Consider the following 67,345-nt stretch of genomic DNA (forward strand, 5'->3'; position numbering starts at 1 on the left):
CCAGCTTATATACATGTATTTCAAGTGGCAATGGCAACAACAAATTATTTCCATTCTTGTTACACACTTGCTTCCCTAATTTCTTTTTTGCACAATCCCCTCCCCCCCCCCCCACCCCCCTTCCCCTTTCCTTGTTATTTTTACGCAAATGTATTATTAGAAAATTTATGAAATGATGGTGTTTAGATTAATTTTAATTAATGTAGAAATTGAAAAATTACAATAACCTGTTTAAACAAATATTGTACTTTTTTATATTTATCATATTCATACATTGTCATATAAAACAACAAAAATGTTTTGAAATTTTTTTCAGGAATTTGTAATGCATGCAGGCGGAAGCATTTGCCAAGATCTGAAGAAGGCAAAAAAATCATACAGAGGGATATAGGTAATATATTTTATTAATTTTTTTAACAAAATGTTAAATTTATATTCCAACCTATATTGAAGGTCGGAATATGTCTACAGCTAATGTTATATTTAAACATGGGAGGATGTGGAATGATTGCCAATCAGACCACTCCCCCCCAAATACCAAATGATGTTATGGTTACAATTAACAATTTTAGGTCAATGTATGGCCTTCAACAATGGGAAAAACCTTTACCACATAGTATCTATTTTAAAGAAGTAAAAGGTCCAGGAAAGAACGAATGTAATGTAATTCAACAGAGATTTAAGTCATGTAGATAAAATAAAACCATAAAAACTGCATGTCTTCTGTTTGTTTCATAAGGCATGTAAGGTTGCTGTCTTATTGCTTCTCGCTTGAGATGGAAAAATTATCGCTAGAAACTAAGGAGACCACGTGGACCACGTGTCGTTGCTAACGAAATTGACATTGAAATTGACAACGTCGTCATAGGTAAAATCGCGAGAAACAGATTACCATTGGACATCTCAACTCGATTGCTTTTCTCACTTTCGCTGTTCCAGCTCAAGCGAGAAAATTAATCTCGTTGAGATGATCAACGATAATCTATAAGTACATGCATCTTGAAGAATGAATCACCATCTATATCATCTTTTAAATTATTTTTTGTTCAGTATCAATAATCATTAAATTATTTTTTGTTCAGTACCAATAATCATTAAATTATTTCTTCTAATTATATAAAGTGGCACAAACAAGAGTTTTTCCCAAATATCTTGGAAGATAAGTTTGCTAATTTTTCTTTCATGATTTGAAAAAAAAATCTTTTACACACTGGTCCTTCAACACTTTAATGTTTAGAAAATTCTCATTTTTAAACTTTCTAATCAGGCTAATCCAGTCATCACTTTGTCCTATACAAATTTTGTTTCCTTATCAACCTTTTTATTATGTCTCAAAATGCCTATCCTGATTTTGTTAAACAGACAGATTTGATAGTAAATTTATGACAAAACTCTCAAAATTGCACTTTCTGAATGAAATCAAGATTAAAAAGAACCTTAATACAGAACAGTTTGAATTATAATATATGTATAACGTTCACCAATTATACTATAATTGTTAAAAAGCTTCTGAGATATACATGATATAGACCTAACTGAATAAATACAGTAAATGAAAATCCTTAATATTTTGTTCTTTATCTTTTTTAGATCAGTTCATGAGATTTTCAGCATGCAGCAAGACCTATTCATTGCCGGAAGATTCATTTTCGCAGACTTCAAATGGTAATTAACATATAACAATAAATAACACTTAGGGCAGTTTATTCATTCAAATTCAAACCAGATGCTCTGCAGGGTGCAGCTTTATACGACTGCAGAGGTCAAACCCTGCAATGTTTGGCAAGTAAGGACACAACATTCAAGCTTGATACAGCAATACATGTATATGTATTGAGATTAAATAGTTGACAAAGAATATGTTTCTGAACTTTAATGAATGTGGTCTAAGAACCTAAAAAAAATAATTGGATTTTTACATTATATGGTCCAATACCAAAAATCTAAATTACACGATAACCATGATAAATGGTATATTTCTTTAAAAATGAGTGATTGTCATTAAGGCTATGCCATAATTGTCTTTTGGCTTTTGCAATAACATTGATATTTTAATGCTCACAGATGTTAATTAATATCAATGAGAAATTATTATGAACAACAATTTATATAAAAATATATTTTCAAAAAGGTTTCTAGACAATTTGAAATATTTTTCTTTCTAATGGCAAAAATTGCCTGACAGTTGGGAAAATTTGTTGTCATTTGATCAAGTATTGTTGGTGATATGATATTCTTTTTTATTTCAGGCCAAGAAATAAATTCCCAAAACATATACAGTATGGATACAGAGGAAAGTCAAAGTGACAAGTTGTCTAGTATTGCAGGTACAGTACTCAACAATTACACATATATATATAAGATTAAAATTGGTATATAAAATAAGAAGATGTGGTATGAAATAGCTAATTACACATCTATCCACCATTAATTAAATCAACTATTTTACTAAGCACACAACATCTAGAAGTAAAAGTGAAGACTGGTCGGCTTGGAGTTAGAATATTATGTGTAGGTAATGTGACATGTCTTCTTGTGGACTGTTACCTTTTGCATTAGAACGTTAAAAATCATACTCAGATTGGTAGTCTAGTACATAACAGAGTAATATACATATCAATCGCCACTAAACATTTGAGTTATGAGTTATGCAACTTTATAAACAAAACAATTGCTGAAATTTTAGTTTCCATTCCTTAACTTTAGTTTACATCGACCAAATGTTATGAAACTTATACACAATGCTTGTTATAACATGATACAGATCAAGTTTGAAATTGGTTGGCATCACTTTTACTGTTCTTGAGTTATACTCCTTTATAAACATAAAAATTGCTGAATCAATAAATCAATCATATTTCAATGTAAAAACAAGCCTGGTAGTGACTTTACAAATATGAATATCATAATAATCCTATACATATATAAAGAAAAATTAGTGTAAAGTCACAGAAGTTGTGGCATGATTACCAATGAGACAACTCTCCACAAGAGACCAAAATGACACAGAAATTAATAACTATCGGTCACTGTACGACCTTCAACAATGAGCAATGCCCATTTGGCATAGTCAGCTATAAAATGAATTTAATGACAATGTAAAAAAAAATCATGCATATATTTTAAAATTTTAATTACAGGTAATACTCAAAACAGTAGCCAGGATTGGTACGAGTTGCAGAAAACACCAAGAGAAAAGTTAAATGCAGCAATGAAAATACTTTCTGAATCGTTTGAGCCAATCACTAGCCAATTAACAAAAAAGTGGGAAGAAACAAGTAAGAGTGCAAGATCTTATTATACAAAAAAAGCCCGGGAATGTATCGAACTTGTTCTGAGTATCATGGCACCCTGCCAGGAAGACATTTTATTGGAGAACATACAAATAAATTCTACACAAGAAATCAAATTAGATAACATCACAGCTAGCGTGATGGAAGCATTTCAAAACACTTCTGATAGTAGAACCCAAACCCAAATTCTTTCCATAATTGTAAACAATCACACAAAGACAGAGCTGCAAACCTTGAGTCCAGGACTTACCATCAACAAGATAGATAATGCTAGAAAACATGCACTTGTTAGTGGACCTGGAACTATTCTTAATCAACCTAAAATTTCCCGGATGAAATTATCAAAGCCAAAAGTGAGTCACTTTGTTGAATTTATTCGCAATCCCATTTACTCTAACATTGTTGGATTTGGAGAAACAATACTAAAAATGTCATCTAAAGAACTGATAAAGGTTCCTAAAGTCATAAGAAATGTTATAGATGCAAGACTCATTGATACTTACCTGAGTTATTGCAAAGACAGTGGATTTGATACTTTTAGCAGGGCTTCTTTGTATAAAATTTTAAATGTATGTCATGCTTCCAAACAGAAATCATTACAAGGCCTGGATAATATTACTGCCTTAGGAATGGGGGCAATTGATACCTTACTGAAACTGCTTACCAAATTAGAGACTTTTGGAGTCACATATCCTGAATCAAAGAAACTGACTAACATTTTACATATGGTAAACACATTTATGAAATTTGAATACAAAACTCACTTACACAAACTGGATGGCTGTGAAGATCATTGTACAGTGTTTGCTCTCAGTGACCCTGGTGATGCAAAATTTGCTACTGCTTGTGAACATTCACATGAAACTTCATGCCAGAAGTGCTCATTGGTTGAGAGCTGTGTGCCTCAGATAAGAATAAAACTTAATGATATAAGTACAAACATTTCAGACCAAATTGTCGAAGAATTGACATATGAATTAGACAATTCAGAGAAGAGCCTTGTTGATTGGAAAAAGCACATTCTTAGAACAATACATCAAGATCAAGCTAGAACAAGTGTCTTGAAAAATCTTCATGATGACCAAGGTCTTGTTATTTTAGACTGGGCTATGAAATTCCTGCCTTATCAATTCCGTGAAACACAATCTGATTTTGTTGGTAAGAAAGGTATCAGCTGGCATATATCTTGTCTAGTCACTAAGTCTGAAAATGAAGAATTTGATCTTCAGTGTTATGTTCATATCCTTGAGAATGGGTCACAGGGTTGGTTTTCTGTGGCAAATATCATACTGCACCTGTGAACAAACATAAAATCTACCAGACCAACACTTAAAGAGGTGTTCTTGAAAAGTGATAACGCAGCTTGTTACCATTGTACTAATCTTCTTGCCTTCATTCAACAGAACAATGGTCAGTTTCCCATCAAAGTGGCAGAATATAACTTCAGTGAGGCCCAATCAGGCAAGGATTTGTGTGACAGTAAAACTGGATCTTGTCGCATGCACATGTTTAAATATGCAAATGAAGGTCATGATGTTTTAAACCCAAGGAGTATGAAATTAGCACTTGACAGTTATGGTGGAGTAAAAGGGACACAATCGTGTATTGTTACAGTAAATGCAGATGATGAACCTAAAACAAAGATCAGAATGCCAGGGATAAGCACTTACAACAACTTTAATTTTGAAAATGATGGTATTATAGCAAGAAAAGCTTATAAAGTTGGTGAGGGACATGTTATAAAGACAAGTATCCAGTGTAGTGAAACTATTTCAATAGAAAGAGTATATAAACTGGAGGTAAGAAACATGTAGGATTTAAACACACAAATTAAAATTATTAAAAAATTATATATAGGACTAAAAATGATTAGATGTGTGGTATATATGCCAATGAGACAGTAATAGTAATTAAAAACTAGAGGCTCTAAAGAGCCTGTGTCGCTCACCTTGGTCTATGTGAATATTAAACAACGGACACAGGTGGATTCATGACAAAATTGTGTTTTGGTGATAGTGATGTGTTTGTAGATCTTACTTTACTAAACATTCTTGCTGCTTACAATTATCTGTATCTATAATAAACTTGGTCAGGTTAGTTTCAGTGGAAAATGATGGTGAAAATTTTACTATAAAGGGCAATAACTCCTTAGTAGGTCAATTGACCATTTTGGTCATATTGACTTATTTGTAAATCTTACTCAGCTGAACAATATTGCTGTTTAAAGTTTATCTCTATCTATAAAAATATTCAAGATATTAACCAAAAACAGCAAAATTTCCTTAAAATTACCAATTCAAGGGCAGCAACCTAACAACGGGTTGTCTGATTCATCTGAAAAATTTAGAGCAAATAGATCTTGACCTAAATAACAAATTTACCTCTTGTCAGATTTGCTCTAAATGCTTTGGTTTTTGAGTTATAAGCCAAAAACTGCATTTTACACCTATGTTCTATTTTTAGCCATGGCGGCCATCTTGGATGGTTGGCCGGGTCGTCGGACACATTTTTTAAACTAGATACCCCAATGATGATTGTGGCCAAGTTTGTTTAAATTTGGCCCAGTAGTTTCAGAGGAGAAGATTTTGTAAAAGTTAACGACGACGACGACGGACGACGACGGACGCCAAGTGATGAGAAAAGCTCACTTGGCCCTTCGAGCCAGGTGAGCTAAAAATGAAAATAAAACAGTTGATCTATCATCATTTTCTTTCAAGTGGCATTTTCAAACAGGACATGTTTTTATACCAAAACTTTAATTTGTCTACAAAGTTTTAATAGTGTTTTGAAAATCAGAGCTGATGAACTATTTTTGTTGAGCCTGCAACTTTTGTTGCAGAAAGCTTGACATAGGGATAGTGATCTGGCGGCGGCTGCGGCGGTGTTAGCTAACTTCTTAAAAGCTTTATATTTTAGAAGGTGGAAGACCTGGATGCTTCATACTTTGTATAGATATGCCTCATGGTACAAATTTTCCGTCAGTGACATGTCCAATGTCCTTGTCCTCATTTTCATGGTTCAGTGACTACTCGTAAAAAAGTTAAGATTTTTTGTAATGTAAAATTCTGTCTTATTATAAGTAATAGACATGTTACGAAAAGGTATATTCACGACGCTGAGGTTGACAAATTACAATTTAAATGTGGGGACTGTGTCAAAACACAAGAGAGATTATACCTGTGTATACATTGAATATTATTTAAAAACTGCATTGACCTTTTTGGAGGCAATTCCGTATGGAACGAACATACAATAACATTTTTACCATAAGAAATATAAGAAATAGATATTAATAAATTCTATGATATTTTCAGGAAACTCTAATGCAAAATAAAATAGGGGAGGGGAGAGGGAGCGGTCATGTAAATGCAACGGAGACACGGGATACATACGTGTGTAAATTTTTCGGCGAGCCCTTGAAAAAATGATAGACCTTGCACAATAATCTGCTTTATACCTGCTCGTGAATATACATGTAACGGTCATCTATACACAGTTATGAAAAGCCAAAAAAAAGTGATGTATTTTGATCCAGTTGTTTGCCACCTAAATTTTTATCTAACGAGATCTGTTTTAAAACACATGAACACGATTTTTATACAATTTCAACTTGAAACATGTTGCGTTTTAGTTTATAAAATTTATACTCTCGGTCACATACATTTGGCTTCGAGGACATGTATTTTCTTCCTTTATTTCCTTCCAACTTTGTCTTTATTTAAACAGTTTTAAACACTAACATGTTTAACCCCGCCACATTATTTATGTATGTGCCTGTCCCAAGTCAGGAACCTGTAATTCAGTGGTTGTCGTTTGTTGATGTGTTACATATTTGTTTTTCGTTCATTTTTTTTTTTACATAAATAAGGCTGTTAGTTTTCTCGTTTGAATTGTTTTACATTGTCTTATCGGGGCCTTTTATAGCTGACTATGCGGTACGGGCTTTGTTTATTGTTGAAGGCCGTACGGTGACCTATAGTTGTTAATGTTTGTGCCATTTTGGTCTTTTGTGGATAGTTGTGTCATTGGCAATCATACCACATCTTTTTTTTTTATATTAGTTCAATTTGTATTTTCCGATAAGGGGTTTGTGATTGATTGATTATTGATTACATAACGTCCAGTGGCAAATATTTAATGCCTGTTCAGAACGATAAGAGGTTTGTGTAAAATATGACTTACTACTCATTAGTTGAACATCACTGCGGAGTTTCCAAAAGCATTACATAATGACTTTGCATATACACCTTTAATAACACAACCTTATGCAGATATTTTGTGTTTTATAAATTCCTGAAACGTTTTGTGGAAATTCGACAACTGTTTCATAAGAAAATGACAATAGGAAAATAAACATCGATGACCGATGGATATTTCCTCTATTTAAGCTAACAAAGCTATGGGTTTTCTGAAAAAATATTATGGCGTTTTTATAGATGTGTACCTATTACTACTCTACGGATGTACCAGTTGTTTTTTTCAGGGAGAGGGAGGGGATTTGAATTGAATTGGAAAAAGGCATCAACAAAGAGCTAAACCACGAGCATAAAGAAGAACATGTAAAAAAATTAATTTGCGTATATCAGAGCGTCGGGTATATGTCGAACACGCTATAAGGCGCTTAAAAACATTTAGAGTAGCTGGAAGCGAATGGGAATGCCCCATAGAAAAAAATCAAGCACACTGTAGAGCTTTGTGCCGGATTAGTGGAGCGACAGATTGATTTGTTTATGGAACTGTAATACAACAATAAAACTCATTTCTAATTGGATTACTATGTATATGTTATCAATCTAGAATCGAATGAACTTGTATAATTCTCGGCCCCCTTTTGTCTAGCGCACCCACTCTTGCACCCGTGCACCTTTCATGTCGTATGAAAGCCTGCAATGATATCAAAAAAGCAATTGTCATAATATTAGGATGTTACATCATCATAATCCTGATGTTCCACATAAATGTGATTTGAATTCACCAAGACGCACAGGATTTAAATTTTATCTATTATCAATGTTTTGACACCGTCCCCAAATTTAAAGTGTAATTTGTCAACATCAGCGTCGAGAATATACCTTTTCGTAACATGTCTAATAGGATTACTATATTTAGTATGTGCGTACCTTGCAAGGTCCTCGTGCCCGTCAGACGTGGTCAGGTTAGTTTCAGTGGAAAATGATGGTGAAAATTTTACTATTAAGGGCAATAACTCCTTAGGAGGTCAATTGACCATTTTGGTCATATTGACTTATTTGTAAATCTTACTCAGCTGAACAATATTGCTGTTTAAAGTTTATCTCTATCTATAAAAATATTCAAGATATTAACCAAAAACAGCAAAATTTCCTTAAAATTACCAATTCAAGGGCAGCAACCTAACAACGGGTTGTCTGATTCATCTGAAAAATTTAGAGCAAATAGATCTTGACCTAAATAACAAATTTACCTCTTGTCAGATTTGCTCTAAATGCTTTGGTTTTTGAGTTATAAGCCAAAAACTGCATTTTACACCTTTGTTCTGTTTTTAGCCATGGCGGCCATCTTGGATGGTTGGCCGGGTCGTCGGACACATTTTTTAAACTAGATACCCCAATGATGATTGTGGCCAAGTTTGTTTAAATTTGGCCCAGTAGTTTCAGAGAAGATTTTGTAAAAGTTAACGACGACGACGACGGACGACGACGGACGCCAAGTGATGAGAAAAGCTCACTTGGCCCTTCGGGCCAGGTGAGCTAAAAATGAAAATAAAACAGTTGATCTATCATCATTTTCTTTCAAGTGGCATTTTCAAACAGGACATGTTTTTATACCAAAACTTTAATTTGTCTACAAAGTTTTAATAGTGTTTTGAAAATCAGAGCTAATGAACTATTTTTGTTGAGCCTGCAACTTTTGTTGCAGAAAGCTTGACATAGGGATAGTGATCTGGCGGCGGCTGCGGCGGTGTTAGCTAACTTCTTAAAAGCTTTATATGTTAGAAGGTGGAAGACCTGGATGCTTCATACTTTGTATAGATATGCCTCATGGTACAAATTTTCCGTCAGTGACATGTCCAATGTCCTTGTCCTCATTTTCATGGTTCAGTGACTACTCGAAAAAAAGTTAAGATTTTTTGTAATGTAAAATTCTGTCTTATTATAAGTAATAGGATTACTATATTTAGTATGTGCGTACCTTGCAAGGTCCTCGTGCCCGTCAGACAGTTTTCACTTGACCTCGACCTCATTTCATGGATCAGTGAACATGGTTAAGTTTTGGTGATCAAGTCCATATTTCAGATACTATAAGCAATAGGTCTAGTATATTTGGTGTATGAAAGGACTGTAAGTTGTACATGCATATATGTCCAACCGGCAGGTGTCATCTGACCTTGACCTCATTTTCATGGTCCAGTGGTTATAGTTAAGTTTTTGTGTTTTGGTCTGTTTTACTCATACTTTACATGCTATATGCAATAGGTCTACTTTATTTGGTGTATGAAATGATTGTAAGGTGTACATGTCTAGCTGGAAGGTGTCATCTGACCTTGAACTCATTTACATTGTTCAGTGGTCAAATGTAAGTTTTTGAGTTATGGTCTATTTTTCTAATACTATATGCAATAGGTCAACTATATTTGGTGTATGGAAATATTTTATGATCTTTATGTTAGTTGCCCAGGTTTTATTTGACCTTGACCTCAATTTCACAGTTCATTGCTTTGTGTTAAGTATTTGTGTTTTGGTCTTTTTTTCTTAATTTACAAGCAAAAGGTCAACTATATTTGTTGTATGGAAGAATTGTTAGCTGTACATGACTGCCTGGCATGGTTCATCTGACCTTGGCCTAATTTTTATGAGTTATTGATCAATGTTTAGTTTTCTTGGTTAATGTTGAGTTTATGTGACAGCTGAATAGAGCTTTATACATGTTATATTTAGGACTATCAACATAATATCAATGATTTATAAAGAAGGCGAGACATTTCAGTGTGTGCACTCTTGTTGAAATTATTTTCTGGTTTTTTGACAATAAATTGAATCTGTAACTGTAATCTGCAATGAAATTGTACCAAATGAGGAGGAGGCAGATTTATTTTATTATCCTTACTGTTAATGAAATTCCAAATAAGTGAACACAATTGGACAAAAACAATACTTTTCTGATAGATTTCAGAATTTTCTGTTTATTATTATTTTTTAATTCTGTACAATATTAAAATTTATCATACTAAAATTATTCACATGATAATATTTTTCTATCATTTCAGGTTTTGGAACCTTTCGCACAAGATAAACCTATCTGTGGCAAACTTAACAAATTTCCCGATAGCAGAATTGAAGATACCCATGATCAGCAGCCTTCCTTAGAGGAGGATCAACCTATGTCAGAAAACAGCATGAATAGTTCTGCATCCAGTGCATATTTCTCTTGCCCTGACTTTTCATGTGATAAAGTGTTTGCTTCATCAAATAACCTTGACCGTCATTTACTCTTAGGAAATCATAGTTACCGGAAAAATACCATATCTTCTATGGATACAGCAGTTCAGATATACTCTTCCTCATGTATTGATTTGCAAAAGTACCATGAAAATGTCATTCAGGAAGCAAGTCATGAAGTTGAAATTTCAGTAAATTTGAGAGAAAAGTCAAGAAGAGGTTGGGGCTTGAAATCAAAGAGAGCAAATGTACGGTTTTCAGATAAAGTGAAAACTTACTTGCAAGAAATTTGTGCATCATGTGAAAAAACTGGCTCACGTCCTGATTTTATTGCTTTGTCAAAAGAGCTAAGGAAGGCAACAGATGAAAATGGCAACAAGCTTTTTACAAAACAAGAATGGCTTAACCCACCACAAATTAAAGGATTTATTGCAAACATAATTTCAAAATTTAAGTCGTCTTTGGCTGTAAAGAAACCACGAACAGAACTTCAGGAGGTTAATGTAGATGATGATGAAAAACTCTCAGAAGTTATATCTATGTTAGAAATGAATGATTATAATGAAAATGCTGTTTGTATTGTAAACGAGGTTTTTTCTGCTATAAATATCTAGAAAGTTCTGCTTTTATTATTGTAGATGAAGTTTTGATGATCCCATAAAAATTGAAGTTTTAAAAAAAATGCTTATTTTGTGTTGTTGGAATGCTGTCTTGTGGAAATGTATCCCACATCTCCTTCTATCATTTTGTCTATAAGTTGTTTGAAATTGTGACAAGAAGAGATATTTTTTATGATCTATAAAAATTATTATCTCCTGAATATGACTGTTATACAATGTACATGATGTATGCCAAAAGTCTTGGATAGGAGACTTATTTATACTAAGATGTTGACGACAAAACAGGACTTTGTCTTTATATGCATTTTTACAAATCAATTGTCACTAAAAGTTAGAAAATATTTTTTTAGATCATTTGTTGATTATAATATGTTAATTACAGAATTATGAAGGATACATTTTTTTTTATTAAACACAATTATTCATGAAAAAGAAATACAACCAGATTTTTTTCTCCTTTGATCTCAAAAACCAAGTGTATATTGTCAATATGAATGTACATAAATGCAAGAATTAATCATGTTGATTTTTCAAGTTAATTATTTTATACTTTGCATTTGCATTTTATTTAAATAATTTTGATGAAAATATTATCATGATTAAGGTGGTTTTTAGTTTAACATTTCATTAGGAGTTCAGTTTGAACAAGTACATAGAAACTTTAACACACTATATAAATTGGATAAAAATATTTTTCTGACTGGGACAATAATGGTACAATGTATAACTGAAATTATAACTTTATTCAAAGTCAGTGCCAGATTTTTTTTAAGAGACTGTTTATTTTGATTATCTTTTGAAAAGTTTCAACAAAATCATAGTTTTCACTCAAGTGTCACTATGGTCTTTTCGTTATCAATATTTGGAACATATTTATAACTATTTATTACAATGGCAAAGGAATAGTTTATGATAAATCTGATATTAAACTGTACAAAATGATTAATATTCATTTCTAACAACAAGAAAAATTTAAATATTCTTAAAAAGAAAAAGATGTTGCATACAGAAAATTCATGCGTATTCGACACCCCCCCCCCTTTTTTTGGTGGGTGCTTATTTCCGAATAAATCATTTTAAAAGGAAAATGAACTAAATAACATACATATATGTTTCTTTATCATAGAACCATTTAAGATAAGTCATATTCAGTGGATCAGTTAAGGTATAGATATTGAGCCCACCATTTTTTTGAAAACATCATTTTTTTCCCAAATCAGCAAATTTTGAAGTGGCAAAATTTTTTTCATTCTCAAATCCCCAGCACAATATTTTATGAAAGCAGTATGGAGTAGTAGTTTTATCAATTCATAAAAGTGATTTGAAAAATAAAGTGTTATTTTAGGCGCTACATACCTTTAAAAATTGGAAATTTGGGTTGTTTTCATTTTTTTGGCAAATTGCCATTTTTAAAAATTTGCCTCCCTTTGATGACAATTTAATTAAGGTTTGAAATAAGGTAAAAACAAATTGTACTATGTTTGTGTATCAAATAATTTATAGTGTTTGTATGAGTTAATTCAGTGTAAAAAAAATAAATTGTTTTTAGTTGCCTACATTTTGCTGTTATTTTGAGGCCATTTTAAGAAAACCTGGATTTCCAAGATGGACGCCATGAGACAGCCATTTTAAATTTTTGAGAAAAAATAATTTGTCATTTGAAAGCTTATCCATGCAACAACTTACTGTCCAAATTATATAAAATTTGGACAACCTTGCTTCTGGACCATTTTGCATGGTTTTCTCTGAGATCAGCTCTTAACATCCAACCCTCTCTCTTTAAGAAGCTTTATAATGTATGTAGCATGGTCATCGTCATGTTTGTGGTCGAGGAAGTTGTATGGTATAAAATGCGTTGCCTTAGATGCAGCATACGACGAATCGTCAGGATCAACTAGAACAACCTATAATATAATGAATATATAGGAAATATTTATCTTTAAGTTTTCAAGGTAAATTCATGCCAGGTTCGGCAATGTGTTTGGGTTAGTTGTTCTAGATATCGAAAATGAGAATCTATAATGAATATAAAATGCGGGATTTTCTCGCTGCGTTGAAGACTAGTTGGTAGCCTTCGGTTGTGTACTGCTATTTGATCGAGTTGTTGTCTCTTTGACATATTCCCAATCTCCATTCTCAATGGTATACGTGAGCCAAGGCTTCGTGTTGAAAGCCATACGTTGACCTATAATTGTTTAAGTTTTACACACTGTGATTTGAATTGAGATTATGCTCATTTGCACATATTTAATATCTCATCTTCTTATTTCTATATAAAATACACACACCAAGACATTATTAATACGATAGACATCATAATAAATTATCATACATATTGCGTAAAGCCTTCAAACAGTGCGAGTGTTTTGAAAACTGTGATTTATCTTTTTCTATTTCGTTTTTCACCAGTGTGTTTAGATTTATAAGTTTAAATGTCCTCTCAGTTCTTACATCTCTCCCTTAAATATCAAATGACTTACATTGATACCAAACGATTTATAGCTGTCCCAAATAAACATTTTGCTAAAACCTCCAGCTCCGATTACAAGAACAGTTTTGTCTTGCATGGCAAACAGCTGTGAACGTCTTATCATGGTCTCCACTAGTGGTTTCACTGCTTCTCCCTGTCTGTGGGGATTTAAGAACTCAAACAACTGACAATTAATGGTACAGTCATGACTGTTCACTTCTATTCCGACTGGTTCCATTTGTCCGTTTACCATTCCCAGAACGTAGTCTATACCTATCAAAACAATTGCGAAACATAAAACGTGAAATAGTAATAACTAAATTATAAAGTCATAACTTCATAGATATTTTCTTGTTTCTTTGTTGATATTTATCACGGTATGAGGAGAAACATGGCGGGTGTCACATGTGACGCAGGAGAAACTGAGATTATTGGTTGTTCGTGAAGTTGTGATTCTTGGGCTTAAGTTTTCTATACATTGCTTCTGTTTTGGTCTTTTTATAACAATGTATCAACTACTTTATATATAATTAACTATACAGAGTATATTTTTTATATTTTCTCAGTTTTACGTGTTTTTTTTCACATTGCAAAGGACTAAAAAAGTTGATATGTTTTACTTTAAGAAAAAAAAAAGGAGATCTAAACCTTTCAAGGTGGTGAATTAAATGAGTACTCTGTAATATGACGAATCCTTTAGAAAACAACAAAGGAACATTAAAAATACAAAACAAAAGACGACATACCGATAAGATCCGTTTGAGCTCCGACACCTCCTCTTAAATCTGTTGAAAGCGTTCGTTCAAATGCAATAATACTATCCATGATCTTTTCCGAACCTTGGGATACAGTATGTAATAGTCGTTTTATTTCTGCTTTATCCATGTTCCACATTTGCATTGTTGTTTCGAATGAATGTGGAATAGGGTTGTCGCCATTGATTGGTTGATTTTTTCAGACCTATCCCACAAACCATCTGGGTTGCAGTTGGTGTATCGTCTATTCTTCTGCATACATTGGTCCTCAATCTGAACGAATAATCAGCTGAAAAGATTGAATGATACTTGCTTAACACTGAATGTAAAGTCAAGTTCAACTTATGTAATGATAGGCAGACATTTCAAGTCTAATATGAAATAAAAAGTTTCATGTGTGTTTCGTGTTTAGTATACAGTACACTCGTAATCAAAATAATCTGGTAAACTGGAATAAGGCTGGTGACAGATACAAACAGCCCGAAATTGTCAATGTTGATGCCCATTAACTGAGTTTCCTGTTATAATAACATCGCTCAAACGTGTCCGAATTATAACCTTGCCAAAACACGTAAAAAATGTAAGCAAACAATAGAAATTGTTGAATTTCATCTGATCAAGCTTGCTATTATATACTGCAACAAAACACTACTGTGCCTCTGCTATACAGAATTATTAAATTATGAAATCATACCTCGCACGCGTACGTGCATTCAGTAGAACGATTTCTTGAAACATATCTGCACGTGGACTCTTACATTTCTACTGAAGGTGATACACTTGTCTATTGCAAATATATCCTATTATCAGTCAGAATAAAGGCTATGTTCTGCTGTGACTCCTGTAGAAAGGAAGTTGTTATTTGGACATGTTTTTAAACCATTGACTTGGTTTCATAAATGTGGACACATTTCGACGTTTTCAAAAATGTACACGATCGGGCGCTAGTGTAAGGACATGTCACGTAAAGCGCAAAAAAACCATTGAAACATGTTTCGACACACAGTGGCGTTGACTTGGCACGTTTTGAGAACAGACCCTTTTCTGAGTGAATCATGTTTTTAGATATGACATTGTATTTATTACCTAGTTTTGGGTTTGTTGATTCTACAGGGTAATAAAAATCCCTCAATCATTACAGCATTTTCTACTTCCAATATGGATAATAAGTCCGTCACAGCTTTACAAATTTCTTCCACATTTGCCACTTCGTGGAACGACACGCATCTACTACCATGCCACATAATACCAGAGGGTTTAACCACGATCTAGTAAAATAAATAATGATAATCTTGTATAAATACTTTATTAACTGATTGTTGTTTGTTTTATGTCCAGTGGCAAATGTGTCATGCATGCTAAGTTCGGTGAATACTGTGAATTTTGGAAAGCATTGCTTAATTGATATGTTCATTTAAATCTGAATTAAGAATTTTCAGTCATTAGAAATTCTCTAAAAATATATAAATTACCAGCTACCAACACTCATATGATGATTTTTTTCTTTCAATTCGGGATTTTTCTTTTTATTATACGTTCTATCAAAAATGGGAGTGATTACTAGTAAAGAGAGCGCTACGCTCCCTTTGGTAAAAGAACTTTTGCAACAAATATTGGACTTTGAGGATCATTGGAAATCCAGAAAGATCAAGGTTATGGAAAATGCATTATGATATCTAAAGAAAAACCTATCATTCACGAATACATTTTTTTTTTCCATTTGCATTCACTAATTAAACAAAACAGTAAAACCTCACACAGCGTCGGATCTTGCTAGTTAATTTTCTTCTGTGGTCTTTATCGTAGAAAATGTTGCAATTTGTGGTAATTCAAGACAAGACTGATATCTTTAAATTTCTAAATATTCAGACAGTTTCTGTATTTAAACTTGAAAAAAAAGAAATATTTCAAAACATTTATCTGAAAATGAATGACAAGACTATGAGCATCACGTGACCCTTGAAGATCTGAATCATCACGAAGTTTTAAGTACATCGGTTGTCTGTGTTCAGTATATGAGTAATTGCTTAATAAATGAGATAAAACATTATTCTGATGAAGGAGAAAAAATACACCAGAAGATACAAGAAAAAAAACATTGCCTCAAATCAAAGTAGTTTACCTTTCCTATTGACTCAATATTTTCTAACTTCAGGAAATGCTTAACTTTGTCTTCAATGTAATTGTTTACGTCCTTTTTTCTTTCAACAACTATAACTTCAATATGTGCATCATTTTGGGACATTGTACTCATACGCCGGTTTGTACACAACTGCTAGTGTTTCTGGGTAATGCACACCCGCTTCCGCCATCCATATACGAGTCAATAGTTTATCGTCCACGTATTTACACAGCTCAACAGAACTGGACATCGGGCAGTCCAAATCCAACTCAACATCAACACCATCGTTTCTTTGTCCATCAGTACATGCACGTGAGAAGAAGTTCACAAAGTAGGTACACCGTCTAGGTTTCTCGAACACATCGATAAAGGAAGTTCCGGTACGATCAAAAACAATTGCCTTTTTAACAAAAAGCGAGTGTTGACCTTCACCTTTATTAGATTTATCCTTAATGAGCCAGGTAGGTGACATCACCAGTAACATTTCGCCCGGACATTGTCGTCCACCTTCTAGCAATATCGCTAGACATTCCACTGGTGATGCCAAAACAACGATTGCAACTTCCGTACCCGGGTGGCATGTTCTCGGTTTCTGCGTTCTGTCGATAGTCTCGGGAAGATTGTTCTCAAACAAACTATATTGTAAAGCATTGTAGTAATCCTGGATATGTACATCATCTTTGGTCAGTGAGACAGTTGAGTCGGGAGGTCCTAGATCTACGTTTGTGTTCCAGGCAGTATAACTACCTACTGTCGTCGTATATTCCTCTGCCTTCTTAGCTAGTTCCTCCTGCTTCCTAGTAATCTCGTCCTAAATGCAAAAGTAAGTGTCTTTAAATAACAATAAATGAAGATGCCAGACTGAATTTCCTTGTGTTAAAAATACATAGAGAATTAATAGAACTTATATAGATATATAATTATTTCGTAAAAAGCTTCCATTTAAAAAAAAAAGATGATATTTCATGATTGCCTACGAGCCGACCTTCAAACGGAAACGAAAAGATAAATGAAACGTCAAAAAAAGTAGAACAGATTCCCATTTCCGAACGCACATTATCTTAAAAATGTTTATCTAAGAAAAGTCAATGCACTTTTTTTGTTTACTTAACTTAACAAAAAATTTGAAGATTTTTGAGAGTATACTTAATGTTTATTCAAGTAGGTATACTTGGCTTACTGGCATTTTTTATATTTACAATGGATCAAATATCATTGACATGCACTTTCTATAAATATAAGTGTTTGCCATGAAAAATGTATAATATTACATTTTAGAAAGTACGTGACATTTAAATTTAATTTTTTCACACAATTTTCTGTTAAAATGGATATAACATTTCATTATCATATTTATATGTAATATCATCGTTATCAATATTATATCATTATCATTATTGATCACAATTATAATTCTGGAAGTAAATCATGTAAATAGGAATGTGTGCATTTGCATCAAATAATGATTCTCCTCATGGTTTTTTTATACCCCCGCTTTAAAAAAAGGGGGGTATACTGTTTTACCTCTGTCTGTCCTTCCGTCAGTCCGTCAGTCAGTCCTTGATTATGTGATTATTTGATTACAAGAGTAGACTTTTTATTTCATAATTACTTGATTATTTGATATTTCACGATCGTATTTTTGATTATTTTATTATATTGTTTAAAAATGTTACAAATGATTATCTGATTATTTTGTTTAAAAACTTGTAATTGTGTGATTACTTGGATATCCCCATGAGGGGCCTAAGAACTGTAGTATCTGGTATTTTGAACAATAAAAAGTGTGCTGTATTTGTACGATTAGCATCTCTCAAATAGTTAAAATATTTATCTTATAGAGGCGATAGATACCAATGTGAAATTTACACTCCTAACTTGTTTATCTTTTAAAAACAGTCGAACTTTAAAGTAGCATTTATTGTGTTGGGGAGAGGTATGCTTTGTTTAAAAAATATTGTGATTCTAAATTTCCTGAAAAGACATTTCTTGTTACGTAAAGGAGATAAATAGTGCAAATTAGGGGAGGGACGGGTATTAATTCAGCATTGAAGCCATTACTTGTTACGTAAAGGAGGTAAATAGTGCAAATTAAGGGAGGAGCGGGTATTAATTCAACATTGAGTTTCAAAAATAAGTTGTGTCCTTGTATGCTTTTGAAACAGAACTATATACGGTATTTCATTTTGCTTAGTTTCTTTTGTACAAAAAAGAAGATGTGGTATGATTGTCATTGCAATGAGACAACTCTCCACGAGAGACCAAAATGACACAGAAATTAACAATTATATGTCACCATACGGCCTTCAACAATGAGCAAAGCCCATACCGCATAGTCAGCTATAAAAAGTTCCGAAAAACAATTTAAACGAGTAACCTATTCTGACATCGGACTCAGACTTCATTTAAACGGAGTTTACTTTGCGTTTTGCTGTGTGTTTCCTTATTCTACATAAGCCTAGAGATATAGGGGAGGGTTGAGATTCCACAAATCATGTTTAACCCCGCTGCATTGTTTGCGCCTGTCCCTAAAGTCAGGAGCAACTACATGGCCTTTTTTAGTCTTGCATGTTTTTTTAATTTTAGTTCTTTTATAATGTTTTGAAGTTTCAATTAGTTTGACGTCTATTTTCAATGAATTTGTACATTTTTTTTATTTAGGGGTATGATGAGGCCCACCTCCGGGTGCGGGACTTTCTTTTTGCGTTGATGTGTAATACCACAGAATCATGGTACGTCACAGCCAGTTGCATACGAAAATAGGTCGAAAACCAAAATATTCCCTTGAATTTGACAGTTTTGGATAATTAATCATACATTTCAATGCAGTAAACATTTCTGGGTCATAAACATATATATCTTGGTATTTCAAAGCGCAATTACTTTTTTATTTGGGTTTCTACAGAATATTTTGGAAACTTGAGGTTACATGGTTTCTTAAACTTGCACACAGTTAAAAAAAAAAAGGGGGTGATAATTTGATTGGATAACTGCAGTTATGGTCATTGGCGGATCCAGGGGGGGGGGGGGGTTCCGGGGTTGGAACCCCACCCACCTTTTTCGGCCGATAAATGCATTTGAATGGGGACAAATAGTTGGAACCCCCCCTTTTAAAATGGCTGGATCCGTCCCTGATGGTTATTTTCTTATATGCAATGAAATGCTGTGTGGATTTTTTTTCTTTAGTATTGGACAGGCCATGATAAAACTGATGCCAAGTATTTCTTTATTTGAAACAAAGATCAATTCTGCAAAATTTTCTGAAAAGTGCAGACTAATATTAGGGATAATCAATGGTGGTATTGCACCTTGAAGACCCATTGGTGGCCTTCGGTTGTTATCTGCTCTTTGACACAATTCACCATTTCCATTCTCAATTTACATAGGTTTTTTTCTTAGATATAAATAGTTTGCTCGTTATAATTTTTCATTATTAAAATTTTACAAATCAGAGTAGTTCGTTTGATGGAAATAAGTACAAACTGACTCAACTGAATTGAAGTCGACAAACACCCCTACCCCCCCCCCCCCTTTTTTTCCCCTCCCACCACCACCACCATCCAAAAAATGTATGTTCCATGCCTTGAATAACAATCATATGCCTATAATTACAAATTGACAATTGTGTATGGAAAAAAGTTAGTATATCTGTATACTTTAGGGTTATATAGGTGTTTTATCTAAGTTTATTATCTATGATATTTTAAACATATTTAATAAATGATAATTCTTATTATGCATTATAATACTTCCGCATTCGCTTACCTGTAATTGTAAAGAATTATCCTCAGCAGAAATTAATTTCTCCGTTGAAACCGACATCATCAGCTGAGATTTTTGATAAGTTTGATAGAGATTTCTTCTTAAATACGCGTCATACGTAGATGTAAACATTGACGGACGAATGGTAGCGTGTTGTAGGTGGGGAAATCCTACACTTGGCAGCAGACGAAACATATTGAAGTCGTGATGTTCAATTATTTTCAAATATTTGTTTAATTTTGATTTATAATTAAGTTTTATCATTATCATTGTTTTAGTTTGATAAAATTATCCAATTGTTTCTTTTTTTTGCATCATGATTTTTTTAATTTTATTGTTATCTTTTTTTATTAGTCATGCACAAATTAAATTGAACTCTTATGTCATGCATATGTTTTTTTTGGCGATCTATTTTTTTATGCTGAACTTATAAATTAGACGTGGAATAATGTTTCTACATTTTACATTCATTGTGAATTTCACATAATATTTTACACTTTACTAGTTGAGATTAATACAAATATACTGTGTCTTTATTTATTGTGTAAAAAGTAGGGAGAACTTTTGTGAGTATAATATATATTCTATAATAAAATGCGGTTCCTTCAACCAACTAACATCGTGACAAATAAATCTCAAGACTTTACACCGTTTTTTTGTTAATTCATATATTTGAAAGTCTGTTGCTTATAATTAAGATTATTACTAATAATGTTTCGGGATTTTTTTGTTTATAATGTTAAAGCATGGGTCCCTTTTCAAAAGTCTCCCAACTATTGTCTTTAAGTCTTGAGATTTATTACGTATGTTGGTCGAAGGTACCACATTTAATTATAATTATATTCTTGTAACTGCATCGAATCTCATTACGTAATACAGTTTGTATTCCTCAAATATTTGCTAGAACCAACTCATAATATCAATGCTCTGATTTCATGTCCAGAGATTTGGCTATACTTTTTTTATCAGTTCTTCGAAGTTTGTAATAGGTTTTCGATTTTCAAGTAATTTGGCTTTGGTCATTGCTGAAGATACATTAATTGTAGAAAAGTACATCTGGTACAAAAAGAATCGTACTGTTTATATTATAATACATTATGATACCTTGACCATATAGTAACGTTTATTTTTCAATTACAAAAAAATGTTTGGATTTTTAAGAAATCGACATTTAAATATAGTCCTATAGATATATATTGTGAACCTTTATACTGATTCTGAAAAGAAGTGCTCCTTTGAAGAAGGAAATTTCTTATAAAGATACAGATACAAATACATGGCTTTAACGCGGACATCAATGAACTGTGACGTTAGGACTATTTTCAACAAGGAAGCGGGTTAACCGTTAGATTATATACAATACAAATATTTGTAATATATTATATATAGTCCTGTTGTTAGTACAGTAGTTAACTGATTAGATTAATTATAAACATGCATGTTTCATACTTAGGGAAGATAAACTGCATATTGCCATCTTTGATTGTAAAATCGTAGTACATATTCGGTCTAGTTTTTTTTACTTAAATCTGCAAATTTTATGGCAGGTTGGCAATAAAATTGTGAAACTGTTTATTTAAACAAAGAAAAAAGTAATTTATTGCTTTAAAATAACTGTACATGTTTTAAGTATTATCAAATATTTGTATTTATTCGGATAGATTTTCAAAATTACCTTTTCAGAAGGAGACAAGTCTAACAGTAAAAATTTAAGAAGTCTGCATTTAAAAAATACTTTAATACCAGTGCAAACGTTCAAAAACTAAAACAGCTAAACTATTGCTGACCCGCATTTATTCTACTAGTATCTATCATATATTAACCGTATACACTTCCCAATTGATATCGTATAGCTAATGAGCTATTTTCGTTTAATGTATTCCAGTCTAGCTAAGTGTAAGGGAGCAACATTTTAATTTCAAGGGGGAACCCCATACCGTGTTCACATTCTTAGCTTATCGTGTGTGCTTGTTAGAATTAGAAAAAGACTGAGCAACACGAATTGGTATTAAAATTTGGTATTAAAATATCCAATTTGATGTTCGTTATTTTACTCTAAATGCTTAATTAAATCTATACATCCACCTGTATTTGTCATTTTCATTTAACGTTAAAAAACACCATCAACGAGTCCAATTTCATAACAGCACTGATATGCAGAAGCTATAAGGTGCCGTTTTCTGTCCAATGGTCAGTATGTTGGCACTAAGGCGGTTGTATAATTCTGTGCATGACTCATTTCTAGTTGGTCCATTATCTGAATACCAGGGTTATCCGACTGCGATCGCAGATGATGTTTATTTTTTTTTATATGTATTGGTACCCTATATACGGTCGCGGACTGGTTTGACTCCCACAGCGCTAGACCCATACTTTAATTTTAATACTACGTGGTATTTGGCCTTATTTATGCCCAACTCACGTTAAACTTGGTGACACTTGCTGGTATATAGATGAATTTTAGGAAAATGAGGAATATCATCTGTTTTTTGTGCGTAATACGTTGTGTCAAGCTTTTTATTTTGGCAATTTGAGCTACCTGTTTTCCTGGACCGTTTAATTTCAGTGTTTCGCAAACTGTTGCTGCGAAAGGACCACAGTCATTCCAAAAGGTAACACAGCCATTAACCTTCATTCCTCTCTTGTTTAGAATGTTTATATATTTTTTTTATTTTTCTAACATATTTGCGTTCATCCTTCAAACTTCTTACATTCAAGGAACACAATTAAAAAACACAACAGGCAAATCTTATGGAAACCTATGTTTTTACATTTAAGGATGTACACCTCTGAGGAGCCAAAAATTTCTAGAATTAAACTTTTTTTCTTAACCTGATTTTTAGGTTTATAAGACTGTAACAAAACAATTGGTGAAGAAAAAATCATATGGTGGTGTGCTTCTTTTTTTGCTACGGCCCTTTGAAAATGTCCAATTTTGATGATTTTCTCACTTTTCATCGATTTTTACCTATTTTTGGGCTATTATCGCGAAAAAAATCACAGTTCCACAATTAAACTTTTTTTCATACTTTCCATAAAGATGAAGTGGACCAATCTGAATAAATTTAACTTACAAAAACTATAGGTAGGTGTTAATATAAGAAAGTTTTATCATATTTTGATGCTTTTTTGTGTAAAATCTACCAAACAACAACTAATCGACACAACTCGGTAAATTATACAATGATGTAGGTTACCGGAATCTGTCAAGGTTTGTCGGTTTAAACAACAACGCAATGCTATTGTCAAGTTGGATACCTGGTGTACTAATTTGCATTCATAGAGTTTTTGAGAACGGTCAATCAGAACCGAAACGTTTGAAAAGGAAATTGCATTGATTTTATAAATATTTTCATGCATGGGGTTGGAAGAAGTAAAAAGAGAACATGCTTTAGAACTGTAAAAAGTACATGTCGGCAAATGACTTACATTGATACCAAAAGATTTATAGCTGTCCGAAATAAACCTTTTGTTGAAACCTCCAGTTCCGATTATAAGAACAGTTCTATTTTCCATTGAAAACATCTGAGAACGTCTTATCATTGTATCTACTAGTGGCTTGACTGCTTCACCCTGTCTGTGAGGGTTTAAGAATTCGAACATCTGACTAATGATTGTACAATCATGACTGTTCACTTCTATTCCAACTGCTTTTAACTGTCCATTTACCATTCCCAAAACGTAGTATATACCTATCGGAAATAATTACGAACTACTAGTATCAAATATATCATGATGATGTGGATCGGGGTTTACAGAATAGAGAATAGCAGACCAATAAAATACAGAAGAGATAATATATATAATGAGGTGCTTGATATAAAGAATAGAGGATAATGGACAAACAGTATAAAGAAAGAGAAAAAAATGCAGAAATAAAGGACCCCTTCCCCCTCGAGCTCATCAATACCCCAACAACACAGTACAAGAATTAACTCATTGAACACTTGTTTTAGCTTTCCTTGTTGACATATTTGTACGTTTATTTTAACTCTGTTGATCTGTTTCATTACAATAAACTACATCTATAACCATTCATTAATTCTTTATTCGTAACCACACGTTAATATATGCAGGGGCAATTTCTGTATTTTAAAAGGAACTCAAATAAAAAAATACACACTCAGTCACTATAGTCTAAATTTGTTGATATATGTGGTTCAGTATAAAAACTGATGCATTCTAACATACTTGTAACTTTGAAAAATAGAATGCTGGTCAAAATTACAAATAATTATACTGTATTTAGATAAGAATGCTGTTTTTGTGTCTGCCTTGTTCGAAAGATCTATACGATTTGTCTCTCACTCCTTATAATTTCATTAATCCTATAGAATATACATCAACGGTACACTACGAATACTAAAAGTAGAACACATACCGATAATGTCCGTTTGAGCTCCGACGCCTCCTCTTGAATCTACTGAAAGCGTTCGTTCAAATGCAATAATATTATCCATGATCTTTTCCGAACCTTGTGATACAGTATTTTTTTTTTTGTAATGTGTTTATTGGCAAAGAACTTCATATATGCAATATAATTATAGTAAATAAGTTCATAGTACATCAGCAAAATCGAGACGAGTACATAAAGTTGATATTTTGAATCCTTCTATAAACGTATATTGATATTATTAATAATTTTAAAAAGGAATAGAAAATCTAAATCTAAGGTAGCATGGATTGGGTAGATATTTTTATTACATGAGAGTTAGCTTATAAAATCATTCTATTAGTAGGAGCCAGGGGTTCCAGCAGGTGTACGCTCTTTGCAATGGTTTATTTTTATAAAATATTATTTTTTCAATGAACAAATTTTCTTTAAGGTCATTTTTTAAGGCTACACTATTTACTTGTCCACATTGCATTTTTGTTTTGTATATATAATATTTGGTTAATAGTATTATGAGATTTCTTATGTAGTTTTTTTTCTGTTTTTTTCTAATATCCCAAATAAGACAATATCTAAATTAAGTGGTAGTTCAATTTGGACTTTTGCAAATATCCATTTATTAAGTTCTTCCCAAACATCAAAAACTTTTGGACATGTCCAGAATATGTGTTCAATAGTTTCTATTGAGTCTGAACAGAAAGTGCATTTATTGTTTTGTGAGATTTTAATTTTGTAGAGAAATTTATTTGTTCCCAAAATTCTGTGATTAATCCTGTATTGGAGCCACTGTAATTTTGAGTTTTTAGTAATGTAAAATGGAAGTCTGTATATTTTATTCCAAATAATATTATGTCTATTTAGGATTAAAGACCACTTTTCCTGTGATGTGATATTGGTTATTTTTTTATTTAAAACATTATACATGTCTTTTGATCCTTTTGTAGATTTCATAAATATAGAAATAGTAGTTGGTATAATTGGCCCATAAGGCTTCATAAGCTGATTATTTTTAATATTAAGACTTTTCATATAGAAATAAACAGCTGACATTACTCCTTGAAATATAAGAAAGTTAGTATCAACATCATATGTTTTTTTTAAATTCCTGCCAATTCATTAAATGTCCATCATTATCAATTAAATCATTTATTAGCCAGACACCCTTTTCAGTCCATTTTTTATACAGAGGGGTTTGATTACCAATTTTAATTTCTTTATTATTCCAAAGATTAGATGCGATAAAATCATATTCGTTCTTAATAGCTACTTTGGTTTGTAGTTCAGTCCAAGCATTAAAAACCTCCAGCCAAAAAGGATTTTTAACTTGTGTTCTTGGACCTACCAAGAATAATTCATTTAATTCAATTTTTTCAGTACAAGTTAGTAATTTACAATAGTTATTAGTTTGTTTGATTATTCTTCTTATCCAAGTTAGTTTTAATCCTTTGATGTATTGTTTTAGATTTAACATGTTAAGTCCACCCAGTTCATATATTTGAGCAATTGTTTCCCTTTTAATTTTGTCTGGTTTACCATCCCAAATAAAATCAAATATTTTTTTTATGAATTGATTTAGTAATCCATTATTAAGATTTGGTAAAGTTAAAAATAGGTGATTGAGCTTTGAAATTATAAGACTTTTAATTATTGTAATTTTTCCAATTGGGGATAAGTATTTGTTAGACCAGCTTTTCATTGTTCTTTCTATCTCTTTAAATTTGGGTTCAAAATTTAGTGTTTCCATTTCTTGTAAGTCTACTGAATATTTAATACCCAAGAGCGTAAATCTGTTGGAACCCCACTCCAATCCCCACTTTACACACATTGTATCTTGGCTATATTTCTTTTTCCCAATCCAGACTACCTTTGTTTTCTCTAAATTCATCTTGAGACCAGACCATTCAGCATATAGTTCTAAAACACAAAGAGATGCATCTAAGGATTCTGGTGAACCATCTAAAATAAGTGTGGTGTCATCAGCATATTGTGATATCAAAAATTCAGAGTCTTCAATAGTAATACCTTTTATGTTTTCGTTTTTCCTAAGTAATATTCCTAAAATTTCTGCACATAACAAGAAAATGTAAGGAGATAAAGGATCCCCTTGTCTGCAACCTCTTTCAATTGTAAAAAAAAATCTGATAGAAAATTATTCTGCGTTATTGCTGATTTAGTATTTGTAAAAAAAGTTTTAACCCAATGTTTTATGGAATTTCCAAAGTTGAAAAAGTCAAGAACTTGTTCCATAAAAATCCAGGATATTGTATCAAAAGCTTTTTCGAAGTCAATGAGGAGGAGAATGCCGGGGATATCATTTTCTTCAGTGTAGTGTAGTAAATCATATATTAATCTGGTGTTTTCACCAATAAATCTACCAGGTATAAATCCGGTCTGATCATTATTAATTAAAATTGTTAAAACTGACTTTATCCTTTCTGCAATGCAACTTGATGCTAATTTATATATATTATTTAAAAGACTGATTGGCCGCCAATTCTTCATGTTTTGTTTTGGTTTGTCACCTTTTGGAATGCAAGTGATAATTCCTTGTTTTTGGGTAATAGACATTTCCCCTTGATTATAGCCATATTTGATTGATCTATGTATGAATTTACCTATATCAATCCAAAAAAATTTAAGAAATTCATTTGTATATCCATCTGATCCAGGGCTTTTCTCATTTTTCATTCTTTTAATTGCATCAGTCAATTCTATAAATGATATTTCCCCTTCTAACGACTCTTTCATATTTTCAGATAGTTTTGGTATATCTTTATGGGGTAAAGCATTATTCAGATTAATAGATTTTATAGTCTCATTTTTGGAATATAGATTTTTGTAATAATTTTTGGCTTCGTTTAGAATTTGTTTTTGGTTTTCAATTATATTTCCTGATTGATCAATTAATTTAGGAATTGTTTTATTGACATAATTTTTTGTCTCTAAATTTATGAAAAACTTTGACGGTTTCTCTCCTTCTTCTACCCATTGTGTTTTTGACCTTATGTATTGACCCCTCATTTTATTTTGTCTGATAATTCTAAGATCCGTTTTCTTTTTTTCTATCTGTTCCAAAATTTCATCTGTTTGGGTTATTTCTTCCAACTTGTTTATATCTTCAGCTAGCAAATGTTCTAATTTATTTGTTTTTTTCTTTTTAAATGAAGCATATGATATTGTTTTCCCCCTTATTTCAGTTAACAATGTTTCTAAAAATAATTGATCACTAATTGTGAACTCAATTTCACTAGAGTCTACTAAGTTTAGGTTTTCTCGATTATATACAAGAGAAGCATATTGTTCTTTAGTTTTATTTATTACCTCTTTTACAATATGGATATAATCTGGATCATATAAAAGAGAATTGTTAAATTTCCATAAACCCCTCCCAATTCTGAAGTTATTAAGTTTTATTTGTAAAATAATAGGCGAGTGATCTGATCTATAACTATTTTGTATCTTTAAGTCATGTACATTTGGATAAAAGCTCTGTGAAACTAAAAAAAAAATCTAGTCTGGCCTGTTTTATAGGGTTTGGTTTCCTCCAAGTATATCTTTTACTTTCTGGATATAGTTCTCTAAATGGATCAGTTAAGTTGTAAATTTCCTTTATATCTAACACTTTTTCCTTAGCTTTTGGATTATTTATATTCAAGTAATTAAAAGTATCAAGGTCTTGATTTTGCACTAAGTTATAATCTCCTGTCACAATGACAGTATGATTATCAAATTCTTCAATTATTTCGCTAACTTTATCATAAAAATCAGGACTGTCACTATTTGGACCATATAATGTAATTAAAGTGATATTGTTATCTTCAATTTTAATATTCAATCCTAATAGATTTCCATTTTGATCTTTTTTGCTTTGTAAAATCTTATATTCAAAATTATTATTAAATAAAATGGCCACTCCTCTTTGATTTGAACAAAAGGAACTAAAGACGCATTCTCCACCCCATTGATTCTTAACAAATTGTTCATCTTTTTTAGAAAAGTGTGTATCTTGAAGACAATACATGCTACAATCTTTTGCTCTTAGATAGTCTAAAACATCTCTTCGCTTTTCAATTGAATTAAGTCCTTGGCAGTTGTATGAGACAATCTGAATAAGATTATTTTTCATTTAGAGTATAAATGACATAAACAGTTTGAAACATTATTTATATAAAATGACAGAAAAAGTCCCACACAACTGACAATAAGTAAAGAAAATTTAACACAATGTATGTTATGTAGTAATGGTCTGGTCTCTGATTCAAACATGATGTTAATTGTAATACTTCTGCTATAAATTTCTATATTTTCATATATATTTGCCAATAAAATAATAAAGAAAATAATAAAACATTGTACAGAAAAGAAATGAAAAAAAAAAGAGTAAAAAATAAATGAAAATAATAAATACGAGTAAGTTAATAAATACAGGATATATACCTACAAATGGTATAGTCACCCAGCTTACTGAAATTACAATTTATAGTCTGTTGTGAGAAAAAAAGGGGGGATTGTTATACTTTGATCAAAGGTTAACATTATGAAATGATCATTTATTGAGCAGAAAATATAACTTGATTTATTCATGATTTATGAATAAATCAGCTGTACTCATCATTCTTTTGAATCCTTGATTAAATAATATTTTTTTTAAGTATTTAAATATACTGAGCACAGCTCTTGTTTCAAACTTAAAAAAAAAATCCAAATGCAATGAATATCTTTTGAGTTATTTCCCTTTGATTGCAAAAAGTAGAGTTTTGTTTAATCTTGATAATTATCTTTGTCTTTACTTTTCCTAAAGTGTGATATAAGGATGTTTTGGTTAAAGTTACTTTTATTTTATAGAGTCACTGTAAAGGTTTCATTGCATGTTTATGAACATCTTTGGTATAAATATTATCCATTAAGAAGTCTATACTATAGTACCTGAAACTTTAGTCCTAAAAGTGGATTATGTAAATGAAAACAATATATGTAACAGCAAATTAACACCTACTACCTGTGTTTGAGGAGCAATGTAATAAATTATTGCAATGCATATCAAAGCTTCCTATCTTTAATATGAAGTCATAGCTTATTGGACTCAGATAATGCAAACTTTGTGCTAATTTTGATTTCATCTATCCATGTGTTCAGGAAAAGAAAGGCCTGCTTTAAAATTTTAATATAAGTTATCAATGAGTTAATTATCACTGTTAATTAAAAAGCTATTTAAATTATAAAGTCTAAATTATACGATTATGTTAACCAGCATTGTTTTGTAGTACTGTATCATTATAAATTGTGATTAATACTATGTATTATTCCTGTTTTTACACATGTATGTGTCTGACTATGTACAAGTATCATATTATATTATGTGTAGCCGTCATTTTGGACCAATTAATATTCTGTACCAGGATACATGTAAGTAAGTCATGGTTATACATGTTATATCGCGACATTACATGTGTACAAAAGTAACTCTATTATCTAGGAACCTATATATCATATAAATCAATATAAGATTAATTCGCCATCTCAGAATCTAAAGCAATGTTAGTAAAACGTACACCAAATTGTTTTGATTGGTTTGATAATAATATAATGTAACTTAATTGGCTAAAGTTTTGTTAGTACATGTATATCTTAATTTCAAGAGTAATTATTTTAATAATGGCCTTCAGCTTCTGAAACGGTGAATTATCAAGTTTGATAACAACATGCTAAACATGCTATAGGCATATATTTTGATTTAAATACACAGCAAAAGCAGGAAATTTGCAAATCAAAAAAAGCTAATACAATGCAACTATTTTCTAAAGCTAAACAAAAAATAAAAAAATCAGAACAAAAACACAACATAAATAGCAAAAACATAAGCACGCATAAAAAAAAAGAAAAAAAAAAGAAGCACAAAACAACAAAAAAAGAATAAGAAAATGCAGAAACATCAAACAAGCACACTTTTTACTTACTGTTCTTTTTTTTTTAAACCTGAAATATATATAATAGGCACATAGAAACATGGATATATATTAATTTATAGATCTAAATAGCTGGCAATAAAACATGAAACTTTTAAATAAATAACAAGCATGCTTGTCAAGAGAAGAAAATATATACATTGTATGTGCTTGTTATTTAAGAACATTTCAATGACCGTCAGTATATTGTCAAAAGTAAATTAAGTGTATCATCTGATCATGGAGGCAAAAAACAAAAGAGACAATCCTCATTTATAAGGTAAGCAACAGAGAGCCTCTCTCATTAGAAACCAATTATCTTTTGAGTTTGTACGTGTTTGTAGGAGAAGACGGGTTCCGACCACCTTGATTCTTGTTTGCAGATGTTCCTCATTCCTAATTGTGTAAGCCAACTTTGCGAGCTCATGCCTCGATTCTTTCATGACTGGGGGTAAATCATCAACAATGCGCATATGTTTGTTTGACAAATTATAACCTTTAGATAGGACGTACTGTTTGTCTCCATGATGGATAACGCGGACTATTATAGGAGAAGGCCTTTTTATCTGGTCTGATGTTTGCCTAGATGGAATACGATGAGCGTTGGCAAAAGGGAAGCTATCAGCCTTTTCTTTATCTATTTTTAGATCTTGGGTGAAAAATGTATTAAGAACTGCAAATATATCTTCGTGATCACTTTCTGGCACTCCATAAATAAGGGCGTTATATTTTCTCTCATGTTTTTCTAATAAAACCTGTTGTTCATGCAGAATAGAATTTTTTTTTTCTAGACTTGTTCTAAATATGTTTAACTTCTTATCTGCTACCCTGTTAATTTCTAGTTCAATGTGACCAACACCTTTTTCTAGCTCAAGATGGTCCTACCGTAATTTTTGAACCTCAAGTTTTGTGTTTTTAACTTCAGTTTTAACCTCATCTACCTCAGATTTTATTTCTGTTACTATGCGTGTGAAGCGGTCCTCTATATTGTCTAGCTTGTTGGATAATATTCCTACTTTTCCGTCTATACCAATAATAAGCTGCTTCAGTTCAGAAATGGACTCAACGGTAGCCATAGTCATAAAAAGAAAGTAGTTTTCAGTTAATTAGGGGATGACCGATAGGAGTCTCGTACCTTGTTACTTGTTACTTGTAAAAAAGTTCAAAAATCCCCTCTCAATAACATCTCATGCACAAATTTTGAATTAAATTAAATTATCTTCTGGACATTACGTGTGCATAAACTGTACATAAACTGTTGTTGTAATTTCCATGTAACTGGGTGAATCTATACTTTTTTTACTCGTCAATTTTTTCCATGGGCAGCGCCATTCGGGGGATACAGTATTTAATAGTCGCTGTATTTCTGCTTCATCCATGTTCCACATCTGCATGGTTGTTTCGAATGAATGGGGAATAGTGTTGTCGCCATTGATTGGTTGATTGGTTGATTTTTCAGACCTATCCCACAAACCATCTGGGTTGCAATTGGTGTGTCGTCTATTCTTCTACATACAATAGTCCTTATTTTGAACGAGTAATCAGCTGAAAGGATTAATTGTTAATTGATTAACACTGCATATTCATGTTTAACTTTATTGTTTGGAGACCTATATATATGTGAGCTCTCATATGAAACAAGAAGTCGTATGTAATTTGTTCAAAGCATATAACACTCCGGCGTAATCAAGAGCATCGGAAAACATGAATCAGGTGTGCGACAGCTAGATGAGAAAAAAGCCCTTACATGTTACAACAAATCAACCGTCAAGTATGAGGCCATTAAGTGTAGTTATACTGGAGAAATGTTTGATGAAAATTTTAAGCTCATTTATTCAACATATATATTGATTGTTGTACCTTAGAAAATATGTGTTGGAAGATTGAGTTTTTCGTTGACACAACATTTTGAAGGAAACTGACTCGTCTCAGTTGAACAAAAAAAAAATATATATATATATATATATGCCTAAATATGGTATACGTAGTCACAATAGTATTCACATACTTGTCCCAGAATTTGTTTTCCTATATATATATCTATAAATATCACACTAGGTACTTAAAATATTTAATACCTTTCATTTTTGAAAAATGTTTCCCGGTCGCGAAATTCCGTTATATTTCGATTTCTCGGTTGTCAAACCCACTAAAACTTGTTATGCCTTTATCATTACCTAATTTAGGGTTTGCTGATTCTACAGGGTGATAAAACGCCTCTATCAGAACTGCATTTTCTACTTCCAATATAGCTAATAAGTCCGTCACAGCTTTACAAATTTCTTCTACATTTGTTACTTCATGGATCGACACGCATCTACTGCCATGCCACGTGATACCGGAAGGTTTTACCACGATCTAAAAAAAATATTGTCTGTATACTTTGATTGATTAATTTTAAAATGTTGTTTGGTAAAACGTTCAGTGACAAATGTTTCATGCATTTTTCAGGACAATGAATATTAGAAACAAACAACTGTCAATACCCTAAGGAAAAACGTCCGTTCAGAATGTAGATGTACATGTTGGTGCTATACGCTCCCTTTCAAAAGAACCATTACAACAAATCTTAGACTTTTAAGATTATCATTAAAACAATAATTTGCAAAATCGTCAATGATCTTGTTTATGTTTTTTTAAATTGTGTGTTCTTCTGTGACCCTTACCAGTAGAAAATGTAGCAATTTACCGGTAATTCAAGAAGAAAACCATTATCTTAAGAATTCTAAATATTCAGAGAGTTTCAAAATTTAAACAGATATTGCAATTTAATAAATATATGGAAATAAACGATAAAATATATAAGCAGCACGTGACCCTTGATGAATAGAATCATCTTGTAATTTTCAGCGAATTAGTTAATCTACATCAGTACATGTTTATACCTGGACATTTACATACTAACACCTGGACATTTACATACTAACAACTGGACATTTACATACTAACACCTGGACATTTACATACTAACACCTGGACATTTACATACTAAAAGAGACAGAAAACGATTCCAATGAAGTTGAGTGTTTTTTTAACAAAAAATACAAGCAAAAAATTAGTGTTTTTAAATGCCTAAAGTCAAGATAGTTTACCTTTCCTTTTGAATGAATATTTTCTAAACTCAGAAAATGTTTAACTTTATCCTCAATGGTTTTTTTGCGTCTTGTTTATTTTCAATAGCTATAACTTCAATATTCGCATCATTAGGAACATTGTATTCATACGCCGGTTTATAAACAACCGCTAGTGTTTCTGGGTAATGTACAACCGCTTCCGCCATCCATATGCGAGTTAAAAGTTTATCATCCACGTATTTGCACAGTTCAAAAGAACTGGACATCGGGCAATCCAAAACCAACTCAATATCCACACCATCTTTTCGTTGGCCATCAGTACATGCACGTGTAAAGAAGTTCACAAAGTAGGTACAACGTCTAGGTTTCTCGAACACATCGATAAAGGAAGTCCCTCTACGATCAAAAGCAATTGCTTTTTTGACAAAAAGTGAATATTGACCTTCACCTTTATTCGATTTATCCTTTTTGAGCCATGTGGGTGACAGCACGAGTAACATTTCGCCCGGACATTGGCGCCCACCTTCTAGCAGTATCGCTAGTACCACTGGTGATGCCAAAACAACGATTGCGACTTCCGTCTCAGGGTTGGGTGTTCTTGGTATGTGTGTTATGTCGATCGTCTCGGGAATATTGTTTTCAAACAAGCTATACTGTAAAGCATTGCAGTAATCCTGGATATGTTCGTCATCTTTGGTTAGTGAGACAGTTGAGTCGGGAGGTCTAAGCTAGATCTACGTTTGTGTTCCAGGCAATATAACTACCAACTGTCGTCGTGTACTCTTCCGCTTTCTTAGAAAGTTCGTCTTCTTCCTAACTATTTCGTTCTGAAATAAAAGTATTGGAAATAAAATTTTACCATGTAATTTTAATTGACTAAAGGACAATCTCGTGTTAGTAAAACAATTTTAATTGAAAAAGAAAATAAATATTAAAAACGTTTTATCAGAAAATGTGGTACTAGTAAGTCTTAGAGGCTAATGAGACAACTTTCCATCGGAGACTAAATTACGTAAATTCAAGCTACTATAGGTCACGGTATGGCCTTCAACAATGAGAAAAATTCATACAGCATAGTGAAACTACAAAGGCACCCGACGTGATAAATTTCTGCCTGATAGTTAGTATATTAGCCGAGACTTCCCGATTTGTCATAGTCAACATTGGCAACATCTTTCAAGACAGTCGAACTTTAAAACAACGATTATTAATCGTGTGTGTTTGGTTGGTTGGTGTGTTTGAGTGGGTATGGATGTTGGCATTCATGCTAAACATTTTTAGTTTCCATTGAAAATATGGCGGACAATACATTAGACACTCGTGTTCCTGTATGGTATTGATACAAAATTTGTAATTAATTTTGTTCTTGAAAAAAGCTATGTGAGTTAAATATTATCGTTGATCATTTCAACCGAACGAGATTGATTTTCTCGCTTGAGCCGTTGCGGCAAAATGACCAATGATAATCTGTTTATCGCTATTTTACCTATGACGACTTTTTTTTATTTCATTGACAACAAGCACGTGTGCCCTTAGTTTCTGGCGATAATGTTTTATATCACTCCACTGTGCTGAGAAAAGACCTTATCAGTTAATAAATAAATTTGGTGTTTTTACTGTCTGATTGGTTAAAATTATTAGTTTTATTTTCAATGTTGTCAATTTTGATGGCGACACGCCCATTCTGACGTTGTGTATTCATACGCCATCATGTGTGTACGTTGTTATTGTTAATATAAGTAATATAAAAAGTTCTTTGAGCCTTATTTTTGATAGAAATTTATTTATAATGAATGGCAATAATTTATTTTGACTTTATTAAATTCAAAATAGATAATAGCCATTCATTGAGTAAGATTAAAAGAAAATTTCGTATAATAACGATAATAATAATTATGCATTATAATACTTCCGCGTTAGCTTACCTGTAATTGTACAGAATTATCCTCAGCAGTTGAAACCGACATCATCAGTGAAACTTGTACAAGTCTGATAGAGATTTCTGCTGTAATAAACATTTAAATACGCGCAATGCGTTGAAGTAAAAAAAAAATGACAGCCAAATGATAGCGTGTTGTAGGAGTGGAAATCCTACACTTGGCAGCAGGGCCGAGAAAACAGGTTTTTTTTCGTACTGTATTTCTTGTGGTGTACTACTTTTGAGACAAAATATATCAAAATTACAGAAACTTCATCAGCTCTAACTCAAAATATTAACAATTTTATGTTAAGTGGGTATTGAATTCTTTTGACAGTTTCCGAAACACTAGTTTTTGGCTGGATCAAATAATTACTAAACTTTAAAATTCATGATCCAATTTTTTTTTTCAGTGTAGTTTCATACCCCTTTTTGCTTTTTGAGGCATAAAACATGTAGAAATAAATTTGGAAAGGGTATAAAAAATAGCAAGTACAACATTGTCCACACTAGGGACTATGGTTAAATTTCAGCAGAGAAACATATTGAAGCAGTGATGTTCAGATATATGTTTAATTGGACATATACTTTATTTATGGTTATCTTATACCATGTGTATACTGTCAAAAATGATAATGTTGAGCGTGATCTGTTAGAATAGCTTCGTGGAAAAGTGTTTGTACATATATACAACTCGTCTAAACATCAACCCAACAATGTTAGATTTTTTGTTCTTCCCTCGCGGGATTCGAACCCATGCTACTGAGATATCGTGACACTAAATCGCCTCCACTGCAGCCGTCCCTATTTATATATACAACTCGTCTAAATATCAATCCAACAATGTTAGATCTGTAAATTTGCTTTCGCAATTTTTTTGTTCTTCCCTCGGCGGGATTCGAACCCATGCTACTGAGATATCGTGACACCAAATCGCCTGCACTGCAGCCGTCCCGCTAGACCGCACGACCACCTGAGCTTCACAATAATAAAGCTTTCGGTGGCCGTGTGTTACCTTTCCTCGTCAGTTTTAATCTAGCGGCGTACTACAGTACATGATATATAAGGCATGGAGATGTTATTTTTACAGATCAGCTCAATTATATATATATGCGAAAGCAAATTTACAGATCTAACATTGTTGGGTTGATGTTTAGACGAGTTGTATATATATTACGAGTCTAAATTGAAAACTACGTTCAAACCTATGACTGCGTTGGATAAAAACCGCAATTTTTATACGTGTGCATGTCAAACAAATTTCGTTGTAGAAGGGTCTAAAAACAGCACAAACAACATTTTCCAAAAGACCAAAAGAGTGAAAAGGTATATTTAAACAAAACGCATTTGACTAACAGGTCGAACAACTGATGTTCTTTAACCCTGCTGACTGCCATTGGCGATTGCCAAATATATATAAGTGTCTAAGAATGTAACTTTAACACACTAATGAGTGTTATAAAATTAGGTGTTACATTTTATATATTATTCACGCAATATTTCGCTAAACAAATTAGCTTCATCGGGCGTGTGCATCTATCAAGGTGAAATCGGATGCATGACAAAAAATATCTTTGTAACTTGAGCTACACAAAAGTTTAACATATTGATTGATGATCTGTATACACCAAATTTTTGCCGTTTATTGTACATAAATATTTTTTTCAAAAATTAAAACAAATAGTTGTTTTAGTTAAATAGAAGTAAAATTGATGATTTATTCCTTTGGTTTCTTGTATCCCCTATTTCATCCATGGAATAGTGTCAATAAGATATTTGCCTGCTATTACATTGTAGCAAGTAAATTAAACGCTTACTATTAGTTTCATATTTCTTATAGGTTTTGGAAACAAAAGTGCCAATTGCGAATGTTTGAAAATTTTAGATAGAATCATTTCCCGCCAAATGTCTTATGCTTTTATATCTTGAGTACAAGGACTAACCTTCAATTTTTACTGCTTTTTGAGTTCTGTATGTTCTATCTACTAAGAACGGTGTTTTAAAAAACTTGTTATTTGGAAACAGAGACGCAAATATCCTGGAATTAGAAATGAGGACGCCAAGTGCTTGAGACGTTTTGTATTTTTTTTTAACTCAAAAATATAAATAAGATATTTTTTTTTCAAATAAAAGAGGGTACGATATTAAAGCTTATCAATATCTATCGCAATTGTTCCCACCACCACGAAGGTGCCAATAGTACTGTTGTTTGCATGTAACATTAACATATCATTGCGTTCTAATCTTTTTGCTTATCTAAAAGACTATGCACCATTATTTAAACATCTTGATGCATTTAATAAACTAAAACACATTCTAAACCCTATCCCTGAACTTGTTTATCATATTGGAGTCTTCATTAAGCAGTCTTTGGAACTGAGGGAGTCGGACCCATGTCAGACTAGCTTATGATTGTGTTTTTTACATAAATTTATAATTGAACTCTTAAAATAATTATGCTCTATTATTCTATATATATATATATTGTGTTGTATTACATTGTATTGCATTGTATTGTGTATACATGTAATTGCATTGCTTGACCCTTATGGGTGTAATTTTGCAATAAAGATATTAATTTATTTCCAGAAGCACTCAGACTGATAGTTGTCTCATTAGCAATGATATACAACATGTGATTCTCCTTATTGTTTAATAAATAATTTGTAAAAAGGGGTTCCAAAATGTCATATTAAAAGGGGATTGGGGTCCAACCATATGTCCCAATACAAAAACATTAGTTTTCCACCTAAAATACGGGTTCGAACCTCCGGACTTCACTAACTTTCATTACACTCATGCCAAATCTTCTTAATATATATACGAAGTAAATGATTAATGATTGAAACCACTGCCTCGCAGTATTTCTAAAACCTATGCATATTCAATTTTAATATATAGAATTCAATTTCCAGCAACAAATCCATTTCGCAATTAAACGAGAAAATATAATATGTAGCGTTTCATATTAATAAAATTGAGAATGGAAATGGGGAATGTGTCAAAGAGACAACAACCCGACCAAATAAAAAAAAATAAAAAACACAACAGCAGAAGGTCACCAACAGGTCTTCAATGTAGCGAGAAATTCCCGCACCCGGAGGCGTCCTTCAGCTGGCCCCTAAACAAATATATACTAGTTCAGTGATAATGAACGCCATACTAATTTCCAAATTGTACACAAGAAACTAAAATTAAAATAATACAAGACTAACAAAGGCCAGAGGCTCCTGACTTGGGACAGGCGCAAAAATGCGGCGGGGTTAAACATGTTTGTGAGATCTCAACCCTCCCCCTATACCTCTAACCAATGTAGAAAAGTAAACGCATAACAATACGCACATTAAAATTCAATTCAAGAGAAGTCCGAGTCTGATGTCAGAAGATGTAACCAAAGAAAATAAACAAAATGACAATAATACATAAATAACAACAGACTACTAGCAGTTAACTGACATGCCAGATCCAGACTTCAATTAAACTGACTGAAAGATTATGATTTCATCATATGAACATCAGGCACAATCCTTCATCCTTCACAATCCTTTCATATTGTCATACAAAAGCAGTAAATTAAATAAACTCAATGTGGTATTTTATATGCATTAATGACAGAAAATAGACGCAATCAAGATATCATTCAAGAATACAAAACATCTATGAAATTTTTACTGCATGTGGAAAAAAATGGGAAATAATGACACTTTTCCTGCTTTATCAAATTAAACTAATTTTTCTTTTTAGGACAAGGGAAAAGATCAAATAACTAATTAGTTCTTCGATCTATGTAAATAAGATAAAGCCGTCTCATATCTTTTGGACAGACGCCTTTCAGATATATGAGAAGCATACATCTGAAAAAAAATAGATACTTTAATACAAGTGTCAAAATTCAAAACGGGTTAAACTCTTTCTGAACCCGTATTTTATTTATCAATTAATATATAACTCATACATTTCCCAATTCATATCATACTGCTAATGATGTACTGGCTATTATGTTTTGCTATCCTGCTATTTTCGCTTAATGTATTCCTGCTAAGCTGAGTTAGTATTTTAAAGTGTATGTGTGTGTAGCAGGCCCGTAGCCAGGAATTTCCAAGGGGGGTTATTTGGACTCACGAACTCGACTTTAACAGTCACAATTCGAACAGAACGTTGACTTTAACAGTGCTTATTTGTTTTCAAGGGGGGTTCGTCCGAACCCCGGACGAACCCCCCGATATTCACAGTGAAGTCTTACCCAAATACAGTTCGCATAGTTTCCTTTCTCTGAGTTAACAACTGTTCTGTCATAATCACAGATTGTAATTGTTCCATAAAATTGCAAAAAGCAATGCCAATAGTCAGATTAAACTACCGACATAATAGGCAAAACAGAAATTTTAAGAGTTTTGTCAATTTAAAATGGCGCAGAACCCCATCTGTAGCAGATGAAATGCACATGTTTCCATTAAAACCAAACTGTCATCTTGATTTCTTTACATGCATGGAAGAAGCTTTAATGGTGGTGATTTCTCGATTCGTAGTATCGTGCTTTACATGCCCGACATATTTGTCATTGGACGTTAATCAACCAACAATATGATTTAAAGTTGACTTTTCAAAAGCGTTTCGAGTGCGAGCCATGTTTTAGAGGTACAAAATGTATCGTGTTACTGTAATTTTTTGCGACCCTTTTTTTGTAATTATTTAAATTTATTTGTGTCCCATCTTTTTTTTTGCTTGCTTCATATTTTTTATCTTCTTTTTTCATGTCAGCACAAAAAATTCTCTATCGACATGTTGTTGACTACTGTCAAACTCGATCGTTTCGGACGTCAGGACAATCTTGGACCATCATTTTGATCTAAAAATGTTTAATTTCCATCCCCTTAATTCTTAATTTCGCCCATAGAAGCATTAAATCCCCTTCTATATAGTAAACAGACTCCGTTGTATATAAATTTTCGACATGTAACCTACTCTGTGGGAGGACATTCTGGTATTCGGCCAAGAAATAGCAACTACAAAAATTACAATCGGCTCAAATTAAGTTTTATGTTCTCGGACTGCAACCTTTTTTCAGTTGCTTTTCCTTGGCAAATTATATCAGAATGCCATATATCACAGTATTGGTAACCTGCCGACAAAAAAGTATATAAAATGAAAAGGTTGACCTTGACGACCAATCATTCGTACATGGATACAATTGAACCAACTTTTTCTGTATCTACATGCATGTCCACGACAGGAACAGTGTTATGGTTTCATTCGTTTCATTTTGTTTTTATAATAGTGCTGTAGATACTATTCTACGAGGAACGGTTTGTCAGCTTTCAAGTGGTTAATTTTTCTCTCTTATCCGTTTTCAAGCAGTTACTGAAATCTTTCAAGAGTTTGTAAGTCCTGGTGTCGTATCTATGTCTATGGTCTATGTATCAATACTGGCATCTATGGCGAGTTTATTAACTTTCAACAGTTGTTTAAAGTATATACAACTCTAGTTTTTTTCCTGGTCCATGTCAACATTTGTAAAAGACTGATCATGAATTTCAACCTCTGTTTAAATGTACATGTAAGTATTTCAAGTTAAGTGTAGTATATTTAAGTTGGTTGTGATATGTTCTCGAATATCCTCGACCTCTTTTCTTACAGTTGGAGAATGTTTATGTTTGTCCCAAGTCAGGATCCTCCTGTAATTCAGTGGTTGTCGTTTGCTTCTGTATATCATGTTTTTTGTTCATTGTTTTTTTTACCTAAAGCAGTTCGTTAGTTTTCTCGTTTGCATAGTTTTTCATTTGTTATTTTGGGGCTTTTTTTTATCCTACAATGCGGTTTAGTGATTTGCTCATTGTTGAAGGCCGGTTTAGTGTTTTGCTCATTGTTGAAGGCCGTACAGTGACCTATTGTTGTTAAATTCTATGTCATTTGTCTCCGATGTAGTAGTCTTATTGGCGATCATACCATATCGTTCTTTACACATACAAATATAGCTAGGAATGATCAAGGGAACGGCCATTTGATATTCTTGTTGGGGTTAGGAATCTTTTCGGATTGATCATTAATGATTTAATGTCAACTTGGTTGCTACAGTAACACAGGCTTCCTACCAGGACAACTTAATATCTATTTCAAGTCCTCCTGCGCCCATCACCCTCAAGAAATCAAATGGCTGTCCCCTTAAATCTTGATATGGGGAAAAATCAACAGACAAAAGATTATTGTTGAAGACTATATAAAATATTGCCTTCCAAGTCTCCTTTCATTATTTTATTATTTACTTTGCCCTATTACAATTTACTGATGTTTAACTAACAAAAGAAAATTTTAATACAACGTAAATACAATATTAAATTAAGTATGCTATTATGCAAACAGTACAAAATACAAAATACAAATTCAGATCCTCCAAACACAATTAACAAACTGTTAAAACATGCTACTAAGTACTAGTATATACAAGTCTTGCTATTCTTGATGTCTAAATGCCTAAAATGGTGTTCGTTCTTGTTGATCCATTGAATTTCCACATTGGATTGCACGAACGTAGACAGTGGTAATCGGTCAACCAATCAAACTGCATAAAATCATTCCTTTAAACTTCAGTGAAAAAAAAGCATTTTCAAATATTTTTTCAACTCTTTAAAAACATCAACAATACTATGAAAGTTTTATTTTTTGTTAGCTAAACAGAACTAAATGATTTTTTTTAATGTCTTTTTTTCAAACTAAACATCACAATTTTATTTATTTTTTTTTTTTGTTTTGGTTTAAAACTAAACAAATTAACAAAATACAAAATTGATTTGCAATGCAATGACTTAGATTGTTAATATATACAAAGTTCCTAGCTCTACAAGTCCGCTATTCTTGAAATGTACAATTGATGAATGATTTATATGAATGATACAAGCGGTAATCGCTAAGCAATGATAAATGGTTTTTATGAATGATTGTAGCGATAATCGCTGAGCACACCTACCACTAACCGTCATTATTTGAAATGACTCAACAGATAGTTGTAGTCATAGTTATTTGTATTCAAACCAAGAGCATTGCCGATATTGATCAGTTTAGCTTTGGCTGTTTCTAAGTTCTTGTCCATGACAGCAATGTTTGCAAATGGTTCCTCATCATTTTCACTACCACATTCGTCTAATGACGGCTCCATCTGGTTATATCTGACAATATTTCCAGAAACCAACGCATTTAAGAATTTCAAACTGTTTGGATTTGTTAATTGTTGTTTGTGTACGGACGACAGACACATCATTCCCATCAGAGTGCATTTAGGTTGCACACTTGAGATCACTGGTCTGATACCCAAAGAAACCATGAAAGCATAAAGTAACAGATCGTGCCCGTAGCAAGTCTTGATCCAGTCCCGGAGATAGAAACCTCCCATTCTAGCATTGATCTCAATTAACTTTGGTCCTGTTTTTGTCATTTTCATTTCCACGTTGAACACCCCAGTAACGAGTCCGATTTCCGTACAACACTGATATGCAGAAGTTATAAGCTGTCCTCTCCTGTCTAATGGTAGACATGTTGGCAGCAAGGCTGCTGTTTCTGTGTAAGACCCTTTCCTACATGGTCCATTATCCGAGACAAATGCACCAATAAGCTGCCTCTGGAATATAATGATATCTATGTCATGTTCTGTACCATCAATTCTCTCCATCAGCATAATGTCGTTACCGTGACCGAGCCCAACACCAGGGTGATCTTCGTCGTTCTGTAGAATTGATGATAATTGTTGCCATATATTAATACACTCAACACGGTCTGCGACAGGTTTGACCCCAACGCCACTTGATCCATATTCTAATTTTAATACGGCAGGTAGTCTAATCTTTTCCAAAGCCTTGTCGACGTCTTCTTCACTTTTGATAGAACAGCAGATACTGGAATACAGATGAGATCTTGGGAAATGAGGTATATCGCCGGTTCTTGACCGTAGCACGTTTTGTGTCCAACTTTTCCTTTTAGCAATTAGGGCTGGTCGTTTTCCGGGACCATTCAATTTTAGCATGTCGCATATCGTTGCGGCTAACGGACCACAATCCTCCCAGAAGGTAACGCATCCATCGACATCTATTCCTTCGTCTTTCAGAATTTTAATAATGGCTGTAGCATGTGTTTCGTCTTGTTTATGGTCGAGAAAATCGTACTGAATAAATTTTGTGCACCTCGATGCACCAAAGCATGATTTATTCGGTTCCACAAGAACTACCTAAAGGTACATAAAAAGTTTTAACAAATATTATCATATATTTTCTACACAAATGTTCATTTAATAGTAAATCATTAAAAAATATGATAGAACATACATGTACCAGTAGTATCTAACTAAATTGTATAGGTTAAAATTGAAGCACTTGAAATTTGAAACTTAATTAAAATGCAAGGGATGTCTTACATGACTCGTTCGTTACCAAATTATAGAAAGTTTATGGTCATGCGTGTTTTCTTTAGTAAATGTGCCAATATGAATTACGAATCCCAAAAAATATAATCTACTGTTTTCTGATCGTCTGATGAAAGTTGTCTCATTAGCAATCATGTGTATGTTTAATAGTACATATATAGCAACATTTATTTGCAGGCTCGAATGAATGTTTTTGAAAGAAATAAAATACCAAGAGAGAAAACGGATTTTTTCAAAGGGATAACTATTTTTTTCTAATTTTTATATATATTTAAGTGATTGTGATTGTATCTTTTGATACAAAGTATTACATCTCAAACAAATACAAATGGAGCATGACAACATAAATCGACTTACATTGATGCCAAATGATTTAAAGCTTTCCCATATAAACTTCTTGCTGAAACCTCCAGCTCCTACTACAACGACAGTTTTGTCTTGCATGGCGAACAGCTGTGAACGTCTTATCATGGTCTCTACTAGTGGTTTCACTGCTTCTCCCTGTCTGTGAGGGTTCAAGAACTCAAACAGCTGGCAATTGATAGTACAATCATGACTGTTCACTTCTATTCCAACTGCTTCTAACTGTCCATCTACCATTCCCAGAACGTAGTCAATACCTATAAGAAATAATTAAGAAAAATCAATTATTAATTTTTAATGCAAGTATGATAAGTTTATTGTCGTCTCTATTAATAGTGCGGTGACTGAAGGCAGATTTTTGGGAATTTAATCTCCCCACCGAACACACACCTACATAATATATCATTGGAAAGAGGAAATCGTGTACTATAATAATATGCCTGTCGTCAGGACTTGATATGGTCACATTTTTTTTAAATTGAGGTCAAAGGTCATATGTAAAAATTTGTGAAAATTTGGGTGGGTTTCAATTTTGACATTTTTTTCTATTTCTAAACTCTACCTAAATACAAATGATACTGTTTTGGCTTTAGTAATGTTTGGTATTATACATAAACCTTAATCATTGAGATTTTTTTTATCAAAAAAAAATCCTAAAACGACGTTATATAAAATCAAATTTTCAACCTATAAAATGTTAAGAGCACCTAAACCTTATGAAAAGTATCAATTTCAGGTAAAAATCAAGTGTCATGCAGGACAATACTTTAAAATTATTTTTTAAACTATCATATTGGGTGAGGTATCAAACCAAAGCCATAGAACACTACAGTCAAATATGACCTCAAATTGAATTTGCGGATACTTCAGGTTTTTTATAGACTACTCGTTGCTTTTTGTTTTTTTTTCACAATTATTACTGCTACCATAGTATTATCTTTTGTTGTGTATTTAACTCTGGTTAATAGCATTCTATTACATTATAGGTTTTTAACTATATCCCCCCTTTTTTTCCTTGCAACGTACGACAGACTTCAAAAGTATTCCATATAAAAAAAGAAGATGTGATATGATTGCAAATGATACAACTCTCAAAATGAGACAAAATGAGACATAAAACAATTATAGGTCTCGTACGGGTTTCAACAATGAGTAAAAGTCATACTGCAAAGTCTTCAATTCCCGAAACGAATAATGTAAAACAAACAAAAAATCTAACAGCCTGATTAATGTACAAAATAAATAATAAAGAAACCAGTATAGTATATAGAAACAAACGACAAACACTGCATTACCATCTCGTAACTTAAAACTGACACATACAGATAGTGGCGGGGTTTAACTTTTTTAAGGGAACGCCAACAATCCCCTAACCTCGGGACTGGATTCGTGTGTACCAGTGCAACAAGCTTTATACCAAATCAACCCTTATCTCCATCATGTTCATTTTCATCAACTGTCACAATAGTTTAAACATATTTATTTACTGTGGATTGGGAAACACGTTTTGCAACTTATATAAATCCCTTTCCACTTTGCGGGTGCGAGTGCTGCCTTGTAGCGGCATTAGCCTACTCTTTTTCGAAATCTACAAGGGTGTCTTTAACGTGCAAGAGATATGGCTATCTCTTAACACGGATCAGCCATTTATCGTCCCCTTCCGACGGACTATCATCGTTTCCTCAAGACCATACTCGCAGATGGTGTCACGGGAGAGCCGAAACCAACTGTCACAATAACAATAACGGTACCATTTTTTCTGCACCAGATGCGCATATCGACAATACATGTCTCCTCAGTGATGCTCGTGGCCAAAATATGTGTAATCCAAAGCTTATATTAAAGATGAAGAGCTACAATCCAAAAGTTCCAAAAAGTATAGCCAAATCCGTGAAATGAATCAGAGCTTTGCATGAGGGAGATACATTCCTTAATTCATAATATTTTCTAACATTTTGACATGTTTTAATATTTCTACACATTTCACTCATGGCCACAGGTCTGCACATGAAAGGTTCTGCTCAAAGCAAACACGTTATTTTGTGTTTTACTTTACAAGTACAGACAAGGTATTGTAGGAAGTCCGAAGACATTTGTTCCTAAAAATTACCAGCTTCAAACCATCCCTATCAATTCATCCAATATTTAACAGAGATCTATAAGGGGGTTTAGGAAGGTGTGATGACATCCATATGCTTGTCTGCAAAGATGCTGGGGAAACATCATACGATAATCACACACTATCTTGAATTCGCTCAATTTCATGGTTGGCAACACATTAGATAGCGTCGCACTTTATTTTAAGAAGCATAAAATCCATTGGCATTCAATGTTTCAACAAGGTGTTTTGAACCAAACTCACGGTACATTTGTAAAGCCAATCCTAAATGAAAAGGAGTAAAATAAAAAAGATTGCCTCAACAATTGCTTAGCATTTCCACAATTTCTCTGGTGCCATTTCCTGAGAATAGTCTTCGCTGTATGCAGTTTCATTGAGTAACCATAGAATGAATTGCAATAAATACGAAGGCATTGACTGAATTAAGAAGGAAGAAACAATTCATCCAAAGTTGGGTAGTATTTTTTAGAGTTTCGATGTTTTTTCTAAGTAAACTTGCAGCGGAATGAAATATCTGTCCGTTATTTGTGTCTATTACAGTTGACATTGAGATTTTGAGGTCAGTTTTCAATTGACTAGAAGCTTATATGGCATCTAAAATAGTTGATTTGCTACTAAATAATATGTTATATTTGCCTTGAACTTGTTGAAGTTGTTTTACAACTGAATGTCTATAGAAATAAATGAGTTTAGACTGCATTTTACATGTAGAATATTTTAAATTAAAATCAGCCTGAAGAAATGATCTATATTTATCAAGTAACGGTGCCATGAGGAATGACTATTAAATCGTTGTCAATAGCCAAAATAGAATGAGTAAAAGCAGTATGTGTTTTGAAATATCTGCTTCCACGGGTTTGGATTTATTTTTTTTCGTTTTTAGCAAATATTTTGTAATGCAACCAAAATGACAGAGTGCTTGAAGTTTAAAAGATGGACGGGAAACTATTTCAACTTTAACTTTATCTGACATGGATAAAACATTTTTAATACGCTCATCTGATTCAAACTTGAGTAATTTTTTTATCTTTCTACAATGTTTTGTTGCAACAAAATATACAAGCGCTCCAGATGAACGACTGCATTCTAGAACGTGTACACTGAATACCCGAAACTGAGGGACAACAGTCAGATAATTGTATGTCGTTAAACTTCAAATTAACAGCTATCGCATGAAACATCTTGATGTTCCCCTCATCCAATCTTTTATGCAATGCAGATACAAAAGTCGACTTCCCTAAACTGGTTAATTGACTTAAAATTTCAATCGAGGTTTTTTTAGCATATTTTTTATTCACTGCATAAAATTAAACGACATTTGTCTGTTCTTTGGACTTAATCGAGCAAGTTGCAAAGGACTTGACATATCACGGAATATTTACTGAAACTATCCGTCAATTATTTTGATTTTACAATAAGACTTTTCTGACAAAGTATATTTGATGTTTTATAACGAAAAAACATAGAATATAAACATATACAAACAAAGTATGTGACATATATCAGTGTACTTTAATTGAAAATATGTGTATATAATAACTAAAAAGGTAGTAATTTCATATATCATTTGAGAGCAAATTATTGACTAATACACAAAATGGGACGGAAGGCAAGTGATTGAGTTCCGTGTTGAAATTGAAGATTTTTACTCCATTCTTTTTCCATTGATTTCTTAAGGTTTTTTTCATATTTTGGTTCCGAAATTTTTATCACTTATTAGTTTTATTAAATACTATATGCTTAAAATATTATGGGATAATTTTTATTACTACTATGAAGAAGAAACTAAAGTTTGAGTCTGAATATGCAATTAAAATTATCTCAATTTTAAATAGTCTGAACTTCACAAATTTTATAGATTAGAAGAAAATAAAATACTGAATAGCATATTTTGACATGTAAAAATAGCTTCAGGAAAAACGATTTCAATTAAATGTAAGCAAACATACCCATTTTTTTCATTTTGAAAAAGGGGGATTGAAACTCTCTAATATACTACCAGTCATTAAAACAACTTTTTAGAAAAAAGTGACCGTACGAAATTCTGACGACAGGGCAAAAACTAAAGAAGACATATTTGTCTTTAAGTTAAGACTATTTTTAGCCGTGTGTTATTTGGGGAGATTAAACTCGCGATCTAGACGACTTTTTACACTTCTGTCACCGCACTATAATAGACATGTTTACCATGTTAGTAATGGTAGACCGGATGCTTGGAAACATTTTTGGAACTTTATTTTTTTCAAGTTTTGTTCTCATTGGCTGAAATACTTTAAAACGATGCAAACCAAGAAATGCTACATTTGTAACAGCTCACATGCCCTTTTAGGTCAGATCAGATAGAAAAGATTCAGCATTTGAATAAACCCTGAATATATATTCAATATATTGTGAAATGAAGCACAGTTTAATTGTATCCATAAACTCCTTGTTCAAAGGGAAATAACTCAAACGGAATAAATCATATTCTATTCCTTTGCTTCTGAAAAGATCCAAACTCAACAACGAAAACAGCTAAAATGGTGAAAATTGACCTTGACCTTCATTTAGTCGCATGAAACTACACATTTATTTAAATTTGAAAAGATTTCATCAACGCGTTTTCATGTTTTAAATGACACTTTTTGACAGCCGTACGCCCGTCCGCCGCCCGTCGTACACCCCAAATCATTTCATCCGGTTAAAAAAAAAAAGAAAGAAAAAAGACATACCTATAAGTTCAGTTCGTGCTCCAACGCCTCCTTTGATGTCTGCAGACAATCCACGTTCATATTCAATAATACGCTCCATGACCTTTTCTGAACCTGTGGAAACTTTATTCAATAAACGATTCATTTCATCTTCTTCCATATTCCACATTTTCATTGTTGTTTCAAAAGTTTGGGGAATAGTGTTATCGCCATTGATTGGTTGATGTTTCAGACCTATCCCACAAACCATCTGTGTTGTGATTGGTGTATCGTCTACTCTTCTACATACATTGGTCCTCCATCTGAATGAGTAATCAGCTGAAAAACAAATAATTGTTTCCACAATTAATATATAATTGGATGTCCGGGGTTATTGATGATTGCTTCATTTCAAATTTTTAGAAAAGGTAACTAAAAATATCTTGTTTTTTATTTAAAAGAAAAACATGTCCCCTATACCTCACCCCATCATACAAGACTGCTTTTAAACATCATTTGCTGTCTTCTCTGATGTAATCAAATCAAGATAAACAAGTTATATTATAACAAGAATGTGTCCCCAGTACACGAATGCCCCACTCGCACTATCAATTTCCATGTTCAGTGGACCGTGACATTGGGGTAAAAACTCTAATTTGGCATTAGAATTAGAAAGATCAGATCATAGGGAACATGACCAGAAAACATAATGCCCCTCTACAATCGTAGGTGGGGCATAAAAATAAGATGTGGTATGATTGTCAATTAGACAACTGTCCTTAAGAGACCAAATGACATAGAAACTAACAACTATCGGTCACCTTTATCAATGAGTAAAACCCATACCGCATAGTCATCTTTATAGGGCCCAAACGTAAATCAATTCAAACGGTATAATACATATATCCAAGAGCAGGGGCGGATCCAGACATTTTTAAAGGGGGTTCCAAACCTGGACAGGACAAAGGGGCTTCCAACGATGTGTCCCCATTCAAATGCATTGATCGTAAAAAAAAAAAGAGGGGGATCAAACACGCAACCCTCTCCTGGATCCGCCACTGCAAGAGTTACATTGTTAAACACTAGTATAATATTACCTAATTCTGGATTTGCAGCTTCTACAGGTTGATAAAACGTTTCAACCAAGACTGTGTTCTCCAATTCCAATAAAGTCAGCAAGTCAAGTACAGCTTTACAAATTTCTTCCACATTTTTCACTTTATGGAACGTCACACATCTACTACCGTGCCACATGGTACCAGAGGGTTTTACCACGATCTATTTATAGATAAAAATACAAAATAAATACAATAGATACAAATACGTTTTTCGACTTGTCGTGTTGTATAAAAAGATTGTGATATGCAAGTATGTATTCCTTCTTTTCGAACGTTTCTCAGTCCCGTTTTTTTGTAACAGAAAAAACATTTAAAAGAGGCAAAATTTTTCATCAAAAGAACGTACCGTTTTTGGTTGGGTTTGAGTGGAATTTTTGTTTGTTTTAACTTGTTACTATATCAATTTTGTCTTTTTCTAATCTTTCTTTTTGTCAAATTCTAATCTTTCCTTGAAATAAATATTGTATTGCCCTTCAGTTTTAAATTTTGTTCTTTAAAAACTTTAAAAAAAATTTGTGTAATATACTACAGCGTAACCTTTCAGAAAAAACAATTTAAACCTACCTTTTCAAATGATCTGACTCTCTCCATATTCAGGAACTGACGTACGTTTTCTTCTACGTAATTATCTATGCCATCTTTATTTTCGACGATCAAAACTTTCATATTTGCGTCTTCTGGAATATTGTATTCATACGATGGTTTGTATGCAATAGCTAGGGTTTCTGGGTAATTTACTCCCGCTTCCGCCATCCATATACGTGACAGTAGTTTATCGTCTACATACTTGCACAGCTCAATAGAACTGGACATTGGACAATCCAAGTCTTGCTCAAGTTCCACACCATCATTTCTTTGGCCATCGGTGATGGCCTTTGTGAAGAAATTTACAAAATAGGAACACCGTCTAGGCGTCGGGAAGACATCGATATAGGTTGTTCCTGATCGATCAAATACAATTGCCTTCTTGACCAACAGCGAATGCAGACCTTCACCTTTATTAGATTTCTCCTTTACAACCCATGTTGGTGACAACACCAGCAGCATATCGCCCGGACATTGGCGCCCACCTTCCAACAGTATCGCCAGGCATTCCACTGGTGATGCTAAAACAACTATTGCGACTTCCGTATCACGCTTTCGTGTTCTCGGCTGTTTCGTTCTGTCGAAAGTCTCGGGAAGGTTGTTTTCAAACAAGCTGTACTGTAAAGCATTGTAGTAATCTTGAATGTTGACGTCATCTTTGTTCAGTGAGACAGACGGGTCTGGTGGTGAAAGGTCGACATCAGTGTCCCAGGCGGTATAGCTACCACAGGTAGTGGTATATTCTACTGCTTTATGGGCTAATTCCTCCTGCTTCTGTAGTATATGGTTCTGAAATATAAAAAAAATCTTTGAGTTTATTTTTTATAGGAATTTGTCATATGTACATATTCAATATGACTCTTTTTCTCTGGAAGTGGTGTGGAAAAGGAGAGGGGGGTCTAGAAAATTGTTTTGTAAAACTGTAATAATTATTATATAATGAAATGAAATGTCATAAATACCAGCAGCATGTGTATTTTTTTAATAAACTATGGTTTTAACCATTTAAATGGGAAACTTTTCTGTTTCATAAATATAAAAATGAGGATAAAGGTATACATTGTAGTATGCAATTGTTTTCACTTGACCAACTGCCCATAAATTTGACAATGAACACTATGTTCAAGTTAAGTCGCAGGTGCTATATATCGTATAGTAGCTCATATAACCATAAATAAATTATTTCAATACGTCTGTAATGTTTTTTTTTTAAATTACAAAAAGCGGTCAATTCTTTCCCTTTTTGATGATTTTTTAAATTGTGTGTATTTACTTCTTGTCAAATTTCTTCTTCATTTGTTATTTCTATTTTATGTTTTGTATCAAAAACAAAATAATATGTGGTAATGGAGGACCGAGTTTGTAAGAGTTCATGGGGGAGAGGGGGAGGGGGCAAACATTCGAAAAAAAGGTCTTTTACAATTTAGGCGTGCGAGAGTTTCATTATTGGATTATGTCTATTCAGTGCAAAAAAAAAAACAGATGCTCCGCAGGGCGCAGCTTTATACGACCGCAGAGGTTGAACCCTGAACGGTTGGGGCAAGTATGGACACAACATTGAAGCTGGATTCAGCTCTAAATTTGGATTGTGATTGAATAGTTGACACAGCATAGGTTTCGGACACAGAATGAATGTGGTCTAATGAACTTAAAATATTTTGTTTGCCTTTGAGCAATTCACTATGCTGTTGAATATTAATCCTCTCAAAAAAATGTTTGAAGAAATTTTCTTTTTATTTATGAAATCTGAAAATGAGAAAAATTTACCCCCCCCCCCCCCATTTTTTTTCACATCCCCCTTTCCCTTTTTCCAAAACTGATCTCAATTCAAATTTCTAATGGAGTTTGCAACAATAACTACTCATTTAAATACATCATAAAATATTTAAATGTAACAAAAGGTGCTTGTGATCACTGAATGGTAATGATTGTTTTAATTTATCAGTTGGTAGTAAAAGTGAATATACATTGTTTATTGTATAAAACAATGATTTAAGTTGATTCAACTACTATTCTGGACAAAGAAAGATAACTCCAATCAATTGAAATTTTCTTGCTATTGCACAATATTGTGCAATTAGATATTTCTTGTTATTGCGCAATATTGTGCAATTGAAAATATTTGCTATTGCACAATACTGTGCAATTGAAGATTTCTTGCTATTGCACAATACTGTGCAATTGAAAATTTCTTGCTATTGCACAATACTGTGCAATTGAAGATTTCTTGCTATTGCTGAATACTGTGCAATTGAAAATTTCTTGCTATTGCACAATACTTAATATAATAATTTTGGATCCTGATTTGAACCAACTTGAAAACTGGGCCCATAATCAAAAATCTAAGTACATGTTTAGATTCAGCATATCAAAAAAAACTGAAGAATTCAATTTTTGTTAAAATCAAACTTAGTTTAATTTTTGGACCCTTTGGACTTTAATGTAGACCAATTTGAAAACAGGACTAAAACTTAAGAATCTGCATACACAGTTAGATTTGGCATATCAAAGAACCCCAATTATTCAAATTTTGATGAAATCAAACAAAGTTTAATTTTGGACCCCGATTTGGACCAATTTGAAAACTGGGCCAATAATAAAAAATCTAAGTACATTTTTAGATTCAGCATATCAAAGAACCCCAAGGATTCAATTTTTGTTAAAATCAAACTAAGTTTAATTTTGGACCCTTTGGTCCTTAATGTAGACCAATTTGAAAACGGGATCAAAAATTAAGAATCTACATACACAGTTAGATTCGGCATATCAAAGAACCCCAATTATTCAATTTTTGATAAAATCAAACAAAGTTCAATTTTGGACCCTTTGGGCCCCTTATTCCTAAACTGTTGGGACCAAAACTCCCAAAATCAAACCCAACCTTCCTTTAGTGATCATAAACCTTGTGTTTAAATTTCATAGATTTCTATTTACTTATACTAAAGTTATGGTGCGAAAACCAAGAATAATGCTTACTTGGGCCCCTTTTTGGCCCTTAATTCCTAAACTGTTCAGCCCTCAACTCCCAAAATCAATCCCAACCTTCCTTTTGTGGTCATAAACCTTGTGTTTTAATTTCATTGATTTCTATTTACTTATACTAAAGTTATTGTGCGAAAACCAAGAATAATGCTTATTTGGGCCCTTTTTTGGCCCCTAATTCATAAACTGTTTGAACTAAAACTCCCAAAATCAATCCCAACCTTCCTTTTGTGGTCATAAACCTTGTGTCAAAATTTCATAGATTTCTATTTACTTATACTAAAGTTATAGTGCGAAAACCAAGAAAATGCTTATTTGGGCCCTTTTTGGCCCCTTATACCTAAAATGTTGGGACCAAAACTCCCAAAATCAATCCCAACCTTCCTTTTGTAGTCATAAACCTTGTGTTAAAATTTCATAGATTTTTATTCACGTTTACTAAAGTTAGAGTGCGAAAACTAAAAGTATTCGGACGACGACGACGACGACGACGCAGACGACGACGCCAACGTGATACCAATATACGACCAAAATTTTTTTTAATTTTGCGGTCGTATAAAAACAATGCAGTGCTTTAATATATATTTATAAGGCGTGGGTTGTTATTTAGGTATTTTAGCAAAGGCACTAGCCAATCAAAAGCAACTGAATAAATTATGTTTATTAGCAAATATCCAAATATGTGCTCAGAATGTTATGTGTTAGAATACATTGCTGACAAAAATAAGTTTTACTTTATGTACATGATGTACAATAAAATATCCAATAAACGGAACAAAATATCATTTTCAATAGAGACAAAAGAAAATATTTTTTGGAGGTAGCTATTTATTCCAAAAGCAGTACAACTTTTATGTATAACGTACAATTAACAACCTCCTTCCGTACATCCTGCAGAATTCATTGGTAGGTAGAAAAGTGACGTTAAAGGTCAAAAATTATTGTAGAAAGAATTGTAGTTAAATCCCAGAATACTAATATAGGTTATACCATTAATTTTTCATGTGTTTGGGTGTGAAAGTATTGCTTTAGATAATTAAAAAAAAAATAAGGCAATACAGATTCAACTTCTTATTTGTTGGGGGGGGGGGGGGGTCAAACACTTCAAAAATAATTTCGATTTAAGATACGTAGATGCGAAATTATTGTTGGCAACTAAGCGTCCAGTGGCAAATATTTCATGGTCGTCACTTAGTATTATGCATGTTCCACACTTAGTGTACTGTATATAACTCGAAGTGATTCATACGTAGTATTAATATGCAATGCAAACATGCATATATATGCACATCGATAACGTCCAGTCAGTTATATGTTTCCGCCCAAAGCAAGTCTACACACGGAAGACAGTGTTCATTGCTGAGAAAAACACGGTGACTCATGGCGTATTTAAAAGCATTCCATCAACGCATATCTATAAAGAATGTATGCAAAAAGGGGGGGGGGGGGTAAAGAGAAAAAGCTTTATAAACTTAATTTTTCAATTTATCATTGAATTTCGATACATGTGGTCTTTTAAACATGGTTTTTTTTTTTCGTTTGTTATTGTTTTGTTTGTTGTTTTTGTAAAAAAAAAGAAAGAAAAAAAGGGGGTGTAAATAAGCTAATAATGTTATTAACAAAGTATAATTTGACATGCATTCCAATGTATTTAAAATGCAACTGTACAGTCAATTTGCATTGACCGTAGATATAGTTTTAACACTCAATGTCACTGACCGTTTGCCGACTTGTTTATGATGTTGACAATGCGTTTACAATGCAATAAGGCCGGGAATTTTGACTTGTCTTCTTGATATTCAAAATGGATGATTTTAAACCAAATACTTCATTTTATAGTTTGGACAGTAGCGGAGTATATAAAATAAAAAGAATATAAAATTTTTAACTATTCTTTGTCTCATTTCATTTGCACTTCCAAGCTCGAAACAGGATAGAAATGCACGACAAATTCTTGCATTCTACCTGCCGTTTTACACTTGAACACATAATTTCATATTTCTAGACAATGTAATGTTATTCTACATGTATTACACAGATTGTCATGGTTAAAAGATTGCAGTAGAGATGCCGGCCGGCAAAGTTAAAAGATAGGGGTATCGCCATCAAGACGTTAGAAAAACGGACGTATTTAAATATCGACAAATTGTCATTGCTAAATAAATGCACTAAATAAATGCTTACCTTTATCGGTAAGCTATTATCCTTATCCTTTAAAATAAGATTGCTCATTAAAGAAATACTCTCTTCTGTAGACAACGACATAGTTAAATGAATTCAAGGCGAATGGATTTTTGTTTAAATACGATTCATAATAAAACAACATTGATCGCGTGAAAACTACTGCGATCCGGTTCATACTGCTTTAGTTGAGGTGATACGAGCTAATACCGGCGGTCAACATCGGCAATCAGCTGTTTTCTTCGTGGTTATTAACCGAAACTAGAATTTATTAACATCTTGAACTTTTATTTTTAGAATGTTGCATATGTTTACAAATAGAAAAATATTTAGGATTGAACGGATGTTGATAAATGATTGGGATTAAATGTTTTCAAATTGTTATTAATCAGAGTTAGTAATTATTTATAATTTACAAAAATTGTTTATTAATTGTCAATATATGACAAATTAATATGTGATTAATTTACAAGTGTTTATTGTTTATCGTAACATGTACATTTCGCTTTTGTTTGTTTGTCATACATTTGCCATCTCTTCAGAGGGGAACAACCATTTTGGCATTTCATAAAAGGAAAAGGGGGTGTTATAAAATATAAATTTTTTACAACTTCAATCAAACCGAATTTTTACAGAATTCTTAAAGCGGGTGATAAAGGGGGAATTAGGGTTGGAATACTTTTCTAGTTGATGATCTATGCATTAATTTGAATGGGGACATGTAGTTGTACCTTCTTTTTAATATATATACCGGCTATAAAAGGCCATGCAGCACATGCTTTTCTGAGACGAGTGCCTGTGACATGCAGACATGAAAATATGAAATAGCTTAGATTGACAAAACTAACGGCTTATTTATACCAAAAACATTACGAAAAACTTTGTTTATCCTAACATTTTTAAATGTTGTTTTGTTTGTCTTTTAATTATAAGAATAGACATTTGATTTCGAAGAGGGCGGTGTCTTTATTAATATTGAGGCTCCCGCAGGGTCAAAAACGACCTGCGACCTCTGGGCTTTTTAGAGGCGACTTCCGACCTGAGAGCCTTCTAAAAACGACCTGCGACCTGTAAAATTTGGAAAAAACGACCTGCGACCGACTTCCGTCCTCTGTGTTGGGAAAAACGACCTGCGACCTGTACATTTCCCTTAAAAAGTTAAACGACCTGTCGACGAATTTAAAAGCGACCTGACGACCTGAAAGGGGGGGGGGGTACCCTGTGGGAGCCTCAATATTGGTTTGATTTTTTTTAACATGTTTGTCAAATGCAATAAAATTATTTCTCGAAATGGTAACTTTATTGTGTTAACATTTCAAATCTTGACAAAATTTTAGTTTTAGAAATTTTGGAATAATAGCCTATTACAATGGAAAATCGAATTACAAAAAGTTAACCAAAGAATAAAAGTTAAAGACAAGACTAGTTTATTTATCTAAGAAATATGGTTGAATTATAATATTAAATGTTAGTTATTTACAGCAGAAACTTTCCAAGATGGATGGGAAAACAGCTATTTTCTAAAGGAGAAATTCATAAACGACATTTATTTGAATTTTGTCATTATTTTTTTATTTTTTTTATACTTCCAGGATCCATGGAGAAGGTCCATGTTTAGAACCCCTTCTTTTTTTTCGATTATGAATTAAGAGAATGTTTCAGGGTAGTTTGAACATCGCCTAGCTTATAAAAATGAGTGGATTTGCGCCTGTGAACAATGAACTTTCAAATTGTTAGGACTGCAAAATAGGGGGCGGTCATAAGGCACAATTGCAAGATATAGAGATGAAATACTTCTGATCTTTAATTTGTAAAAAAATAATATGAAAGTTTAATTTTTCATGATGAAGCTTTTATCTGGTGCATGAAGTAATCGTGTATCATGAACTAGGCAGATTGCCATTATTGCACACACGAAACTGTAGAATGTATAAATACTGGTTTAAACTGACTGTACTTCGAAATAACACAGCACGGAAATGGCGAATGTATCAAAGAGACAATAAACAAAGAGCAAAAAGAAGCTGAATCTCACCAATAGGCCTACTTCGCAACAAGAAAATTCCGCACCAGGAGGGATTGCTTCAGCTGGTCCCTTAACAATAACGCATACTAGGTCATCAAAATAGACGCCAAGATTAGCAAAGGCTGGAGGCTCCCGACTTGGGACAGCTAGGCGCAAAAATGCGGCGAAATTAACATTTTTTTGTGAGATCTCAATCCTCCCCATATATATCTCTGGCCAGTGAGGAATAAACCATGTTCAGCAAGGAAAGCCATATATGGCTCGAAAAAACATTTCGTATCTTTTACAAAACAATATTTTGTACTTCAATTTTGTATATATATCAAACGGAAATGACAAACGAACCAAATATTACACAATAAACACTGCACGAACAAAATATTACACAATAAACACTGCATGAAAAAAAAACCTCCGTAAAATGAATAAAAGCAAAACAATCAACACATATTCAATATGAATAAATTTAGACTTCCCCTACTTAATTTTCGTCATGGCTGTTTACAAAAGGGTTCTAAGCCTCTGTTTCTTTTAAAAGTTATGGACAGAGATGGCCAAGGAGCGAACTCTCCACCCGAGACCAAATTCGATATGAATTGGTAAATTTACTATAGATCACGGTACGACCTTAAAAATATGCAAAACCCATGCATACCGCAAAGTCAGCTATAATTAAAAGGTCCCAAAATGACAAATTTCAACCAATTAAGACGAGAAAACTAGGGGCCTGATAAATGTTTGTACAAAACAATAAGCGAAATACAAATATAGTATACAGCAAAAAACGACAACCGTTGGGTAACAGGCTCCTGGCATGCGCCAGGCATATATAGAAAGGGGCGGGTTTAAACTAGTTTTGAAACTTTGAAGGTTTACGATCCACTTTAGCCTTATCCGGATCGAAATTGTTGGCTATGAACAATCGTGGGTACATTAGTACTGTATTACTCATTTATTCATTTATAACAAATTATCATATTTAGAAAAGTTCAGTAACCGGAAGTAATTACAGCGGAATAATTTGCGTATGACACAAAAAGATGTGGGGGTCCGGTCAACCCCTGCTTAGGCAGTTAGCATGTTAAGAATCAAGTTTTTTGAAATCTTGAACTGATTTTTCGGGTCTCGTGCCAAATATTAGGTAAAACAAACCCCGTTAGTGCATGTATACTCGGAGAATAAAATAAATAGTTGCGTTTCACAAATTAAATTACTGGTGAAATCAAACGCGTTTTAAATCTTCATTTTCTTTACTCTCAACACACAATACAAAATATTTCTTATTAAAACGTGTAAATGACTAACATTGATAATATTGAAATTTTTTTTTTGACAATTACACCAAAAAAGTTCAAGCCACAAAAAAATAACCATGAAATATCATCATATACATGTACATGATTTTTTCTTGAAAGTCTTTTAATCATAGAACTGAAAATTTATCATATATTAGTATTTTTCTAGAGGTTATTGCTTTGTCAACTGGACCGATTAACTCGCAAGATGAGTAAAGTGTGCGAGTCAGCGGCACATGTTACATATAAATACATGTAACTTAAATTGTAGAAAAAACATGCATGTGTTATGATAATCTTTATTTACCAAAGTCTTAACAACTAGAGGCATACACCATTAAATATACATACATATAGATATAGGAATATGTGGTATGACGGTGCCAATGAGACAACTCTCCATGATCCAAGTCACAATTTATAATATAGTTAACCATTATAAGTCAAGGTACGGCCTTCAAAACGGAGCCTAAGCTCACACCGAACAGTAAGCTACATGTATAAAGGGCCCCAAAAATTACTAGTGTAAAAACCATTCAAACGGGAAAACCAACGGTTTAATCTATATATAAAAAACAAGAAACGTGAAATACTTATGAACCACATAGACAGACGACAACCACTGAACATCCGGTTCCGGACTAAGGACAGGTGCAAACAATAAACTAAATGTAGTACATAAAATAGCAGAATGCATTGTGAAGCATATTACAACGTGTCAAATCTTATTGTTTGTGAACCAAATTGTACTAACTCTTTCATATTATTTGAACTCATTAATTGCATATTTTTTTTTACATAAAAAGTTGACGTTCTGATAATAAGGTTTGACGAAATAAAATCTAAATAAGGTATTTTGTTACCCAAAACAGTGTGTCAATTCTTAATTTTATATGTATGAAATATGAGTTTACCCAAATATCATTAGCTCTTTCAGATTTATTGGACAAATTAATTGCATTTATTTATACATAAAAGGCTGTTGCTATAATAATGACATTATGTATATTAAAATTAAAACTGAGTGTGACGTTTAATCTAAAAAAACAACATCTCATCATCAATGTCATCTTTACAAGAATTTCAGAATCCTTTCTTCTTGAAATTGCAAAGTAATAGTAGGGTGCCCAGTATCGAAAAAGACGTCTAGTTAACGAGTTTAAGTTAACGGATAACACACGGCTATATTTATATGCAAACTATTGAAAAATCATTATATTTTCCAATCATGAATGTCGTCGTAAGCTCCGGTGGTCACGTTTTTCAAAATTTTGTGGTTTGTTAGGGTACCCAAAGATACCTCATCATACAGGCAATCTTCAACACGAAAAATAAAATTATGGCTTTCTGTGTGATTTGTTCACATGATACTTATCATTTAGCTTAAAAATTAAATTTATCATATAACGAAAGCTGAAAAGATTATACAATTTAAGTATTAGTATTTCATGATTTTAGTAAGACTATTTTTTAGCTGAAATTTACCACATTTTGAACGAAAGAAAATTTATTGCGTGTTACTTTCACGGGATTTTTACTCTGATTACATCAATAAGACATGTTTTATATGTGTGCCAAATATCTTTCGTGTAATGTTAATCGGTGAGAAGAAAATATCAATTTAAAACACAAATTTAGTGATAATTCTGCCTTGATTCGAACACGCCTTTTCTCGTGCCGTTAATCGTTTTGTAGCTTACACTATCAGGTCATTAACTAGGACAATAGTCACTAACTTCATTTCTCTTTTTTGCATGCATGCTTGTTGTATGGTCGATTTGTATATTTGAAATAGCCCAGTTAGTTTAAAGATCGTTGTTTTGTAATTGGAAATTTTTTTTTTTGTTGGTTTTTATAACTTTAATTGTTTTTTTTGGAATTTATAGTTTTGTTATAATTGTAATATACAAATCAAATCCTTCGGTCACGTTTCAGACCCGGAATATGTAACACATTCACAGTTCTGTTAAACTATGCCCATCAAGCCCGAAACGAAGTAGGAATGAAATTCAATGGGATAAGGAATTTTGGATCCTCAATGCTCTTAAACTTTATACTTGTTTGGCTTTATAAATATATTAATATGAGCGTCACTGATGAGTCTTATGTAGACGCAACGCGCGTCTGGCGTACTAAATTACTTGTATAATCCTGGTACCTTTGATAACTATTTTATATGTCAGGGTTCTTCTACTGAATTGCTTATCAATGTGCGAGGAATTAGCACAAACAAAGGTTTTATCGAGGCTATTGGAGCACGGGAAATGATGCTTTAGACCTAGACCATCTTCGTACTGATGATTACAAAATGCTGTACCGCCATTCTTGCTATAAATCTTACACAAGCAGACACAACTGCAGTTATTTTAAAGCTGAATCAAGTTCTTGTTCGTCTTTAAAAATGTTTCAGGTCATATGTAGAAGGTCGTCAAATTCCTGACTGGAAAAAGTTTCTTTGAGTCAGTGAGAACAAGCAGGCCTTAATCAGATTTCTTGGCGAATCGATTGTTCAGCATCATGGTAGTTCAACAGTTACTATGATACATAAGGAATTAATATCCTAGTTAGCACTTCCAAGGACCCTAAATCAGCTCAGAAGGAGTATTCAGGTTTTAAGAATTATTTTGTACGCCTGATGAAGTAGATACTCGCATGATTGTACATGCTATTCATATAGACAAAGAGTTCGGTGTGAAAGGAATCAAGGGTAGGGTAATAATAAAGTCACAATATGTTCTGATCTTATGCGTTCATTACTTCACCTCCATGCAGCATACGCATGAGCTATGGTTTCAAACGAGATTTGCGCCGCTATATACATGTACATGTCCATGAAATTTGTTAAAGTCTCGGGATTGCCATCTGTAACATTCTACCAGCCGCACGTGCTGTAACATAATGCGATATGTACAACGTAATCGGCCCTGTTTGGGATCGGTAAGCGCACTGTTTTTTTAGTCTTGAAGAACAACCCAGATGATTTCACCGATTTGTCAAACCTTTCTAGTTGTGACATCGATGAATCTATAGATGCAGCTCGAGATCTTCATGTTTGGTTGAATGATCTCGGGTCAAAACTAAAAACAGATCATTGTGACCTAAACAAATTGAGCGTAAAATTGGCTACAATTTAAAATTTCTCCCTTGTCAAACTTCCTCCTTGTGAATATACTTTTAAACAATATGTTTCACTCCAGACGTAAATTTGATGTCTTCCAATATAGCAAATCTATCCTAACATTCTCCTCTTCAGTTCGAATGGGAATGGGGAAAAAAGAATGACTTGCTTAATCTAACAAAATTCATCATGTACAGATTTATGCCAAGGCAAATGACACGTCAAAATGTAAATACTCGTCTGGTTGCAGTTAGAAACATTGATGACGACGAAGTTGACGATGTATAAGATTTGTTTTTTTCTGAATGTACCTTATAAATCATTGTAAATCATTGTAAGCTATTGAATGAAAATTAAGCAGTCCATAATATTTTCTAACCAATAAATAAAACATCTACTCAATTTTGAAATAGGGAGAAATATAGTCATAATATATCTAGTGGGAATTCCGAAAGAAATGTAAAAAATTATAAAACAAAAACCTGTCATATGTGCTCTGACCTTGGCGTGGTTGGTGGGCTTAAACTGCAGGAGACCATAGAACGTAGTAGGTAATACTAGCTAGCCTCGATTATAATTTTCTATTTGCATTTGTTCTTTTTTCCCCTGTGTTTTTTTGTCATGCTGTTGTCTGCTTGTCTTCATTTAATTAGTTTTTAATGTTCCTTTGGTTTCTCCCGCCTTTTTTATTTGCAATTGTTTGTAATATACATCGGTGCTGTACATAACCCTCTGCCTTATTATATTTTTGGAATACTTGTAAACATTATAGCCAGCTGCTGCTCATTTAGTCATTTGTACATGGGTGGGGTGTTTAACCTGTTTCTAATAGACGTTTTGTTTTCATAACTGTTAACCCCCCCCCCCTTTTTTTCTCTGTTTGCAGTAATTTTTACTTCTGTAAAGCAAAACTATACACATAGATTTATATTCAACCAAGTTCGACCTTAATTTCGAAACAAATCATTTATATATTCTTTCACACCCAGTAACAGAAATTTCAATATTTACTTAGAAATTGACGAACACCTTACTATCAAAAGACGTGAAAAACACATTCTGTTTTCGACAAATGATTAAAGTTAAGATCTAAAAAACATCTTTAGTTCTTACTTGTACCGAAATGAATACAAAGTTTAGAAATTGAAATAGGTCAAGGTCAATGTTATTTAACAGCTGTTTGAAAATTATAAATTTGCACCCTATATGCAAAAAAAAAGTCAATCTAAAGTCATTTTTGGCGATCCAAATATAAAATAAGTGCTAAATGTAGATACAAAAGATATTTTTTCTATAAATTAGTTGTTTTTATTTTGCTCCAAACGCATATATGTATTGCTTTGACCTTTGACCCGGATTTTAAAAAAAAACACCGTGACCACGGCAGAAAACGACGACAACGCTATTTCGATGAGAATTGTTTTCCTCTTTCCAATGATATAAAAATATAGCCGTGTGTTATTCCGTTAAGGCAAATCGATCAAATTTGTTGATTGGGCACCCTACTATATTGGCGTTGCGGCGTTGTTTTAAAAGATAATCAAGTTCTTTATCCCAAAAGTCTTTGTAATTTTTACGGGTTTGGCTTTACCGATAGCTAACATTGCAGATTTTTCTACCGTATAAATCCCAGAGTCGGTTTACATCGTTTATTTTGTCACTTTCTTTAGTAAATTGGCTCATATTTTCATTAAGTTTTTTCTGGAAGAGGGTCCAGTCTGTTCTATCGTTTATTTTCCAAACGCATTTTTCATTTTGTGTCTTTTTCTGTGCAATAGGTTTACAAATTAGAGTTATAATAATCTTATCAAAACATGGTCACTGTGCAAGTCGAACATGCCTGAATCGTCTATTACAACACTAGAGACATTTTCTGACAAGCTTTTAGTCAGAAATACGTAAACTATTGCCGACCTCTTATTATTTAGAATGCGTGTGAAATGACCCGTACAGCAATTCATTGTATTTAGACCTTTTCAACAACTCTCGGCACCTACAGTTGAGAACGACTACGACAGGTAAAAAGTTAAGGGTCCACTCGTCTCAAAAATATTATTTTTTATCATTATTGATTTTATTGCTTTCATTGACAATGACAGAGTCCAAATGACCTGGATTTTTTTATTTATTATAAAGAAAATGATGGACTATAAGTCACATTTCATCTTTTTAGACGTTTATCTTCTAGCTGTCCTGGTGGAATTTGAAAAAAAAGCAAAAAAAAAAAAAGCATATTGTTACACCTTTTATGATAATTCCAAAGTTGTAAACAACTTTAAACATTCAACCTACATTGTAGTCCGAGATTACTCGATCTGACGTCTGACAGATTTATTTTTATGATGGCTTTTAATATTTCTGAATGCATTTAAAGAACGATCACCATGATGGGCCCTGCTTAGGGCTCATCAGTCCAATTTAGAATTTATTTATGTGTTTAAAAGCTGAACAGTTCTAAAACATCTTACACCGTATGCTAAGCAATTTATGTTTCTGTTTCTTGTGAAATTGCATGAAATATTTGCCATTGGACTTTCAGTAAACAATAAATCAAAATATTTTGATATTTTTTTCAGATCAACGCTCTTTAACCCCGTCCCCCCGGCTAACTTTTGGATTAAATTTTTGTTGGAAATTCTTTCATTAAACAATTCATTTAAATATTATTTGTCAACGTTAGCAGTAAAACCTGATAATAATTACTGATAAAAACTTTTCCGTTTTCTTTACATGAGAATTTTATGATTTTCACGCCTAACATGTATATAACAGCTACGCATGTCTAGCCAACGGCTCTCTCATGAATAAAAATCTTACTATTTTTAAAATTGATTGCAACTTAAACTGAAATGTTTATGGCTTGTGAGTATTTTTACTCTTCGGTTATTTTGTTTTTGTTTTTTTTTTTTATTTGGTGAAAACAGTCGCGGGGATTTCGTTTCTTTTCCTTTTATTTGTTTTTAAGCAGCAAAACCCGTAAAAACTGACATATTTGTCATTCAGATGGTCGGTAAATTCTTTTCCTTGACAATTAAGTACACATCCGGTTATTTCGGTATGTTCCGTAATTACGATCATTCACGAGGTTCCAAAAATTTGATCTGAACCCATGCATCCAAGACATGTCGAGTTAATTAACAGATACTTAACGATTTTGCGGCATCGCAAGTACACACGTTTGAAGTCCGCTTGTTGGAGTTCCTGTCAATATCGGCGTTTTGCATTTGCGCCGATTTTTTCTTTCATTTGCGCCAAATTTTTTTTTCATTTGCGCCAATTTTTTTACAGGTAAATTACAGGTGAAAAGATATAAGAAGATGCGGTATGAGTGCCAGTGAGACAACTCTCTATCCCAGTCATGTTATAGTTATTTATTCTTTAGTTTTCTATTTTGTGGTATGTGTACTATTGTTTGTCTGTTTGTCCTTTTCATTTTTAGCCATGGCGTTGTCAGTTTATTGTCGATTTATGAGTTTGACTGTCACTCTGGAATCTTTCGTCCCTCTTTCATTTACCATTTATCAACCTCTTCCGTAAGCCAGTTGTACAAATGTTATGAATTGTCAATCATAACATGTATATAACTGTAACAGTTGTCCTCTGCTCACTACGGGGAGGTGGAAGTAGGGTTACGAGCAAGATAGATCAATAAAAAAGCTATATATTTAGGGACGACATCAAAAGTTCAATGAAGGATAAAAAACTTAATTCACATAGTTTTTTCACTGACCCCCCCACCCCCCTCTTAACTTAATTTGGGAAAAATTGATTGACCCATATAGATATATGTAAAAATCAATGTCGGATAATCACATCTTGCAGCTGTTCAACCCCCCCCCCCCCCCCCCCCCACCCCCAAACTATTTGAATTAAGTTTTTTATCTTACATTGATCTTTTGATGTCGTCCCTTACATACTTTAAAATCAAGAAGTAAAACCTAAGATTAAAGCACCCTGTTAATGCTAAAATGAAGAATTCAAATCCATTAAAACGGAATACATTCAAATCATAAATCTGTTCTTGTCGAGTGTGTATAGGCAACACATCTAATATATTCCTATAATTGTCGCTAACGGGGTCCATCTTTTCTTTGTCTGGCTTACGTACTGATGCAAGCATTTCTATAGAGTTCGCATTTTAACATACGTTACGGCCTGGATTTTCTTGATAAAATCTGTAACCAGGTGCTCCGCAGGGCGCAGCTTTATACGACCGCAGAGGTCGAACCCTGAACAGTTGGGGCAAGTATGGACAAAACATTCAAGCGTGGTACAGCTCTGAATTTGGATTGTGATCAAATTTTTGACATTACATGGTTTTTTTTTACACAAAACAAATGTCAAGATTTTACAAATCAATTAAAGATTTCTTCTTCAAACTTATTTAAATCTAAAATTAAATAGTTGACACAGCATAGGTTTCTGACACAGAATGAATGTGGTCTAATGAACTTAAAAAAGTTTTTTTTTGCCTTTGAGCAATTCACTATGCTGTTGAATATTAATCCTCTCAAAAAAATGTTTGAAGAAATTTTCTTTTTATTTATGAAATCTGAAATGAGAAAAATTTAACCCCCCCCCCTTTTTCACATCCCCGTTTCCCTTTTTCCAAAACTGATATCAATTCAAATTTCTAATGGAGTTTGCAACAATAACTACTCTTTTAAATACATCATAAAATATTAAAATGTAAAATAAAGTGCTTGTTA

General features: G+C 32.9%; 2 protein-coding genes and 2 pseudogenes across 3 annotated transcripts; 1 reads left to right on the plus strand and 3 right to left on the minus strand.

Annotated features, from left to right (window-relative positions):
- Positions 1-313: 313 nt before the first annotated feature.
- LOC143059064 (uncharacterized) lies at positions 314-11,325 on the plus strand. Its single transcript, XM_076232528.1, has 5 exons — positions 314-391; positions 1,591-1,665; positions 2,250-2,327; positions 3,141-5,092; positions 10,540-11,325. The coding sequence occupies exons 4-5, from the start codon at positions 4,793-4,795 to the stop codon at positions 11,323-11,325; spliced, it is 1,086 nt and encodes a 361-aa protein (XP_076088643.1). The 5' UTR covers positions 314-391; positions 1,591-1,665; positions 2,250-2,327; positions 3,141-4,792.
- A 1,454-nt stretch (positions 11,326-12,779) lies between these two features.
- Positions 12,780-20,645, minus strand: LOC143059063 (carnosine synthase 1-like; annotated as a pseudogene).
- A 1,845-nt stretch (positions 20,646-22,490) lies between these two features.
- Positions 22,491-35,819, minus strand: LOC143059467 (carnosine synthase 1-like; annotated as a pseudogene).
- A 6,151-nt stretch (positions 35,820-41,970) lies between these two features.
- On the minus strand, positions 41,971-56,360 carry LOC143059139 (carnosine synthase 1-like). 2 transcript variants are annotated; one of them, XM_076232626.1, is made up of 6 exons: positions 56,201-56,360; positions 51,014-51,823; positions 50,429-50,609; positions 49,374-49,670; positions 44,538-44,800; positions 41,971-42,352 (listed from the first exon to the last, which is right to left on the minus strand). In XM_076232626.1, exons 1-6 carry the CDS (start codon positions 56,279-56,281, stop codon positions 42,317-42,319), a joined length of 1,668 nt encoding a protein of 555 aa, XP_076088741.1. In that variant the 5' UTR covers positions 56,282-56,360; the 3' UTR covers positions 41,971-42,316. The 2 variants fall into 2 exon arrangements, with proteins under 2 accessions (XP_076088741.1, XP_076088740.1); XM_076232625.1 differs by having other exon boundaries at positions 41,971-43,985.
- Positions 56,361-67,345: the final 10,985 nt, after the last annotated feature.

Source organism: Mytilus galloprovincialis, chromosome 14 (genome assembly GCF_965363235.1).
Source record: "Mytilus galloprovincialis chromosome 14, xbMytGall1.hap1.1, whole genome shotgun sequence".
Taxonomy (NCBI): Eukaryota; Metazoa; Mollusca; class Bivalvia; order Mytilida; family Mytilidae; genus Mytilus; species Mytilus galloprovincialis.

Bases quoted from the DNA above. Each gene is read 5' to 3' on its own strand.
- LOC143059064 (XM_076232528.1), top strand. From the start codon at position 4,793: ATGCACATGTTTAAATATGCAAATGAAGGTCATGATGTTTTAAACCCA. The intron at 5,093-10,539 runs GTAAGAAACATG...CTATCATTTCAG, and splicing joins AAAGAGTATATAAACTGGAG to GTTTTGGAACCTTTCGCACA.
- LOC143059139 (XM_076232625.1), bottom strand. From the start codon at position 56,281: ATGTCGTTGTCTACAGAAGAGAGTATTTCTTTAATGAGCAATCTTATT. The intron at 51,824-56,200 runs GTAAGCATTTAT...TTTATATTTCAG, and splicing joins ATAATAGCTTACCGATAAAG to AACCATATACTACAGAAGCA. The intron at 43,986-44,537 runs GTAAGTCGATTT...ATGTACCTTTAG, and splicing joins TTAAATCATTTGGCATCAAT to GTAGTTCTTGTGGAACCGAA.